This window comes from Pseudopodoces humilis, chromosome 23 (genome assembly GCF_049639895.1).
Source record: "Pseudopodoces humilis isolate 2021_Gansu_Grassland_sample_001 chromosome 23, ASM4963989v1, whole genome shotgun sequence".
Classification (NCBI taxonomy): Eukaryota; Metazoa; Chordata; class Aves; order Passeriformes; family Paridae; genus Pseudopodoces; species Pseudopodoces humilis.
In genome coordinates, this window is record NC_142222.1 from 5,389,976 (window position 1) to 5,449,664 (window position 59,689).

Genomic DNA, 59,689 nt, shown 5'->3' on the forward strand with positions numbered 1-59,689 from the left:
TGACAGGGATCGGGATCGGGACAGTGACAGGGATCGGGATCGGGACAGTGACAGGGATCGGGACAGTGACAGGATCAGGACAGTGACAATGATCAGGATCAGGACAGTGACAGGAATCACGATCAGGATCGTGACAGTGACAGGGATCGTGGCCAGGATCAGGATCAGGACCGGGATCGGGATCAGGATCAGGACCGGGATCAGGACCGGGATCGGGATCGGGATCGGGATCAGGACCGGGATCAGGATCAGGACCGGGATCGGGATCAGGATCAGGACCGGGATCAGGACCGGGATCGGGGTCGGGCTCGGGCTCGGGCTCTGGCCCCGCCCCTCACCCAGCCCCGCCCCTCACCCTCACCCGGCCCCGCCCCTCCCCGGCGGGTCCCGCCCACAGCCAAGATGGCGCAGGCGGCCTCAGGCGGCGGCGGTGCCGGGCCATGCCCGCTATTGCTGCCGGTGCTGCTGCTGTTCCTCCCGGGGCTGGCGGCCGGTCCCGCCGGGATGCTGCAGCCCCGAGACACCCCCTCCCGCGAGCGCAGGGAGCTCGGCGGCCTCTGGAGCTTCCGCGCCGATCTGTCTCCGGGCAGGGACGCCGGCTTCGCGCAGCGCTGGTACCGGCGGCCGCTCCGGCAGGTAGCGGGGAGCGGCGGGCACGGACGGGCTGCGCTCCTTCCCCTCCCAGCCGGGCTGCGGGGGCTCCGCTTCTTTCTTCCTCTCTCTCTCCCTTCCTCTTTCCTTGCCTTCCTCCCCGCCGGGCTGCCCGGGTTTCTCTCGAGGCGGTTCCTAATGAGCCGGCCCTGATGATGCCCCGGTGCTGCTCCGAAGGAAAACACCGATTGAACGGAGCCCGTTCACCCGTGGCTGTCCCGTGCTGCAGGGCCGTGCACGGCGCTGAGCTTCCAGCAGCACAGAATCGGCAAAAATGGGCACCGGGAATTGCTTATTCCAAAGTTTCAGAGTGCTGGTAGAAAAGTTTTGATGTGGCTGGGATCTGCTTGGAAATTAACTACGTTACCTGACAGAAAAGATTAATGGGTTTTATGCATAAAATGGATAAGTCGTTCATTATTTCTATTCTTAGCCTTTTGGCCGATTTTGGTGCCGGATTGTGGAAGGAGAGAAGAGCTGAAGGGCAATGTGCTGCTGGAAGTTTTGCCAGAGGAGAGGAATCCTGAAATATGCCCCCTCCAAGGGAGGCTTAGATGGGTGCACTCAACCTGTTTTAGACCTCAGAGAATCACCCTGAAGGAGTACACAGGTTTTGGCCAGCACAGGCAAGAGTTTTCCTACATCAGATACTAGAAAATCCTCCTCCCCATCCAAGGATTTTCCCACTAGGATTTTCTGATGAGGGCACTGGGCTCTCTGCAGTGCCAGTGCTGAGTCAGCCCCGCACATGATGCCCACCCTGAGTGCTCAGACCTTCCTCATTCCGTTTCCTGAAGCTTCCTCAGGAAAGGAGAAGCTGCAGGACTCCTTTGTGCAACATCCCGAGTGCAGAAAATGCTGAAAACGAACAGCAACATGCTGTTTAGCAACAGCATCTGGATTCCTCAATATTCAATGTCCTGTGACACTGCCTCCCTCTAATCTTCATATTGGAATAAGCAACTGAATGGATTCTGTTGTAATCCCAAGGAATCTCTGTTGCTTTCATACAGTGAGAAAGGCTGAACTTGTCCCAGTCTCCATGGGGAGGAAAATATCCCAAAATATCTATTACTGCCCAAAATATCTATTATTTTATTACCCTTTTACTACAGCTCTTAGCTGACAAACAGCACCACAACCTCCACGTTGCTCTTTGAGCTGTGCAGGAGAAAATTCCCACTGAAACAACAACTTGGCCTTGGGATTTTCCCCACTCACTTCTCTGATTCCGTGATGCCAGAGCCATTAATGAAAACATTTCATTGCACAGCAGGAGGGGAAAAGAAAGGAGCAGCTGCTTCCTGTAGGAACAGGCAGGTTCCTGTGCCTGGTGCTAATTAGGGCTTGTGTAGGAGCTGTGAGCGATCTCAGCAGTTTTTAAACAGCTTTTCCCAAGGATTTCCCCTTGGCAAAGGCATTGTAAGGCTGTCAGTGGAAGGGGACACCTCCAGTAGTAAAATTACTCTTTTTAAACTCTGTTCCTTATTTTTCCATGTAATTCCTGCCAGACCGGCCCTGTGATTGACATGCCAGTGCCTGCCAGTTTCAACGACATCACTCAGGACCCCAGCCTGGAGAATTACATCGGCTGGGTGTGGTACGAGAAGGAGGTGCTGCTCCCCCTGCGCTGGCTGCAGGGCGATCCCGCCCCCAGGGTGGTGCTGCGCTTCGGGAGTGCCCATTACTACTCCATCGTGGTACGTGCGGCCCTGGGCTTCCTAAATTAGCCTGGACTGAAGTCAGATTTATGATTTGTTCAGCAAATGCGTCCCTGCCTCGATTTTGCATCCCCTTCTGAGCTCGTGCCTGTTTTCCCCCAGCAAGAATGAATTGTAATTTCTCTTCTCTGATTCTGCAGTTTCGGGATTGGTAACTAAACATTTCCTGGCTAATGGCTCTGCCCCAAACTGTGTCCCTCAGTGACACTTGTTGTCACCCAGACCTAGCTCCTGGCAAAGACCAAGAGATTGTTCCCTCAAAGATCCTTTGAGGATCAAGAGCTCAGGTGTTCCTAGTAACTGAGCTTCCCTCCTCCGTGCTCTGCTCACTGCAGAATCCCAATAACCCATTTTTTTTGGGTCTTTCCTTGCAGTGGGTGAACGGGGTGCAGGTGGTGGAACACGAAGGGGGGCACCTGCCCTTTGAGGCTGACATCAGCAGCGTGGTGCAGGGCAGCCCAGACACCCTGTGCCGCATCACCGTCGCCCTCAACAACACCCTGACCCCCCACACGCTGCCCCCAGGCTCCATCCAGTACATGACTGACAAATCAAGGCGAGTTCCTGGGCTGTTTTACTGCTGGGCTCATCCCAGGGGTGTGGGAGAGGGTTGGTTTATTCAACTGCTGGTTCATAAATCCCTCCATGGGGTTGTCTTTGTGGTGAATTCTGTTGGTAGAGCAGCGAGGAGTTTAAGCTGTGGTGGTATGGGGAATCAGCAGTGAGTTATTGCATCTGTTGTGTGCACAGGGAGCTCAGGTTGGCTGATTTGTCAAGCTGAATCAAGGGCTGGTTTGAGAAGCTTGGATTCAGCTGGAAGCTGCAAGTACCAGCTCTCCTGAAGGATCAAGCTCTTTGTTAACTTCTTTGTTAACTGCAAAATCCTTCAGTGTAGCAGGAGAAAGACAGATCCAGCCTGTCATAAAGATGTTTTACACAATTATTTTGCACTGCCAGCATCCACATGCTGCCTTCAGCAGTGTTATGCAGCCAGTTTTCCTGTCTTGCTCACTCAGGTACCCCAAGAATTATTTTGTGCAGAACACCAGGTTTGATTTCTTTAATTATGCTGGAATCCACCGCCCAGTTGTGCTGTACACCACTCCTGCTGCCTACATCGATGACATCACTGTGACAACCACCTCATCAGACAGTGTTGGTAGGTCCTGAGCAATTACAGCTCCCTCAGACTCCAAATGGAGGTGACCAGAGCAGCAGGGAAAATATCCTGCATGAGTCTGATTGAATTTGTTTCCTGGTGGCTTTTTCCTGAGGCTGAGCTGTCCTCTTGCAGTCTCTGATTGTCTTTTGTTTCCTGAGCCAGCCATGGTGCAGTATCAGGTGGTAGTGGTTGGCAGCACAGCCAATTCCCTGTCCCTGAGTTTACGTGACCAAGAGGGGAAGGTGGTTGCTACAGCTGATGGCCCAGTGGGAGAGCTCAAAGTCCTCAACCCAAACCTCTGGTGGCCTTACCTGATGCACGAGAACCCTGGATACCTGTATTCCTTGGAGGTAAAGTGGCATTTCCTCCTCTCTGTGTGTGTTTCATAGGGTGAAGGCACTGCCATAGGGCCCATCCTCTGTTCTCTCACGGGCCCTGTGCATGTGACTAGAGTGACTCTGCTAATTAGGCAGCAATCAAATCGAGCTTTGGCAGCTCCTGAAGAGTCTGCCAGAGAGAAGAGCATTCCTGGAGTGTGCTCTGAGGTGCTGGCCCTTCACACTGAGGGTCCAGTCCATCCCCTCCGAGGAGATCATGAGTTCACTAGCTCGAGCCTGGGAGCTTCTGAGGGAGTTAGGGGTCAGTAGTGATGTTCATGTGCAGAACCTGGGGAGGGTGAGCTGCTCTGAGTCCCCAGCAGGTGATGTGTCAGTCAGCATGATTGCATTTTCTGTCCAGGGCACAGAAGTGGCCTGGGGGATGCTATGGGGAAAAGACACTGAAGTGTTTGAGATGAGCAAGTGCCAGAAGGGTTATCCAGGGGCTGGATTCTTCATCCTTCAGCTTCCACACCTTGCATTTCTATTTTGTGTTCAGTCAGACCTGGCTCCCCCCAAGCAGCAGCAGTGAGGAACTGGCTGTGTGCTGAGGCAGGGCTGGGAAAGGATGTGGAGCCAAAATCTCCCTCACAGATGGGGAGGGAGCTCTGGGCATCCCCCTGAGGATCCCTCCCATTCCTCCCTGGATGTGCAGGTGAAGATGCAGGCCCAGGTGGGCGAGGCGCTGCTGGAGGACGTGTACACGCTCCCAGTCGGCATCCGCACTGTGCACGTCACCAGCACCCAGTTCCTCATCAATGGCAGGCCCTTCTACTTCCACGGCGTCAACAAGCACGAGGATGCAGATGTAAGTGTGGCACCCACAGCAGGGACACCCAGGGCCAAAGCTCCTGCTGCTGAGGTGGCACCTGCGCTGCCTCCCCTCCCCTCTCCTCTCCCAGGAGCTGTTTCCTCACGCTCTCCTCCCAGCCTAAGCACTAAGGGGACACCATGCCTGGTCCTGCCACAGTCATGGCATCCCTCAGGGCACGTGGATGTGCTGGTGGAGACCCTGAAGCATCTCCCAGCCAGAGCTTTCAGTCAGACACGCTGACAGTCAGTCATTCTGCCATGAGGGTGGGGAGGCCCTGGAACAGGGTTCCCAGAGAAGCTGTGGCTGCCCCATCCCTGCAAGCGTTCCAGGCCAGTTGGACAGGGCTTGGAGCAACCTGGGCTAGTGGAAGGTGTGGAATGATATGAGCTTTAAGGTCCTTTCCAACCCAAACCCCTCTGACTGTGCCAGTGGCTGTCGGGCTGGATCAAGCAGGGAAGTTGTGTTCACAAGGGGCGATTTCTCTCTCCCCCCAGATCCGTGGCAAAGGCCTGGACTGGCCCCTGATTGTGAAGGACTTCAACCTGCTGCGCTGGCTGGGGGCCAACTCCTTCCGCACCAGCCACTACCCGTATGCCGAGGAGATCATGGACCTGTGCGACGCCTACGGCATCGTGGTCATCGACGAGAGCCCGGGGGTGGGCATCAAACTGCCGTAAGAGCTGCCCAGCATGCCCTGCCCCTCGCTCCTCTGCTCCTCCCTGAGCTGTTTCCAAGTGTCCCGTTACCCTTCTGACACTTTTGTCCTCAGTGGACACCCTGTGCTGATAGTGGGAGTACTTTGCTCCGTTTGGAAATCTCCGGTTGCACCACCGGTGCCTCGGGATGTTGGGCAAGCAGAGGGCATTTTGCCACATTTTGCCACATGGCTCCTTTAATGAGCCCAAACCACGGCCCTGAACTGTGCAGCAAACTTTGTGGAAATAGGGCAGAAGCCATCCTCAGTCATCCTCAGCATCAAGGCTCTGCTGTGCCCAGAGGCCGAGTTTTCACAGGGAAAGGCAGAGGGGATGGATTTTACAGCCTCATCTCCTTCTGTCTTCCAGAGAGAGCTTTGGGAACAAGTCCCTGCAGCATCACCTGGCTGTGATGGAGGAGCTGGTCCGCAGGGATAAGAACAGGCCCTCAGTGGTCATGTGGTCAGTGGCCAACGAGCCGGCGTCAGAGCTGCCCCCAGCTGCTCACTACTTCAAGTAAGTGCCTCTGCTCCTCATCTCTTGGCTGCTGAAGCCTCTTCTTCCTTTGGGATGGCACAGAGAGGTAGTAAAGGGAGGGCAGGCATTTTCTGGGGACCCTGGAACTGAACCTGCAGATGCAAACTGAAATGGAACGGCTGCATGTGTCAAACTGATGCTCAGAACTGTCCCAGCGTGTTGGTTCTGAACCACCAAGGCTCCACAAAATTACCAGGAGTCCACTTGGTTTGAGCATCTCTTCTTGAACTAAGGGTTAAGTAAAATGTTGGTGAGAATGGAACATTCCTTGTTAGCACTGGCAGATGAGTGCTGAATCCTTTGAGAATTACAGCAAAGCTGTAGAATAACTGGCCTTTCATTGTGAACACAAGGTTCTGCAGTTAGTGCTGCTTATTTGTTCTGTGCCTCCCCACTTCAAAGCCACTGCTTCGAGTCCCTGCAGTCCCCTTGGTTGTATTTCTAAAGAGATTTAAGCTTTGGAGAGCCCAGAGGCAGCTGTGTAATGGGCAGCAGGCTGTCCCTGGGAGCTGTAGGTACATTAAGAGAGAAATGTGAAGTTTCATTCTTCAGGATGTTCTACCACCCTCCTGCAGTGTCAGGGCAGCAGCAGAGCTTCATTGTCCCATTCTGTCCCATCTCCCTCACTCAGGGCTTCCTCAAAAGCATCCAACCTCTGCCTGCTGTGGCACAGAGCCTCAAGAACACATCCCAGGAGTTGTTCAGAAACTTCCCATTGCCCTTTTTACAGTTTCATCCTCAAACTCAACTATCCCTTCAACTTCTAAGCTGCTGGCACCACCCCATGTGCCTGTGCTTGGTGTGCTTCCACTCTGCTCTCTTTCAGGTGGCAGATATTCCCTTTATTTCATTAGAACACTGGCTGCTAAATCAAAAGCAGCTCTGTGGGTGGAAGGACAGAGAGCCTGGGGAGAGGGGGCTGTGCTTCTCCACGCTGTTGTTGAACTCTTGCTTTACTGTTTGCAAACAGGACAGTGATAGCTCACACTAAAGCTCTCGACCCCTCCAGACCAGTCACCTTTGTGACAGATGCTAATTACGCTCTTGATCATGGTGTAAGTTTGCTTCATTTTTCTAGCTTTTTCTTTTGTTGTTGTTGTTGTTTTTAATTCATACATTAAATTTCCTCCTCTTGTTTTATAGTCCTTTCCTCACCTCCTTCCCTAAATTTACAGGAGGTATTTAGCAGGGAAAGGCTAAAGAAAAATTATGTTTTTGTTTCTAGTAGAAATCTTCTTATCCTGTAGTTGTAGTGCAACAAAAAGGATCTGCAGGAGAACAATTCTTTGTGTGCAGGATTATGTCCCTGAATTCCATAAATATTGTCATGCTTTGCTGTGCCATTGATTGTGTTTACTAATGCTCAGGAATTTCACTTGCAATTAAGCCAAAGCTTAAACCTCTTTAAAATGCTCACAACCCTTATGGAAGTCTAAAGGAAGGAAGCTTTGCTTTAATTCCTGCTTTAAACTGCTCTAGATCTTCTTTGGCAGATGTCTCTTTGTGTTGAGTAATCTAAAAGCTCCTCCAGCTCCACAGTTAAAGCCCTAGAGCTGGATAAATAACCAAAAGGCACTTTCCTTGGATTTTTGGGCCTTTCATAGCATGGACCAAGGATTTTTTAACACCTGTGTTTGTTTCCAGGGTAGATCCTTGTACAATAATCATTTCTAGCAGGTGAGTTGGTGCTGCCACACATCCCTGCTCCAGGTTACACTTTGGATTTCTTCTAAAATGTGCTCTAATTAGCAGGAATGGCTGCAACTCTGAGGTTTTTCTTCCCCACCCCAGAAAAAAACAAAACCTCTGATGCTTTAAATTTGAAAGAGCCCAGCAGGAATTTGCTTCTGGATGTCCCATTCCCACTCTGCCCAACTGGAGAGGCTTAGGCAAACAAACCCAAAGAACAGATCTCATACACTGATGTGATATTAGAACTTTTTTTCTTTTTCTTTTATTACAAAACATGTTAAGAGAACATTGAACAAGTTACATACAACATCACTTTATCTTGAGGGGGCTTTGTGCCCTTTTATCACACTGTCCATGTGGTAGAAATGGCAAATAACTTGCAGAATGCTTTAGTCTTAGTATTGCACCATTGATGCACAAAATTTAGTTGCTAGTCAAAATATTTGACCACTCACTTGATAATCACATTCCAATACTCAAAAAGAAAAAGTACATCTAAATGTACCAGCAAGCCAGAGACATCTTGGAAACAAAAAAACTTCTAACAAACCTGAGAATGAAACGTGTTGATCTTGTCTAACTCTTTGCTGTTACTTCCTAATCTGTAAGAAAAATTGCCAGATTAATGCTGTTAGCTTATTAAATTTATCCTTTTTCTCTTTTTTTTCCTGGGAAAGAGATGATGTTTGGAGGGCCTGAGTGATGGGGGAAACAATTCTTTCCACGTGTAATAAACCTGGATTCCATTAAATGAATCCAAAGGAGAATTTAGGTTTACAAGAGAAGGTTGAAGTCTGTGCCAAAACACTCTCACCTTGTTTTTTGCAGGCTCCCTACGTGGATGTGATTTGTGTGAACAGCTACTTCTCCTGGTACCATGACCCAGGCCACCTGGAAGTGATCCCAGTCCAGCTCACAGCCCAGTTTGAGAACTGGTATAAAACCTACCAAAAACCCATTATCCAGAGTGAATATGGAGCAGACTCGGTGCCTGGGCTGCACAGTGTGAGTGTTGTGGTGTTTGCCAGATGGAAACAGCTCTTACAAGGCAGCAAAATGGCACTGGGAGAGGGTGGCACCACTGGGCCTGGTTTGCTGTGAGATGCTTTAGTGTCCAAAAGGCTCCAGGATTGGGATCCTGCTCCATCAAAACCAGTGAGCTTTGCCACTCACTTTGTTTAAAGAGGACTCCAAAACCTGTCCTTGGCAGTGGTAGAAAATGCTTAAATGAAAGCAAACCCTGGAGAATGGAGGTTTTGTGGTGCTGTCCCTGACATGACAAAAGCCACCAAGGGAATTCCCCCTGGAAATACCTGGAATTTTGTGTTTGCTAATGGTCACAACAGCCATGTTAACACAGCACAACCAGCAGACCAGGCAGCCACAGAGTTTCTGTTCAGGAATAGCTCCTCAGGCAGTGGGAATGGCTGTGCTGGGATGGTTTGTCCCCTCACCCTGTTCTCCTGGCTGCAGGACCCACCCCTGATGTTCAGTGAGGAGTACCAGCAGGCCATGCTCAGGGAGTACCACGCCATCTTTGACAAGAAGAGGAAGGAGTACGTGGTCGGGGAGCTCATCTGGAATTTTGCTGATTTCATGACTAATCAAGGTGAGCTTTTATTTATATTCCAAACGCCTCTCCATCCTCCCTGGGAGTTGAGTGGTTGAAGCCACACAAAGACTGTGCTGAAGGGTAGGACAAAAGGCCCTCTCTTCACCAGGATGGAGCACAGCTGGTTTTGTCACCAGATCCAGCATGACCAAAGCCAAGAGGGAAGGTCCTGCCTGTGCTTAATTCATCCTTTCTCCTTCACAGTTGCTCCCAGGAACATGAGACAATGCACAGGGGAAGCTTGTGAGGAACCCAGGTTGCTCCTGGGTTTTGGCCACCCTCAATTCAGAGCTTCAGGCAGCTGTCAGGGACATCTCTATTGCTTCCAGTGTCACCTACAGCTATCCTGGCAACAGAGCACCTTAAATAATCCATATGAACTTGGTAGAGGTTTAGCAGTAGAGGAGCAGATGCCACACTGACACAACAGCTGTCTCACTGTGACACTCCACAATGCAGATAAGTGCAGTCACAAAGGAAGGGAAATTCCTTCATTTACAGTGCAGTCCCACAGAAATTAAACAATCACAACTCAGATCTAGTAATGAACCTGTTCTGCTTATGCCACCTGCAGGGGGTTGGGGTGGTGAGCAGTCAGTGAGAGGGAGGAACAGCACTAAAATACCCTGCAGAGCACCAGGACAGGCTTTAGAAAGCTCAGAGATGGCAGTGGCCAGAAAAGCAGCATCAAAAAGGACTGAGAACATGTAGACAAGGTCACACAGATGCAGTTCCAGTCTCTCTATGTGTTGCAATCTTCTCTCATTTCCTAGGAAAATTAAAACAGGCAGAAAGGATCCAGACACCACACAGGACAGTAAACAGTCATTATTTCCTCCATTCAATCTGAAGGTGGAGCCAATCTATTGTAGATATAACACTGATCAAAGGGCACACCCCAATTAAATGTCCCAGCTCACCAGCTGTAAAAAACAAGGAATTGCAGCTGGATTGCTCTGTCACAGCCACGGATCCTGCCAAGCTCCCTGCTGTACCTGACTGTGCAGAAGAAAGTGCAGAGGTCTCTTCCACCTGGCCAGATTTAGTACCTACACTGTAACAGCTCCCAGCAGGGCCTGGAAGAGCTTGGTTTATATATTTTATTTTATAATTTCTCTGCAGGGACCACACGAGTTTTGGGGAACAAGAAAGGAATCTTCACCCGCCAGCGCCAGCCTAAAGCAGCCGCATTTGTTCTTAGAGACAGATACTGGAAGATTGCAAATGAATCAAGCTGTCTTCCTCCTGTAATAACATCACATTCCCTCTTCCTAAAATGAAGACAAAGGGTTTAGTGGCTGGGGATTATGTCAAAGTTGTTATTAAATTTCTGTTTAAATAAGTTTTATGCCTGATTCAAGTCGTGCAAGTCCAATGCAATTTCTAATCCACCTGAAGTAGTTACTGTGATGCAAAGCAGGTCAGAAACTTTTGTTTCCTCTGCTCAGCCATGTCTGGAGGCTTCCTGTTTCCAGGCAGGAAGACAAATACTTTCAAGAAGCTGAAGTTAAGAAATCCTGACTGAGGTATCTGTTTATGGCAAAAAAATTACAAATAATACATGATACAACTCAATGCTGAACTTAAAACAAAATCTAAGTTACTCTAAATGAACATCACATCCCTCTAAAGCAAATGAGGTTTTTCCAGTTCAACTCCTCTAAGAGTTAACACTACTGAGATGACAGCAAACTGCCCACAGGCTTGCAGGGGCAGAGTTTGTGCAGCTGCTCTGGCCTGACAGGATGGATGTGTGAGAAATCCTGAGCATTCCCAGCAGCCAGGAAGGGTGTGAACCACCCAACATACTCCAACAGAGTTTGGAATTCCTGTTCCAGCAGCAAGGTGGAATGTTAGAGAGGGAGGGACTACATCAACTCAACTTTAAATCTATTTATTCTACAGTACCAAAACGGCCACTATTAGACACGAGCTGTGTCTAACAATGCCACTTCTACTGTGGAAGGGCTTCCTTCATATTAAATGTCATCACAGGAAGAGCAGCCCAGAGGGAAATTCTGTTCCAAATGTTTCTGAGAGTGGCCTGAAGCCCTCTGGGGTAGGGCCAGGTATAAATCCTGGTGCTGCTTCAGTGATGTCCCTTTAGGGCTTTAGCCTGGCATGGATCACACCAGCACACACAGAAAAATTCAAATATTTAGTCTGCAAACTTCCCAGCATTGTCCCAAATCACAAGGAGCAGAGCAACAGAAGCAGAGGCTGCCCAATGCATTTGGGAAGTGACAGTTCTGGAGTTTGATCACTGGAATTCACAGATTCCGGGTGAAACTGCTGCCATCACTCCCTGTTCTGCAGCTGCCTCTGCTGTGAGTGGCTCAGGGAAGTGACTGAATCTGACCATAAAAAGAAAATATTTTCTTTTCTGTTGTGTGGTGGCCAAATTCTGTTCCCTTCAGAGGTGGCACACGAGGAACCAACAGCACCTTCCACCCTGCCCTAGCAGAATAAGGACACAGATGTTCACTGCAGACTCCACAACAATTTTTCTTGTGTTTTTAAGGGAAAAGAAACAACACTACAGCGTTCCTCACACTGTGCTAGGCCTAGATTTTCTCTAGAACTAAACCCCCAGAATATAAAACTATGCACAATAAAAAGACATTTGTTCAAAGACACCATGGTCCCATATTTAAGCCCACTAGCAGTGTTTGAAAGTAATTTCAACTTCTCCATCTCTAGCCATCATCCTTAAAAACTCATTTTCTTCCCCAATTTCAACAGACCTGACCAAAACACAGATGAGGATTTGACACTGGTCACTCCTTACAAACCAGGGCTCAGCTCAACCCCCCCAAAATCTGAGGGTTAATTCCTGCTTGTTCTCAACAAACCCAACCCTGCCCAGCAGCTCCCTCCCCAAATCCAGGGACACGTACAGCAGTTCCCAGGGATTTTGTGGTCTGTGGGACCAGCTTTGAGCAGCCCCAATAAAGCAGAAAGTGATAAAAATCACAATGTTGGGCTTGTTTTTTTTGCTTAAAGAACTGTAAACAGTGAAAGCCTCAAGTCAACGCTGCTCAGCCTTTACACACAATGCTCAGCCAGACACAAAGCTGCAGGAATTCTACTGGGAAAACTGGGATCTGGGGGGAATCAAGTGCTTTAACCCTTCTACTGCTAAACACATACAAGGTATTGGAAAAAAAACCACACGACTTGGTACAATTTCTAAAAACAGAATTACAGTACTGACATTAAAAACAGTTTCTAAGGCTCAGACTGAGTCCAAAAAGGCCTCTGGTTGGGTTCATTCAAGCTCTTATGTTTGGACTGCATGAATGCAGCATAAGAATGATTGCAGCAAGACATCCACAGGTAATTTCTACATTTATTTTTGTTGGGTTTTTTTTTTCTTTTTTTCTTTTTTTTTTTATACCAAAAAAAGTTATGTGCAACAAATAGAATTCGTACATATTTACATAGTTTTTTTACCTGTTAGCAAAATTGTATCCTAAACCTCCAAGAGAGAATCTCTCAGCCTATATTGAGAAAAGGAACATCTGCCCAATGACTCCATTTTAAATGGGTGTTGGATTTGGAGTTGAAAGCACTGGGAATAAATAGTTGATGTACTATACAGAACAAACACCTAATATTTAGGCCATGCTTAATACAGTTTTATGGTAACAGAATACTTCATCTTTTCTGGATCAGTTTAAACAACATTGGCAGAACCAAAGCCATCCAACCTCTGACTTCAGCCCGCACAAATTAGGAGCAGAACTGCCTGAAGCACCTCACCAACCTCCTGGAACAACTGACACTCAACAGCAGCACAAAAATGCAAACTACAGCATTCAGAAACCTCACCAGAGATCTGTTGTCACTTCGGATCTCAAAAGTGCTCAGGAATGTTTCACTGGCCTCAGTGTCACAAATATTTTAGAAACTTCCAGGAATATTAATTTCCTCCACGAGACTCAAACGCTTTGTTGGCCTTAAAGACTAGCAAGTCCCTTACAGTAAGAGGATTTCAGGAATGTTGAATTCCTAAGCAGGCTTTGGGATGCGGTTTTTTGTCTTTCTGATCCGCTCCTCGCAGTGGAACTTCCAACTCAGAATATTCTGTGATCCCAAAGGAATTCTGGAATTCTGAGAGAGCCAAAGAGGGGCAGGAAGAGCCCAAATTCAGAACCTCTGTTTGGATACTGTGTATTTTATCCCGTCCATTCTCCTGAGTGTTGAAACCACAACGAGGATCTCTGTAACACACCCCTGTCCCTTGCCAGCCCAAATATCATTTACCTGCCTTTACCCAGACTCCTGCATCCTTGAGAATTTTTAGGATTTGCCTTTGGATTTGTAAGGGTAAAACCAATATCAAGCATGCATTTGCCACCACGTTTTGGCTGGGGGGCACAGCTGCACTCCTGATTTCCATCACAACCCATTTTACTGGAAGATGCTGTTTCTATCATTGGGAGCAGCAAGGAAAGAGTCAAAAGAACTGGAAGCAGAAAGGTCCAAATTTCTCCTGCTAAGATTATTCTGCCCTTTATTCAGGCCAACTGCATTTCTGAAGAACGAGAGAGAAACAGAAGAAATCGGGGCCATTTCTAACAAATCACTTCCAGTAAAAAGTAACTGCAAGGGAAGCACACAAGACAAGAGAGTTCACAATTAAGGATCAGATTTGCAAGGTCGTGCACAAAGTGTGGCTGCAAATCCTCCCAGAGCCTAAACTCCAGCTCCATTTGCTCCCTATGTGCACACAAACAAGGACTGCAGACACCACTGCTGAAAATCTGGCCCTAAACATTTTTACTAAACAAACTGAATCAACAGACTATGCCCACACAAACGAGCACAAGACACGGTGAAGTTAACACCAATACTTTCAGCTGATGGGGCTTTTTTTTCCCTCTTTTTTCCCCCAGGAATTGGACCAAGTACTCATGGATTAGACTTGTCTTCATGGCTGCTTGCTCTGAGATAGGAGCAACTTTCAGGCAGCAAGTGTTCACCTCTTCCTTGGGTAAAAAAAAGATGCCTTTAGTGTAGATCACAGAAATGCATCAAAATAAAATCTATACAACACATTAAACACTGCTACTGCCTCAAGGCTTGGGAGAGAACAAAGCCAAGCCTTGAGGGACCAATTCAACATCATTCATTCTCCTTAATATCAAAGTGGAAGGCATTTGAGAGACAGAACTAAACATCAAGACAAGCTTTAACTGTACTCCGGTCAATACGAAACTCATTTAATGAATTGCTGGCTAACTGTGGGATGAGGGACAAGTCATTTAGTGTTACATGCAACAGATGTTATTCACACCACAGAACTCTGTACAGAAAAGCAGTTTCCACCTCCACCCTTGGTACAAACCAGAATTACTTCAGTAGTAATTGAAATATTCATTTTGTGAATTCGATCTCCAAATTTGTTTTGCTCTATGGAAACACTGCTCGTTTCACAGTCAAGTTTATCCTTAGTGTTTAAAATCCACCTACAATGGAAGTGTCTCTCTGACATTCATGTTTGAGAATGAAAATGCTAAAAGGAGTTAAATTAGTTCTTTAAATAAATGGGTATGCAATTAGAATTCTTCATATTTCAAACTGACAAGGGCAAAAAGCAGCACAGCACCAATTACAGAAAGTAGCTGAACCCACACATTTTGGTGTCACACAGTCTGAAACACAAGTATTTCACTTTTCCAAATCACATCAACCTTTTAAATTAAACTGAAAACAATACTGCTACCACTTCTCAGTCTAAAAACTAAAAACAGATCTCTTAATACTCTTCTATCCCCAGCAAGTTTGCTGGGAATTTTGTTTGTTCATTTTTAAAGCAAGGACACTTCTGCCTGCCAAGTTCAACACAAAGTATTTGGTTTAAGATTTGAAGACAGAAGGCACTTTTAACATTCAGCCTTAGAATACTGAGTGCAGAAACAACGTGTACAATTTTGTTCCTTTGTTTAAATCTGCAGTTTAATATATTTTTTTTCCCCAATTAGTTCTTAGAAAGAGCAATGATAGCACTATATCACATTTCATTTTCAGGAGCACATTGACTTACTTATCCCATTAAACAGGTTGCCCTTCCAAGAGATCTTCTCCACGTGTGTGTGTGTGTGTCAGGCCTAAAGTTCATTTCCCAATATAGCACAAACCAAAGATCCTGACCAAGATCAATTAAGGAACTGCTTTTTCAGTGCACTGCTTGGTTATCCTGCTCACTCAGTGGTTTCCAATTCTATACTGCAGCATTCACAGAACATCAAACATTAGTAACACTGGCTGGCTGAGCACAGCTTCCAACGGAACAGCTCTGCTTGGAAACGGAGTCCTTTCAAAGAACACTTCATCCAACCCCCAATCTCCAAATCAGCTTTTCATTGACCACATGAAGCTAGTTTTGTTCTGTACAGAAATTAATGAGGTTGTCATTTAATCAACATACTTCAGGTTTCAGCTTTAATTCCATTTTTGTTACTGGAGACAAAAAAAAAAAAAAAAAAAGAAAAAAGAGAAAAATAAAAGAAGAAAAAATGGAACCAACCCCAAGCATCATTCTGGTGAAAGCCCAACAGTGAGAGCAGCAACTCCACGTTCTTTAGAGGTCACTTCTTCCATCGTGTCAGTCGACTCTGAGCTGAACCCTCTGACAGCTCCTAACCAAACCCATGGGACAGTGAGTTCTCCAGGGATGAAACCAAGAGTTCTAATTTTATTTACAGTGTAAGTCCTAGTCAAATCTAAGTCCATCAGCTAAAAAAAAAAAAAAAAAAAAAGAAGAAGAAAAGAAAAAAAAATACACATACTGTAAACATGGCAACATTAAATATGGTGATGCTAGTCTAGAATATTTCATGTCATGATCACATCTTGTTATACCTGAATTTATATACAGGATATTTTATAGCAAGTGTTACCCACTTCACAAGTGGAGGGGGAAGAGAGAGAGTCTAGGTTTTGCTGTGGCTAAAACTCCTTCAAAGTAAAGTTAAAGCTTGTCTTTGATTGTTATAGAGCTTTCTTTCATAACCGCATTTAAACTGAAGATTAGCACAGAGAAATTATCTGGGGCCCCTTGAAATTTATAATTCAAAATTTCCGTTATGATTCTCGGGGAGGGGGAAGGGGAGAAAAAAGTGTCTGATATGGAGAATAAAAAAATTACTGCAAAATAAACTTAATGGAAGTTGGGTCTTCAGACTGTCAGTCAAAAGTTCCACCAGGGGTTATTCCTGTTTGGGTTGGAGTTGCCTCTTCCAGGCCTCGTTCAAATAAACTAGTCGTTTGTAGTTGATGATAAAGAGAATGAAGTTCAGCAAATATGTGAGCACGCAGACAATGCAAAATTCCTTCAGCACGAAGTACAGAATGTATGCCAAGTACAGGGACCCTACTACAGACACTATGGAGGATGTCATGAGGATTAGAGCTGCTACTGCACTTGCTGTCATACCTGCAACAAGAGAGACAGAGTTACTCACCCCTCCCCACACAGAGAAAAACTGAATTCAGACTCAGCCACTCAGCAATATTACACAGAATTCTGGTTAAAATACCATCTTGAGAAATCAGTATTTGGAGGGGAGTATCTAAGGCTCTGTCTGACAGCCCAGTGGAGTTGTGTGGGATTAACCATGCTCATACTCCTGAGTTATAGGAAAATTAGTGGTCAAGTTATTTCTGTCAGGATTAACAGCTTTACAGCAAACCATAGAGTTACCAAGAAATAGATATAATTATATTTCATGCACTTTTTTGCCTGCTCTCTCCATTACTCCTGCAAAACTTTCCCATTCCATTTTTATTCCCTCTCTTTTCCACCATGCAATCCAATGCCAAATATACTGGAGTGAAAATACCAGCACAGAAACTGTCTTCACACTTGGATTATTAATAGCATATCAGGAGAAAATCCAATTACTCTTTTTATCAGTTGGGTTTTTAAGCCCTTTGGACAGATGTATCATTAGAGTGATGCAAAAATAACCCCAAGATATAAAAATCAGAAGCATTTATCTGGTTTCCTGCAGATTGTGCAATGGATATTGCTCTCCTCCTGCATCCCCACAGCCCTGCTTTATATTTGAGGCTCTGAAGTGAATGAATACTTACCAAGTAGCATTTGTAGTATATAAAACACCAGGCCAAAAACACTGTTTGACTGATTTATTGCACTGTCCTTTCCAAAGATGGAACCCAAGAGACCGAATCCTCGACCCCATCTGTAAAACAGGGAAACTAATTAACTCTTATTTGGCCACCTACTGCTTTCCAGCAGCATTTTCAGTCCAGGGCTGTTGGGGAAAGAAAAGGACACAAATTCTGATATGATTTACTTGGAGCTCTCCTGGAAAACCAAGCAGCAACAGGGGGAGCACTGGGTACAGCTTTATCCCACACCTTGCTGACTGAAGTTGTTTGACACACTAGGAAATACTGAATTCATACAGCTGCAACTTCCCTGAACACCACCTCTGCTTCCCAGGGTCGGAGTTTAGAGCTGTTTTGTCAAATAGACACTTCCTTCCCCCACTGACAGCTTTAGCAGCTCTCTGCACCGCAACAAATTGGACACAAGGTCACTACAAAGCTGAGGCAAGGATTTGTTCCACTCACTTCTCTGCATCAGAGCAAGAGAATCAGGACATAAATCTGTACCTCAGCTGCTCCTCAGTCTAACAGCTCAGGAGGAACCCAAATCTGTCAAGCACACGAGCTGAGGATGGCACTATCACAAGATCAGCTCTTGCACAGTGTGACACTGAACCAACACCTGAAATCCCTACAAAGTGACTTTCAACTTCCCAGGGCTAAGGCAGAAAGCAGCACAAGCCCTACAAAACTGCTGCTGCAGGGAGGAGGGTGAAAGATTAAATTAGCAAATGTGTTTGTGCCAGAAACCATTAATTCCATGCCCTAAGGCAGTTCATGCTATTATTTGTAAAAGCAAAGTGAAGACCCTATTTATTAGTGTCACTTGAAAATACAAAGTTATTTTGCTATTTCAAGGTAATTTAACTCACAAGAGCACATTGGGATATTTGCCAGCAGATTTTTGGAGCATCAAGCCAAGCACTACACAAATGTCAGGCTTGCTTCACATTACCAGCTTAACTGAGCAAGGTAAAAAAGTGTCATTCCTCATCCTGCTGCAGCAGGAAACTCCAAAGAAAATGCAGTTTTCAGAAAGTTTCTTATCCTAGAGGCAACGGCCCTGCTGAACCAACACCCAGCTCAGGTTTGTCCCTGCACAAAGCAGGAATGTTGCTGATGTCACTCACCTGGGACCTGCCATCCCCACATCACAGTTTTCTCACAGGAAGAGGCACCACAATAAGAAGAATTTAATACCATCTCCAAAACATTCTCCAGTCTCACAGCCATCTGTGCAAAACTCATTTAAACTCATCATTTTAATTGTAGACTAAGTTTGAATTCACTAGTAATACTCTTGTGCTCTTCTCCCCAAGAAACCCAGCAGGTCCCAATTCTTAGAAAGCAGATTTACTGTATAAACAGTCAAAAATTAAACATGCTTTCAGCTAGTTTGGTCTCAAATCTTTTAAAAGTGAAACTTTTCTGCCAATATTAAGCTTCAAGGCAGCACAGACAATGCTTTTCCAGGGGACAGAGCCTCAGCATCCCAGAGCTGCCAGACATGGAGTTGCAGGGAAAAGCGGTGCAGAACTGCCTGGCTCTCTGCTCTCATCCCAGGGCAGCTCTGGGGTTATGGAAATTACAAAGAATCTCAATTATGGTGAGATTTCCTCTCACACCTCGAATGTTATCTGGATTTTAAGAGATTTTTTAGCCTTCCTTTGATAAGATGGTCACAGCACATGTAACAATTGTCCTGTGTTGTCCAAATTCCAAAGGCTGTAGTAAAGAGCCACACAAATATATTAAAGGAATTATCATTTTTACATTTAATAGTTTATACTTATTGTTCTGTATTACTACATTTATAGATGCTTCAGCCTGCCATGCACAGGTTCAGTTTATTGTTCTGGTCTCCAAGTGAGAATTCTTTGCAGGGTGACATTAAAATGATTTAAACACACTCAGGTTTTCCTGCACAACCCACAGTGGGTAAAGGTTCAGCATCAGCCTAACTCCAAATAACGGCAGGATGATGAATCCATCCCTACCTGAGTGCTCAGCAGATCCTGTGGTGTCTGAGAGCAAAGGATTAAAACATCAGAAATGTCATTTTACAGAACCTGACCCTGCAGTTGTTCTGCAAGAGAATAAAATGTTGCCAGTGGAAGGATAATGAGTTCCAGCCCTTCCTGAGAGTCACAGTCCCGGAGTGATCTGCGCAGAGCTGCAAGGTCAGAGCACAGGGAAAGCTTTTTCCACAAGCAGGACTTCATTAAGTGTCTTGTTGGCCTTGTAGCAGCTTTGAGGAGATCAAGTATTAAATTTCAGCCCATGGAGTCCAGGTCTAATCTCACATCTTATTCCACACACTTGGAGACAGCTAAGCAGCCTGGGGTTTAGCACAGAACACTTTTCCCAGCCTTATAAGGTTTGGAGTGGGAGCAAGTGTTCTGCATCAAACTGAAAAGCAAAGTATTTAGACTTAATATATTTACTTTGTATACTCCCTTTCCCATCTCATTTCCCTACTGAAAAGTCTAAATAGTCTCCTAATTTTATTAAGGTTGTAAAACCCACAATGAACCAGGAACTTCTGCCAGCAGGTGGAGGAAGGATAAAAACTCAGTAGATAATGTTCCTTTTCACACCAAATTCAGGTGTGAATTGCCTGATTGATGATAACTTTAAAAGTCTAAAAACGATGGCAAACAAATAGCAAGAAGAAAACAAGATGAGCTGCAGAAAATAAACTCAGAAGTCTTTCATGTAACCTGCATTTTACAAAAAAAACCCGTAATTTAGAAGAAATGTTATTCATTTGCATCCATTTTTTTGGATACAGAATGTTAAGCAAAATGACCTGCAGTAACTACAGAGCTGCTTGCACAGCAAGATAAAAGCACAGCCTGATTTCACCAAGTTTTTCCTGGTTCTGTTTGGTGGCTCCCATCCCTGAGGATCAGGAGTTCGGTGTCGCAGTCACTCCAGGTGACTCAGAGCACTCTGACAAACACATGTGCCAAACCCACTTTCACCACACCCGAGTTTCACTGCTATTAAAAAATACAAGGAATCAGATCTAAATACAAGGAACAAACCTTTACTACATCTCTGTAACTCAGTTTCCCTCCCTATCTGCGTGTACCACTCTGAATGTTCTTTAAAATGTTAAATAGTGATTCAAGAAATCTAAAATAAAGTGATTCCTCTACTTTCCCAGTATCTACAATTGAACACTGCAGTGATTTTCAGCCCAATGTGCACCATCTCTTATCAAAAGGAGGTTTTGGAAGTTATTATCCACCCTCTTAACAATGCCCCTTCTGGTTTGAGGTACTTCACAAAGCTCAGCAATGTTGCATTTTCAGAGGTTTAAAGCAGTGTTTGTGTGCAATTGTTACTTCTTAACAGGAAGACAAAAAGAACTGAGGTCACTGTGCTCCACGAGTGACCTATCCCCAGTAAAATCTTACACCTTTATGTCACTAAAATCATTTCAATCTCTTTTGCACAACTATGATCATCCTCTGTGTTCCAGAACAGTGTATTAGGGGACACACTTTAGGATAATTTAGCAGAGAAAATGCTCAAAGGGAACACAAGAACCTCATTTAGCCCACCAGTATCTCAAGTATTTTAGCAGACGAGCAAACAACCTTCCAGTTTAACAAGTTACAGGCTCTGAGTTATCAGCATTGGCTCCAAAAGCAGCAGAATTCCAAGCCTGCCAAACACACCAAGTCAAACAAACAAACCAAAAAGTGTTTATTTAGCCAGGAGTTGGATTAGTGTCCCCTGCAGCCCCTGTAAGAAATGTTTTTGTAGCCAAGCCCCAGCTCTGACAGCACCTGCAGATGGTTTTAACAGGTTTGCCAAAGCTCATTCCCCAAGATGCTTTCCTTGGCCTCCACTGTCCTTAAAGATCAGCTGAAATTTCTGAACTGGGCTTTCACCTGCACCGAGACACTTGGTGCCCTACTCTGAAGCCTTCCTGGATGTCCCAAATGCTTTCTGAGCACTTCTGACCTCCACCACAGCCCTGGTAATGATCAGAATCACATCCCCTCAAATTCAACAGGTAACCCCCTAGGTTTTTATACCCAGGACTGAACTAACCCTCGTATTTTCATTTTAACATGGAAAGAACCATACTGGGTCAGGGCAGGTCCAGCAGATGCCTTGAACAAAGCACACAGTTCCCAGGTCACATCCCAGTGTCCTCAAGGAATGCTTGGAAATGCAATCAAATCCTTCAGGTTATTCCAAGGCATGTCTGATCCCAAATCTCTGCATTTGTGCAGCAGCAGCTCTGCCAACACAATTCTCTCTCAGTTGCTGGGTTTGGTGCAATGAAAAGGGCAAACAATAAAAAATATTCTGTACTCAAACTGCAAGAAAAGAACTCAAGTTTGGGTGTTTTTTGGGTAGTAGGAGGTTACTTAAATCCTCTCATTTCAAGATCATTTATCATCCCATGAGCATTATTTTGTTATCAACACCCCGCACCATTTTGTAACCCTGAGGAAACAATAAATCTAATTTTCTAAAGAAATCAGAAAGGGCTACACTTGATAAGTGATGTGCACATTTCCTTATGCACCACTGGACTTCTGAGGTAATTTCTGGTCCATAGTGAAAGTTCTCAGAGGGGAGCAGAGCTCACCCCCTGCCTTCAGGGTAAAGCTCATATAAAGGTCAAAGGATCTGGAGCATGTTAAGAAAGTTTGGATGCAATTTCTTTCCAGCTTCACCAGAGGATTTTGGATTAAACCTAATTCATGGTTTCAAGGCCACTCTAACAGTTTTAATAAATTAAGTAAAAGCCTTCAATTAGAAGCCACAAAAAAGAAGATTAAAAATTCCCATTTGTAAACTTGCCAGCAGTGCTCAAAAATGTTGATACATTTAATTTCATGTTTAAATCTATTAGCAGCATTTACCATAACTAAATGAGGTTTTCTTCTGTATATCCTCCAGCTCTGTTTCAGAGCCTGTAAAAACTCTCAGTGTCTAGATCAGCAAAATATTAAGCAGACAGTGGATAATTATTTTATAGCAGCCTTTACAGAAGCACTGGCTATTCAAGATACAAACCAGCAGCACTGATTCCCTCTACATAATCTTTTATATTAAGCTACCATAAATTAAGCCCAAGTCTGAATTATAAGCACTTTGTTAAATTTATTTTGCACCAGGCAAAATAATTCCTAGCCCTATTACAAATTCCAGTCAAGCTGGAAATGATTTATTTATGAAAAGCAAAAATTAATGTTTGTGTGAGCACTCTAAGGATGGAAAATAAAAAGATTCCCACAGCAAGGGCACTGCTGTGTTTTATAAAAGATGTACCTCAGTCACTAAGTGTTGCACCAGTATTAAATCATCAGTTTTCTACTAAAAAGATGGGAAAAATCCCCAGAACACTTGAGTTACCAGCTTCTGCAGCTTTAAGAGCAACTTTAGAACTCCAAGCTGGTTTCAAGCAGCATTCCTGGAACACGTCCTCTCTCCAGCACATGGAATAAGCTCTGGATGCTCCCAGCTGACACCCTCAGTGTCTGCTCCCCACTGGGGACAGAGAACCTTGGCTCCCAGGGCAGGCTTTCCCCTCAGCAGAGGAGTGACTGTGCCTTTCCCTCCCTTCCCCTGTGGCACTGAATTTGGCTCCTCCAATTTCTCCCTGCCCAATTCCAAACCAGAGATCTTCCAAGCTTTCCTCAGACAGCAAACTCAGTGAATCCAGAATCCCTGGAGAAACCCTGTTACATCTCCCAACACCTTACACTGCCGCTTGCACTTGAAAACCTCAAACGTATCTGGATATTTGCTTGCAGCTACACCAATGAAAAAACTCCTGGGATATCAGGAATATTATAAATATGAATGATAACTGCTACATAATGTTCTTTACTTGGAATTAAGCAAACTTGACAGACAAGAAGTTTCCAGGAAGTGCCCCACACCAGAGCTGAATGGGAACCTGTGTAAATGTCAGCTTAGGAAAGCCTGGGAAGTTTTCTCCATGTCCCACTTCCTTGGAGAATGGGGTTGTTCTTGTCACCTTGATCCCTTTAAAGATGCACCGGACCAGTTCTAGCAAGGTGTGCTCTGCTGAGAAACCAGCACAGGGCAGTTTTGCCTGCAGTTCTTAGAGCAATTCACACCCACTCTGCAGAGGAACAGCTCTACACCAGCACAGTCAGCCAAACAGAACACAACGGGGGTAAATTCAGTGTTTAAAGTGATTTATGAACGTGAGCAGAACCATACAATAATACTACACCTGTCACAGGCCAGCCTTTCACACACTCCACACTTAACAGGCATTTTCAGGAGCTACCAGGTGAATATTCTGGTACATCCACAAGAAAACGCAAGGTGGATGTGCAACTTGGTCTGGAGGAAGATGTCCTTGCCCACGGCAGGGGGCTGGAACAAGATGAACTTGAAGGTCCCTTCCAACCCAAACCATTCTGCCATATCAGACTTTTTCAGAACTTTGCTCAGAGCGCCTCAAACACAAGACACTAATCCGAGACTTTGCCCATGAACAGAATAAGGAACTCCTAAAATATCAATGACATCCAGATTCTCAAAATGCTACTTTGACTCTAGAACTCCTTCAGCAACCAGGCAAAGATCAATATTGACTATTGCCAAACCTCTTCACTGACGCAGCTGCAAATATTGCTAAAGATATACACGACATGTGCCCTTTGCTCGTTTGTGCTGCTGTCTTGAGGCTCTGTTACAGTGGGTACAGCTATAATTATTGCGTGGCAGCCCACTAAAGTCATTCAAAAACACTAATTTATCCTGCAGGAATCTCCAATTCATCAAGACAGAAAGCAGAAATGTATTAGAAGACACCAAAATCTCTCAGGGAGTAGAAAGGACCAAAGGCTGTGGGTCTCTGCATTAACACTTAAAGGTCACATTTTATTTCAAGCTGTAGTATGACCTGTATGACTTGAAATGTGTTTTATTACTTTAATTCCCACTGTGAAACTACAGTAAGACCAAAAATATTTTTCAGAAACTGCTAGTAGCCAATTTCATTATAAATAAAGCCATTCTTGACACTTTAATTATTCGCAGCTACTAAGATAGCAATTAATTAAAAAAAAATACAGCAATTGCCAATGGAGATGTGAGGTACTGCCCTAATATCTGCCCTTATCAGCCACTCCTTAGCAGTTTTTTAAACTATTTAATGAACTTTTCCCTTGATAAAAACTTTAAATATGCTGACCATTCATTTTTTGGGTAAGGGATACTGGGAAGGGATCTCTCCAACATAATTTTCTGCATGAGTCAGGCTGTGATAGGAGATTTTCTGTGCTCCTCCCTCAGCATGCTGGCAGTCTTTACATTTCTGTTCTTCTTGTGTCAATGCCAGATCTGGCTTAAAAGCAAGACTTAGAAATACCAACAGCTGGTGAAAAAAAACTCCGCCCAAAATACCAGAAAGTCAGCTCAGGGAGAAATAAAGTAATTTATTCTAATTATTCTATGCATTTAAAATGAATCCTAACAGCATTAAGTGCTTTTTAAATTTCAGCCCACTCTTGGAGTCAAAACTCAAGATGTGAAGATTGCAACATTCCAAGTTCCAGCAAATCCAGCTTAAATAAAAAGTCACATAACCCAATGAACCGTCTAAAAACCAAAGTAGAAACAGAAGTTTTTCACCCAGTGAACTCTGCAGAGTTAACTACAATAATTAGCTAATCAATTAATTTCTGACTGTCGGTGTAACAGCTTAATAAGAAAAGAAATGTGAAAGTTAAATCTGAATTACCTGTGAAAAAGCTGGAACATAAAATCTAAACTCTACAAGCCCAGTGAAATGTAAAGTGTGGTTAAAAGTTCCTTTTAGAAATGAAGTTTCTGAGGAACTTTGGCGATGTGGGAACAAGGAACATTCAGCTGGAGAAAGCGAGAGAGAACGATGGATGTGGCAACACAGAAAATAAGACTAATTTCTTTCCAACTTTAATGCCTTGCCCTTCTGCCTTACTTTTAAAGCAGAACTCCCCCTCTGTGTCCTGCACAGCCTGGAAAGCAAATTCTTCTCCAAATATGGTTGGAGTGAACAGAACTTGCACGTTCCTTTTCCACAAACTCCTTTTACCACCTGCTCCAACGATCACGAGCTCTCCTGGCATTTGCAATGCTTCACTCCAGGCATGGTTCTCCTAGCAACTGCTGGGAGATCTGAGTGCATTTCATCCCTAACTCTTCACATTCTCATCTAGAATTCCTGCAGCAAAGGATTTCCAGGTCTTACTCAACGTGTCAGCTGCAGCATTGTTAACAAACACTGTAATTATCGAGCTTGATTCCATAATTAGAAATAATTCCAATTATATCTTTAGGTAATTTCCTTCTCACGAGCGTTCGGTAAACAGGCATCAAAATTGTGACATCCAATTCTCTGTCACAACAGCAGCATTTGCTGCAACAACAAAAAGCTGTTGGAGGACCAATTTTATACAAGAACAGGCTACTTAATGCTTAAATCTCTTTTATTCTCTTTTTACCCCTGTAGCTGTGATCAAAGTTAAATTACTGATGAGAATCACGTGGTTTAATCTCAGTAGCCTAAGCATAATTTGATTTCTATTATTTGAATTTATCTGGTGAGTTTATTGCAGTCTGCTCCCTAGTTAGATCCAAACTTCTCATTTCAGGACACTTTCCAAGCAGAGACATGAACAAATACCTTCACAAACTAAAGATGACCTGAGGCAGACAGAAAAGCAGAGTTAAAACCTTCACTCAGTCACAATATCAGATGGCAAGAGATACAGATCTCTGTCACACAATCTCACTTCAGTCACCATAGAAGAGGTTTTAGGAAAAAGAGCTCCCTGGATGTTTTGCCTCAATCATTTCACAGCTCCCAGCTTGACAGAGGATGGGAGTATTCCCTTCAACTGACTTGTTATGATGATACAGCAAGTACCTCCATAAAAACTGTGACAGCTTTTGCAGGGGTTACACTGAGAGGCGAGAAAGTAAATCTCAAGTACTCATTCAGCTGGAGGAACCAATGCAATAATAACAAAAATCCCATTAAAATAAAGAGGAAGGATTTAATAGATAGATTTGCTCAAGGACCAGATTTATACAATGACTCTCCTAACAGAAATAAGAGTCCTCAGCCTTTAGAAGACCAACTGCTAAACTGGCTAGACGTCTGCAAAATAAGTCAGGATTTGGACTGGGCTTGTGCTGCAGAGGCATTCAAGTCTCCCTTGAATGAAGCATTTCCTCCGTATCACCGAAGCATCTCCTGTGCTGCCAGGAGACGTCCCAATGAAAACGCAATACAGATACTGCAATTGAAACTAACAAAGCAAACCACCTGCAATTGCACTTGTTTATGTTGTCCTTAACCACTACTCACAGGTAGGGCACTCCATTCTCCCGAGCTTTTACCACTAAAACGCCTGTCACTCCACCTAATTGCCATTGATTACAACACAGCAATTGCGGGTGCCTCACCCTCCTGCTCGCAGTGATCCCGAAAATCCCCGCTCCCACAGCGGCCCTCCAGCGATGGGGCTGCCCCACACCGGGAGCGCTGCCCCCCTCCCGGGGCTGCCCCGGCCCTCCGAGCCCCCGCCGGGCCCGCAGCCCCTCTGAGCACCGACCCGGCCCTCCAACACTCCCCGAGGCACCGGAGGCAGCACTCCGAGACCCGTCCCCACCGCTCCCCCAGCCCTCAGCCCCTTCCCCCCGCGGGGGCGGCGGCGGGTCCCACCCGCGCCTCACCTGGAGGTGATGGCGGTGAAGCAGCGCACCCGCTCGCTGAGGTCGCACAGGGCCTGGTAGTGGCTGTCGCGGCCCTTCTCACGCTCCAGGTGGCAGGCGTACAGGGACAGCAGGATGCCGGCGGCGCACACGGCGGACCGCGCCACCCGCTCCCAGCGCGGTACCGACACCCGCAGCAGGACGGGCGCCGCCATCTTGGCCCCGTCCCTCCGCCTCAGCCCGCGACGCGCGCCCGGCGGCGCCCCGCCCCGCGCACGCGCGCGCGCTCCTCATTGGCCCGCCGCGCCCGCGCGCGCGCCCCTCATTGGCCGGGCGGGCGGGCGCGCCACAAACCCCCTCCCCACCCCCGCACTGGCCCCGCCCCCCGCCGCTTGCGCCGGACGTGGCGCCTCGCGACGACGTCACGTCAGGCCTGGGCGGGGGAGGAGGGGGAGCGTGGCATGGCGCCCCCTGGCGGCCGACGGGAGTCCCGGCAGAGTCCCCTCACGCCGTCGCGCCCGCTTCCAGCAGGAAAATGGGCTTTTCCTCGCCTTTATTCCCCCGGATCTGGGACGCGGCTCCGGAAAACGCGAAAAAAGCCTTCACGGTTGACCTGACCCTTAGGGATGATATGTCACTTCACTGGAGATAAGGTGATGTGAGCCGCAGTCCCGTTCTCCTGGTGTTTTTCCATGATTTTGGGCAGAATGCGCCAAACTCCCGCATCCGACAGATACACAGAGCCCATATGGTGTGCAGAGGGCCTGTTAGACTCCCAAAGTTCACCACGAGGTTGTCTAGGATGTGTAATTTGGACAGATGATAGAAGAAATATATTAAAAGTTTGACTGAAATATATTAAAAGTTTGATTTTGCTAGTGGACACCACAGCCTTGTGCTCCACTTGGCTCGGGAAGAGCTGCTGTTGGATTCCTCCAGGGCTTGCTCAGCCTTGCACTTGAGCGATGGGATTTCATCACTTATTTCCCAAATCTGGGATCGCATTCTGCCAGACTGGCTCACAGTCAGACGGACACAACCCAAAATCCAGGCTGGGTCTTCTTTCTTTCACACATTTCTATCATAATCATCATTGACACCTGTCTGGTAGTTGAAGAACTACTTAATCCCTGAGGCATACCCACACAAAAGTCATGGCAGCTGAAAATAAACAACCTTTGCTCGCTGTAAGCATCACCACAACCACCATTATTGCTAATTTTTTGGATGGTCACTCATTCTTGTGCCCTTCCCCAGTTCCTTGTGTGCTGTGGGCATCAGCAGATGCGAGGGTGACTCGGTACAGAAGGGAATTCTGGAGTTTTCCCAAGGAAAGCAGGAGGACAAAGCACAATGGCAGCATTCATCCCGCCGGCGGTGCCATCCTGCCCTCATTGTTCTGCAAAACAAAACAAATCCAAGAGGGACGCGGTCGCAAAATGACTTCAAGCGTCAAGAATCCCTCTGCCAGCACAAAAAAGAAAAAAAAAAAAAAAAAAAGGAAAATTGAAAACTATTAATTAAAAAGCGTTGAGAAAACCACTCATTAAGAAACGAGTTGCTTGAACTGTAGAAAAGCAAAATTATAACTCCTGCTTTCTATGCTGTGATTTGCTCTCAGAGATGGAGAGAGGCCAAGGGCCAGTGAGAAGAAACTCTCAGGGACGAGCTCCTGCAGCAACACCAGTGGTCTAAGCTTCTGCAGATGTCCCTGAAACATGATTTATCCTTTATATTTATCTCCTGATAATTCTCTTGTCAGCAACTGCTTTTCTGCTCTATAAATTCACAATGTTAGCACTTCTTTCATCAGGCAACAGTTGCATCCCCTGATGTAAAAGATATTAAAATGCCTGGCCTTTTTCCTCCTTTATAAGTGAAGAAACTGTGAACAAGCAATTTTTTTGTCATGAATTATCGTAACTGTTGACTGTGGTATTCCTTATCATTTCTGCTGTGTATAGAAACAGCTTCATTAATACGATAGTTAATAAATTAATTTAAAAATTCAGACGGTGTCTCTAAAGCACGGAGACAGCCCCTGGGTGGGGATGAGGAGGCAGGAGGGAAAATTTTTGGGGTGAAAATCACAGAATCACAGAATGGTTGGGGTTGGCAGGGGCTCTTGGAGATTCTCCATGGCAGGGTGACCTGGAGCAGGTGACAGAGGAACACACCCAGGTGAGGTTGGAATGTCTCCAGAGAGGGACACTGCAGGTTCAGAGCTCTGCCACCCTCAACGCGAAGAAAACTTCATCTCACGTTGAGGTTAAACTTATGTTTCGGTTTATGGCCATTACTCCTCATCCTGTTGCTCAGTATCACCAAAAATAATCTGGGATCATCCTCTGGAGATATTTCTATGGATTGATGGGATCCCCTCTCTGCTCCAGACGGAAATCTAAAATCTGTAACTCTACTGAAGGGCTGAATTTCGAGGGGCTTTTGGAGGTTCCTTTTCAACAGAGGAAATACCCTGAAGGCTGGAACACTTTTCATCCCGATTTAGGTGTTTATTATAACCGATGGTCCCACACAGATGCAGATTTATTGTGGTTTAGGTGTTTATTATGACCGATGGTCCCACAAAAACGCAGATGTATAGGTATTTAGGTGTTTATTGTGACTGAGGATCCTACAAGAGCGAATTTATGGTGTTTATTGTGGCTGAAAGTTCCACAAAGACAAGGGTTTATCACTATTTAGGGGCTTATTGTGACTGACGATCCTACAAATGAGGATTTACCGCGATTTAGGTGTTCATTGTGACCGAGGATCCTACACGCGCATATTTATCACAATTTAGGTGCTTTTTGTGGCTGAAGGTCCCGAAGACGCAAGTTTATCGCTGTTTAAACGTTTATTGTGACCGACGTTCCCCCAAGCGCGGGTTTAACCGCAGTTTAGGTGTTTATTTATTTACAGAGACCGCCGCTCCCGCCTCCATCGCGGCCGCTCCCGCGCGGCGCCTCAAGCGGGCGGAGGGGGCGTGGCCTCCGCGTCAGGCCCGCCCCGCGCGCGGCGTTCCGGAAGTGACGTAGCGCTCGGTGACCTTCAGAGGCGGCGGGCGGGTATCGGGCCAGGCCGTGCCGCTCGGGGTTTCCTCCGGTTCCTTCTGCATCACTCGGGGCTTTCTCTCGCTTCCCTGCGCTCCCCGCCACCATGCCCAGGGGCAACCGCAGCCGCACGTCCCGCGTGCCGCCCCCCGCCAGGTGAGGGCGGCCGGGACCCCCTCTCCTTCTCTCCCCCGCGCAGGCCGCAGCGGCCTGGCCGCCATTGTGAGGGAGGGTGACGCACCGGGGTGGTGGCAGCGCCCGGCTGGTTTGAGTTGGGCTGGCTCTGGGTTAGCGGAGCGGGGTTGGGCGCTCTGGGGGTTGGAAATGGGTCTGCTCGGCCGCAGGGTCTGGATAATCACCGTGTTAATCAACCGCTTTTGGGTCATGGTGTGTTTTTCCCCAAAACAACACAGCCCTATGTGAGCTGGGGAGTAACCAGGCAGAAAAAAGCCTGTAATTCTGACCCTGTCTTGCATAAGACGCTCACCAGAACACCGAGTTCATTCCTTCAACGTGTACGAAGGGTGTGTGTAATCCCAGCGTGATCCTTGGGGCCTCCTGTGCAGCGCCACGGGTCGCACTCGGCGGTCCCTGTGTGTCCTTTCCAGCTCGGGACATCCTGTGCCTCACAGGAGGGACGGCGGACTCCTGGCCCTGCAGCCACGTGGCTTCTGCCCGGCCTGCAGTGGGATGATGATGATGATGATGATGAAGTAGTGATGTTTCTCTCTGTATCCCTGCAGCCGGTCACACCCGGTGAGAGCCGCGTCTCCATCACCGGCTCCTCGGGCCTCTGTCCCCGCAGCAGCTCCGCCTTCTGCCGTGGCGGCCCCAGCGCCGAAGCAGCCGGGGCTGATGGCCCAGATGGCCACAACTGCTGCCGGAGTGGCCGTGGGCTCGGCCGTGGGACACACCATTGGCCACGCTATCACCGGAGGATTTAGTGGAGGGGGCAGCTCCGAAGCTGCCAGGCCTGATATCACTTACCAGGTGAGGGGAAGCACAGCTGGACACCATCTGATGGCAGCTCAGCTCCACGTGGGCTGAGGGAATTGCTGGAGCCTTCAACACCACATGAGTCACAGCTGGAATACTTACAGTCTTTATATAGTCTATATAAATATATGTATAAAGTCATATATAGTCTGTAGCTACAGACTGAATCTCCAAGGTAACTCACCATGAGTCATCTTAAAAAGATGTAACTCTTTTTAAGAGTTTAGAGGGATGCAGGAGTGATGTGTGGTAAGGTGTTGCTGTTCTTTTCTACTGTAGTATTCCTCTGATTCAGGCAAGACTTTCATGTCCCAGGTCTGATGCTGGTGAGACCTTTGCTCAGGTGCTATCCAGAGTTACCTGAGTGTATCAAAATTTGTAATTTTTTAAAAAAAACTGCTCTGAATGTGGCATTCCACTACTGCAAAATTGTTTTGTACTTCAGTCCTTCATTTGTTTTCCATTAAAAAATGAAGATTTTGACTGAAATGCAGGGAAGAACCCTCAGCAAACAGTGTGGGGGTGGTTTGGCTTTGTGTGAAGGGTCCTTATGGAGACATTTGGTCTTTCAGGAGCCCCGGGCTGCTGAGGCTGCCCAGCAGCAGTATGGTCCTTGCCAGTATGAGATTAAACAATTCCTGGAGTGTGCCCAGAACCAGACTGACCTCAAGCTGTGTGAGGGCTTCAGTGAAGTGCTCAAGCAGTGCAGGGTTGCCAATGGTAAGTACACAGTGCTAGCAGGCAGCTGGTGAATGGGATAATCAGTAAAAGTATCCTGGGAATGATGTCCTGGGGGTTTGATCCAGCTGGTGAAGGATGGGGAGTGATGAAGCTGCTCTGAAATCAGGTAAAGCAGCTGCTGTTCTGTTGGGCTTCTTGCTTGGGTGCTGTATGTCTGGCTGGGCTGGAGAGAGGGTGAATTCCTGATGCTTTGTGCTGGTAAATGGATTGAAGGTGACTGGAAAAGTGGCAGCAGCACATGGGGCATAAGCAGAGCTCTAAGGACAGCAAAACCATCCTGTCCTAGGAGGAAGGAGGTAGCTGTGCACCAGTGCTGATGCCTGCAGTTCAGCATATCCTAGCAAATGCATGAGGGAAGGGGGAACACCCTGACAAATCTGTCTTATGGCAAGGAAAGCACCTTCCATTCAGGCATCCAGAACTTCTGAGAGCTCCTTATTCCATTCAGGGATCTAAAACTTCCTGAGGTAACTCCTTCCCTTTCAGGTTTGGCCTAAACCTGCACGAGGAGGCTGCTGAAGATCATCTTGCAAGAACTGACCTATGAATGAAAACAAAAAAAAGCTTCAGTAATAAAGTTTAAAGCTGTCTGGTATCTTGTTAGTCCATATATTCACACTCTCATCCCTGTGGCTTGACTCCTGCCATAGCTGCCTCTGATGTGATCCAACTTCACAGCTGCGATTTAATTTAGCACAAAATGGAAGAGTGAATTATAAAGCGGAATGAGCTAATGTGGGTTTAACTGGTTTTGCTGATTGTTGTGTTGAATGTATGTAATGTTGTCTATAAATAAACTCTCTCTAGAAATACCTTGCTTTAGTTGAGTGCTGGAGTTGAAGGGTGAGGAGGTGAGAATTGACTTAGGATGTTCTGCAGGTGTTTATTTTCATGAGGGGCTGCTCCTGTGGCTTTTCCCTCCTGCCTGGCTCAGGCAGTGACAAAGCTACTGCTACTACATGAAAATAATAATTTTAAAAGTATTTACTGATGCAAAGTGCAAGCTCTCCTTTTCCCATCAGAGGGAGCAGCCACATCACGCCTTGCTCAAATCCTTGGGGCTGATAAAGTAAACAGCCTCCTGGACATCACTGGAAAAGCCTAGGGAAGCTGTGCTCCCACCAGGAACTGTGGTGGGGAATAATCCTGCTCTGAAAGGTGCAATTCCTGTTAAATACTAAATACTTTCCCTAGCATGACCTATTTTCTCTAAAGTGCTATTTTACTGTTGGCTGTTCTGCCCGTGCCTGAAGCACTTCACCTCTCACCCCCAGTTCCTGGACGTGAAAAGATTAAATCAGTGTTGAAAAGGGAGAGGAGTCACTGTACACTGGCGCGTTGAGGATGTCGAGCTGCCCGTCCTGGTGACACGGGCACTCTGCTGATCAAGCTCCCACCTCATTTCGGGGGTGTTTCACCGTCCTGCTGAAACTGAAATAAAACCAACGAGGGCTTTGGGCAATCTGTGACAACAGAAAATTGCCTTTAGCAGAGGCAGGGGCGATTCGGTTAGATATTAGGGGAAAAAAAATATTAAAAAATCACTGTTCGGGTGGCCAGGCATTGGAATAGTTTCCCAGAGAAGTTGTGGAGTCACCATGCCTGGAGGTGTCCAAGAGGCGCCCGGACCTGGCGCTGGGTGAGGACTGAGCGGCCCAGTGGTTACGGTGGCAGTACCGGGACTCTGCCACCTTTCCTGATTCCGCGCTCCCAGCCCGGCCCAGCCTCCCCGCGTCCCGGGGGCAGCCACAGCAACACCCCCGGGGAGGAGGGGCCGGGGCTCGGCGGCAGAAGGGTTAAACCGGGGAAGTGCCGCAGCTCCGGGGCGGCCCCCGGCCCCCCCTTGCCCCTTGCCCGGCCATGCCCGCCCGGCGCCCGCCGCTGCCAACTCGCGCTGCGCTTTCTGCGGGGCCGGGCGGCGGCGGCCGGCCCTGAGCGCTCGGCTCCCGGCGGCTCCCGGCGGCTCCCGGCGGCTCCCGGCGGCTCCCGGCGGCTCCCGGCGGCTCCCGGCGGCTCCCGGCGGCCCCCGGCGGCTCCCGGCGGCCCCCGGCGGCTGCAGGCCCGGGCCCGGCCCGGCGCTGCCCCAGCGAGGTGAGGAGCCGGCGGCGCTGAGGGGAGGGTGTGTGAGGGGGGGTCCTGCCCCGGAAAACTCCCGTGCTCAGCGTTCTTTGTCTCCGGGTCGGGAGCAGGAGCACCCCGGGGCTGAGGGAGAGGGGCCGCGTTCCCTACCGGCCTAACAGCTTGCTTTTTCTTGAGCTTTGCGGGTTTATCCCAGTGGATATTTGAATATCTTTGTCCTCCTCGGAGATCCCCCCGATCCCCCCGTTTGGCAGCTGTGGGCGGGGGGCGATGCCCAGCGCCTCACCCTCAGGGTTCCTGCGGACAGAAAATCCCCTCACGACCCCCCTTGCACTCTGCTGATGAACCCAGGGTATCCCGTAAGAGACCTGCACCGGCTGCTTATATAATTTTATATGTATTTTAAACAAACTCCCGGGTTCTTCCCGCCCAGGAGAAGGCAGTGCACAGATTCCAGGCAGTGCTCCCCAGCCTCCAGCCCTTCCCCACACCAACCCCCATGACCTGGATTTTCAAAAATAATCAGTTTTTGGTTACCCCCCCAGCTTAGAGAGATTTTATTTTCCCTAATTCCTGGTCCTGCCTGTCTTCTGTGATTTCAGCTTGGTTTGGCGTTACTCACAGTATTTCCAACTAAGATTTTTTAAGTTAATTTCATGGCTGTTTAGAAATGCTCCAGCCCATGTTAGACATCCCTGGCAGCAGCAGCCAGACACCCAAAACACCACTTTGGTCCTTAAAACCAGGTCAGGACAGATACACGTCGCTAATGAGATTTAAATGTACTTAGAGCTGCCAGTGCCTTGGCAGAGTTATTGAGAAGAGAGCAAAGGAAAGCTCACAGAACTGGGGATCTCTGTCCCCTCCCCAGCAACAAACTGTCATCCCAAAGGGACAGTTTTGCTGCTCAGGATTGTAAGAACTGCTTTCCATCCTAACTGCTTGCACTCCGTGTATGGGCACAGAAACAAGCTGACTAAAAACCCCTCCAAGCCTGAAACAGGAAAAAGAAATGGGACAAGAGCCTTTCAGGAGTTGGGGAGGCTGCTGGCAGCCGCACAGGAGTGGCTGAGGGAGCTCTTTCAGCTGCTGTCCTCACGCTGGCTCAGCTTCCACTGTCCCCAGTCCCACTGTCCCCACCTGCACCCTGACCCACCCGGCCCCTCTCGCTGCTTCACTGACCCTCACCACCTCTTTTTCCTCCTCAGTCCCTTTTTTATTCCTTTTAGACACTGTTTTCCCTCCTTATTCTCAGCCAAAGATGACATTTTAATCTTAATAATAAGGAAGAGAAAAACAATGGGGGCAGATTCCAGGTTCCCTGTGGGGTGGTGTTGGTGTGGGGTGGTGTTTCTGGAGGCTGCTGGTGTGAGCTGGGCACAGGGAAGGGATGAGATTTTGGGATGCTGCAGCATTTCCCAAAGTGTTGGCTGGTTCTGCCCTTGGGGACAGCCAGTCTATGAGGGAATCCAGTGAGGTTTCTCCTGTTCCCAGAGGGATCTCCACAGCATCCCAAAGGCAAAGCTTGGCTTTTCCAAGCAGCAAAATACCCCCTTTGGTTGGTCCAGGATCTTCCTTCTCTTCTTTCCTCCTCAATGTTTTTATTTCCAGAAGGAATTGATGATCACAGCTTTGGGGGAAGTGAGTGCCCATCCTCACTCTTTTTTCCTTGCAGCCCCTTTCTGCCCTCAGACAAGCCCAGAGTGCTGCCTGACAGGAGCCAGAGATGACCAAGGAAGAAGATCTACCAGACTGGAACTCATCCAAGGAGTTTTATGAAAAATATGAGCCAAAGGAGGTTTTGGGCAGGTAAAGCTTTATTTTTGGCAAGCGACTTGTTTTGGTTGCACGTCCTCCAGTGCCAGATAGGAACAGTGTTCCCTGGGAATCTGATACAAACAGGGCCCACAGCAGCATGGGGCTAAAAATAGCATGGAACAGCACTTTCCATCAGCTCAAAACCTTCTGTCCCACCGAGACAGGGTGACAGAGCGAGACCCACTGGTGCATGAAAATCCCAGCCAGCCCAGGTGCCGGTGGCTGGGCAGGCAGGGATGGAACCCCCCTTTTCTCCCTGTTGTCCCTGGCAGGGGGGTGAGCAGCGTGGTCCGGCGGTGCATCCACAAAACCACGAGGCAGGAATACGCCGTGAAGATCATCGACATCACGGCGGGGAACATCTCCCCCAAGGAGGTGCAGGAGCTGCGGGAAGCCACCACGAAGGAGATTGACATCCTCCGCAAGGTCTCGGGCCACCCCAACGTCAGTAAGTCAGGCCTTGAGCATCCAGTCAAGGGGAATTTCTGCCCTGTTTGTTCGTCAGAGTGTCCCCAGGAAGAGTTTTTGGGGTGAAATCCCTGGATGATGCCGGGCACCTGCTCAGAGCATTGTTTGCTCTCCCTCCACACAAACACCCCATCAGTGCCCCCCATGTTGTCTCCCAACCACAACCCTTGTGAAGATCAGCTCCTCATTAACTCAGTTAGGAGCTTAATCAGATTTTGAGTTCATTGATGGACAGGAACACTGTGCTCACAGCCGTTGTGCTTTATTGCAGTCCAGCTGAAGGACAGCTATGAATCCAGCACCTTCTTCTTCTTGGTGTTTGACCTGTAAGTACCAGCTGGCTCAGCACCCTGGGCCCACTCCCTCTCTGCAGATTGGTCCCAGCTTTTTGTGGCCCAAAAATGGCAAAGTGGAGGGGACAAGCAGCCCTTAAGGTAGAATCAAGCCCCAATTATTGCAAGCTCATTGCAGCTCTGCTGCCAGTACTGTTTCCCCTCTGTCAGCGGCTCAGCACTGCTCGGGTTTCCCTGTAACCTTTGGTGGGAGCTGTCATGCATCCCCAAGGGTTATTTATATGCTCAGTGGGACCAGGGTGTCTGCAAAGCCACAATTCCCAATGCCAGGGCAGTGCAGTGGATGTCAGAGGAGTGGGATGGCACTGGGAGAGCCCCATCCCTGCCCCATCTTTTGGTGGTTGGACTCGGTGATCTTAAAGATCTTTTCCAGCCTTAACAATTCTGTGTTTCTATCCAAAAGCTGCCCTCTCTGGGCACAGTTTCTTCTCCTCCTGCCTGATATTTTACTGAAATATATAAAGGCATTTTTACCCCTTTTTATGAAAGTTATTTTAGGCTATTAAGGGGTACAGACCCCTGATTGATCCTCCCCAGGAGCTCAGGGCTGGTTTTCTGTTGCAGCTCAGCCTCTGCCTGACTCTGTTTCCCCTCCCTTGTGCAGGATGAAGAGAGGGGAGCTCTTTGACTACCTCACTGAGAAAGTCACCTTGAGCGAGAAGGAAACCAGGTAAGGGCAGGTGCAGAGGGGTGAAAATCACCTTGAAAGTGCAGAGTGTGTGACCTTGCAGGCTGCACGGCACCCTGGGCTGTGTCCTTGTGCACTGTCCCTGTCCCCGGGGTTGTGGTGCCAGTGGATATTTGGGATCGGGAATGAGCTGTCCCCATCCCCAGGAAGATCATGCGAGCGCTGCTGGAAGTGATCCAGTACCTGCACTCCATCAACATTGTCCACCGGGACCTGAAGCCGGAGAACATCCTGCTGGATGATGACATGAACATCAAGCTGACTGATTTTGGTTTCTCCTGCCAGCTGAATGAGAATGAGAAGCTCAAAGGTAGGGGGCTGGCGAGGTTGGGGGGATGCTGGGCTGGTGAGATTTTCCAGCCCCACTCTCTCCTTATCACCAGTCTCACCTGGGGGTGCAAATTGGTGCTGTTTGGCTGCTTTTGGAGTCCTCACGCACAGGTTCTGCCTGCACACAACCTCTACACCTCTCTCCTTGCCATGAAAACATTGCTGCTCTTTAGGAAATCTATCCTAATCCATTCCACTTCTTTTTTTCCTCCAGCTGATCCCCATTACCTCATCCATTTATTACCCAGCATTATTTCCCTCAGCTCCTACATGCCAAGACCCACATACCCAACAACAGGCATCCCCTCCCACAACCATCCATAAAATTTTCTTTGCTCACTTTTTAGCCACAGTAATTCACAAAAAAAGTCACCAGTGAGATGCACACAGGTTGCAGTTCATCTCTGTGAGCGCCATCCCTGCAAAGATCCCACCACGGGCTGCCTGGGGCAGGTGGGAATGGCACTGCCCTGTGTCACTGTCCCCACAGAGATCTGTGGCACTCCTGGCTACCTGGCCCCCGAGATCCTGCAGTGCTCCATGGATGATGAGCACCAAGGCTACGGGAAGGAGGTGGATATGTGAGTGAGAAGCTGTTCCCTAATCACACACAGGGGTGGTTTGAGGCACAGCCAGAATTGTGCCGATGGGGACCTGTTTGAGTGTTTGGAAAGAATGAAACGATGCACCAAAAGCCAGTATTGGTGGTTGTGAGGGGCTCTCTGGGTGTCCAGGGGGCTCTGCACAGAGCAGGGGGAGAAGCAGCCTGGAGACAAGCCCATCTCCCCGCTTTGCCCCATTGTGTGAGGGAAAGCAACACTTTCTGCTCATAAAAGTCAGTGTAGGCTGAGCTCCAGGACATGGGGGTTTTAAACACACCTTGTGCAGCCCCTGAGAGAGCAGCCAGCTCAGGGCAGCCCACGAGCTCTGCAGGGACTTTGCCACCACCTCTGGTGGCTTCAGGCTGCAGTGGTCAGAGTTGTGACACACACCGGGGCATTTCATCCCCTTTCCAGTTTGAGCCAGGACACCTGGCACTGCACTGCCTGAGCTTTGCCTGAGGGTATCCAGCCCGGCTGGCATCACCAAAGCCCCACTCCCTTCCCTAAAAACTCTGCAAGGATCAAATACTCCATCTCAAAGCATCCTCCTGCAGCATCCAGGGACCAGCTCCCCACCAGCTCAGCTCGGAGCCCCCCTCCCCAGACACACACAGGGCATTTCCCTGCTGGTTTTCCAGGGAGGCAAAGGCAGGTGTGGCCAGCCCTGGGGTGCAGGGCCAGCTGGGTGCCCAGGGGTGGCACAGGGTGCTGGAGGCTCCGTGTGGGGTGCCCACAGGTGGAGCACCGGGGTGATCATGTACACCCTGCTGGCCGGCTCGCCGCCCTTCTGGCACCGCAAGCAGATGCTGATGCTGCGCATGATCATGAACGGCGATTACCAGTTCGGCTCCCCGGAGTGGGACGACCGCTCCGACACCGTCAAGGACCTGGTAGGTGCTTGGGCTGGGAAAACTTGGAGTGGGAGGGGGTGTTGCAGAGCCCTGGGATAGCCCAGATTGAGCGGGTGCCCTGTGCAGATCTCGCGGTTCCTGGTGGTGGACCCGCGGCAGCGATACACGGCGGGCGAGGCGCTGGCACACCCCTTCTTCCAGCAGTACGACGTGGAGGAGGTCCGGCACTTCAGCCCCTTCCGCAAATTCAAGGTGGGAATGAGGCTGGGAGCTGCAGGAGCCAGCAGTGGGATGGGTTACTGGGGGCTGGGTAAGGTTGGTGGGGCTGGGTTTTGGGAGGATTTGGCAGTCTGGGTGCAGACCAGGCGCTCCCTCACCGCAGGGAGTTAAGGGAGAAGGGAGAAACTGCCTCTCACCTCCAAAAACATTGAAAGAGCTGGAGAGTTCAGCCTGGAGAAGGCTCCAAGGAGACTTTAGAGCCTCTTCCATTGCCTAAGAGGCTCCAAGAGAGCTGGAGAGGGGCTTTGGACAAAGGATGGAGTGACAGGGCAAAGGGGAATGACTTCCCACTGCCAGAGGGCAGGGTTAGATGGGATAGTGGGAAGAAATTCTTGGCTGTGAGGGTGGTCAGGCCCTGGCAGAGGTTTCCCAGAGAAGCTGTGGCTGCACCATCCCTGGAGGTGTCCAAGACCAGGTCGAACAGGGTTTGTAGCAACCTGGGATAGTGTAAGGTGTCCCTGCCCATGACAGGGGGTGGAGTAAAATAGGCTTTAAGTTCCCGTTTAACTCAAACCATGCTGTGATTCTGTGATTCCCTGGCATGAACCCCTGCCCTTGCCACCTCACAGGAACTAAACTGTGCCAGGCACTGAGCTCCCTCCTGACTCCCCCACGTGCACTGGGACCGCTCCATTGTGGGAATTCCCTTGAATGCCAGGCTGTTGTGGGAGAATCCTCCTGAATTCCAGGCTGTTGTGGGAATTGCCCTGAATGTTTCCTGTGCCACAGGTGATCTGCCTGACCGTCCTGGCCTCGGTGAGGATTTACTACCAGTACCGGCTGGCGAAGTCAGTGACCAGGGAGCTGGTGGTCAGGGACCCCTACGCCCTCAAGCCCGTCCGCAAGCTCATCGACGCCTGTGCCTTCCGCACCTACCGCCACTGGGTGAAGAAAGGGGAGGCCCAGAACAGAGCTGCCCTCTTTGAGAACACCTGCAAGGCCATCCTGCTCACCCTGGCAGCCGAGGAGGGGCTGTTCTGATCCCTGCCCCAGCTCCTGGTTTGGCTCACAGTAGGCGAGTAAAATCTTGGAAAACAAAATGGTGATTTCTGGGGTTTTTAAGTTTTCTTTCGCTGGGCTCAGGACTGGTGCAAATAAAAACCCAGCAAATAATTTGCTCTTGGGGTGTGTCCCACTGGAAGAAGAGGTTTGGAGAAGCCACCTTTTAACAGAGCCAGAACCAGCTGCAGCTCTCCATGGGAAAGGCTCAGCCCTCAGGCACCTGCAGTGGCTTTTTGGGACAGTCAGAGGTGGATTAGAGATCCCTGAACAGTGTTCTTGCCCACCCTTGTGGCACCAGGTTTGGTGCAGAGTTCATTCACAGAGAGTTTGTGCTGGTTGTAACTCCTGGGAGAGCTGGAGCACTGGTTTGTATCATCTGTCACACACATCATTTTGTCACTACTCAAATGCCTTGTTTTACTTCTGGGAAGGCTCAGCACTGCCCCAAAGCTGGGACTTCCCAAGGGAGTGGGGACTGATTATGACTGCCCTTTCCAAGGATGTGCCCCCATCACCTCCCCCCTGACAGCCCCACACTGTTGGTCACAGGGGGCTGTGGGTGTCCCCTCTGTGGGGCTGGAGGTCAGAGCAGCTCTGGCCCCCCATGCTTTACCCTCTGCTTTACATGGACAGCAACAGGAGAGCTGCAGGATCTCCCACACCAAAAGGACATTAAAGACAAACCCGCCTTCGTGCCATCCCAATCACTGCTCCCACCCAGACATCCCAGCCCTGAAAAGGTTGAAATTATTTTTAATTTTAAAAACAACTGGGGTTTAATGGAAGTGACAGCTGGGGGTTACTGTTGATCTCCACAGGAGAAAACGCCTCAGGTGTTCCCAGTGAGCCCTCAGAGCTCGGGTTTGCTCCGACTTTTCCAGGTTGGGACGGGCGGGATGTCGGCAGCGCAGCGGAAGCTGAGGTTGTCAGAGGCAGAGTCTGGTGTGTTCCCCATCCTCACAGGGAAAAAAACACCCAAAAATTAGAGATCCATCCTAGTTAATCCTAATCCCTAACATGTTACAACACTCACAACCCTAATGTGTTGCTTACAACCCTAATGTGACCTGCTAGAACAGCCCAGAACCTTCCACTTCCCCTGAATAACTTAGAGAAAAGCATTTAATTATTAATACCTGATGGAAAACACATGATTTGAGAAGTGTTTAGGAATGGATTTATAGCAGGGGTGTTTTTAGCCATATTTGTAGTGTGCTCTGCCAACTGCTTCTCAAAAAAATTGTGTAAGAACGAAAAAACATCTTTTGAAATAAAACCAACCCAGAGAAAATCCTTGTGCAGCAGCACCTGGGCTTTAGCCAGACCTACCTGGTGGTGACACGAGCTCTATGGTTTGCAGAACCATCTGCAGTGTCAATCCATGAGGCCCCTCTCAGCACCTGCATGTTCTGAGCCCTGGATGCCCTTCCTGGAGCCAGGAATTCCGATGCTGTCCATTCCCAGGTGTTTCCCAGTAGGTCATAGAGCCCTGAGAGGGTTTTGTGACAGAATTAAGAGAGCAGATGTGCAAGAGCTGCGAATTTGGTGTACGGAAAGGGGCACAACATTCAAAGCATCATTCAAATTCCTCACTGCATTTCAAACTTCAATGTGTCATCATTTCCCATGTGCATGAGGACATAGCAGCCAGACAATGTCCTTGGAATTTTTGTTACATCCCACTGAGTGGCAAAATATCCCAATTTTAATTGAAAGGAGGTGGTTTGGTGCCTAAAGTTCAGCAGGTGCACCTCAGCCAACTCCAGCACCAACCATCGATGCTTTTCCTGGGCTCACTTACTCTACAGATCCCACACATCTGAAACCCTGCCCAGCTCCAGGATTTGATAATTAACATTAGTTTAGGAAGCAGATGCCATCCCCAAAGCAGGCTGAGGGTGCTCTGTACCGTAGCTGTTCTGGGCAGGGAAGGCTGTCACCGGGGAGACGCCGTGGTAGCCGTCCTCAGCCGTGTCCCCCCGAGGGAAGTCACCCTGGGGGAACAGAGATCACTCCCAGCAAAGATCCCACCCAAAAACAACCCCAAATCCTGCTCTCCATGGGGCTGTGCCACACTTCAAGTAGGCAAATAACTCTCTGGTGTGAATTTATGCTGGTCAAGAGAGATCAACCACCTGAAGTTGTCCCAAGTTCCCTCTTCAAACAAATCTATGCAGGAATTTTTAGAAGCAATAAAATCCTGGTTTCCCAGGGAAGATGGGCTGAGCCTGACAAAAACACTCTGGGGGTGCTTTTACAACCCCCAGGAGCTCCATTTCAGTACCCACAGTGTTTCTCAGGACACCTTCACTCAGTGGCTGAGTGAGGCCCCACCCTGAGGAGAGCCCAGCATGGATGGGATGATTTTTAGGATCTTACCTGCCACAGGTTTGTACGGTTTGGCTGGAATTTGTTTCCCCAGGGATACATCCTTTCTGCCAGGGAGGAAAAGACACTTGTTAGCCTGGGTCACTCCAACCAGGCTTTTAGGATTGTCCTTTTCTGCTCAGCTTGAGATACTGAGGTTTTATTAAATTACTCTATTAATTATTATTACACTCTCAGGCCAAAAGAGGTGGTTCAAACCCCGCCAGATTAACATCTGAAAATATCCCTGGAGGGAGGTTAACTGGGGTGGAACTAACACCACGCCATGCCTGGTTTGGGAAAGCTCAGAGTTTGTGCTACGTACGCTCCAGTCCTCCCCTGGCAGCGAATTCCCACTCCTCCTCCAACGGGAGCCGCTTCCCTTTCCAGGCACAGAAGGCCTGAGCATCGTTCCAGCTCACGTGCAGCACTGGGTAATCCAGCCTGTCCTTTATGCTGGAGCCAGGGCCTGAGGGCTGGGAGGGATTGAAGCAGATTTGGATTAATTTTATACAATTTTCATTACAAAGGGAATAAGGGTGGAAGAGATGAAAGGATGGGAAACGTTTTTTCACCTATTTTTGGTCAATAAGGTTCAGCACACACACACAACACACGAGCTCCCAGCATGGGGAGGATTTTACCACACCAGGGTTTTACCACACCAGGATTTTACTCACCTGTCTCCAAAATGCCTTCTCAATGGGCAGCCACCACGGGGCTGACTGGGGAAAGAAATGACACCAGATTAAAGGTGAACTGGTGACACCTGGACTGGTGACACCATCCCACAGCAGGGTGTGTTAGTCTGGGAAATGCTGCAGTTTGAGCTGGGTTATCACAGACATTTGGATGCTGCTTTCCCACAGAGCAGAGGCATCTGCTTTTAAAAGTGAAAATAGATCAAGAGCCTCATGCTGTTCAGTTTTTCTATTTTAAAGTTGGATTACTGAAGTACTTTGAAACACATTTTACTTCCAGCTCCCAGGAGTCCAGACTGACAGCTCACAGAGCATGGAAACAAAGGAGCACATGAATCAATCCCAGCTCAATCCTGCTGAGGTTCAAAAGCAAAACAACCCCAGACTAAAGAAAAACCTCTGAGAACATCCAGGCTCTGCAAAGAGGCAGCTGCTCCTCAGTGGAAAAGCAACACCAAACTTATCATAGGATTCAGATTTACCTCCAGTTTTTGGGTGACTTTTTTTTTCAGCTCTTCAGGTACGAAATCCTCAAAGACAAAGCTCCAGCCAAATGCTTCTGCTTCTGTTTTGTATTTCTTTTCTCTAACAAACTCCCTGGTATAAATACAATATGCTCTGGGTAAGAGTTCTTTGAGCTCTGCCTTACAAATCTGCTTGTGCAACGAGTTCAGAGCAAGGCAAAAGGTACAAAACTTACAGACCACCCCCCAACTCCAGATGGTTTGATTTAGGTTTAACAGATAAAACAGTCCAGTGTGCATCTTTGCACGGATTTGATACTTTTTATATTACCTGTTAGGTAAACTCAGCTTGCACTCTCAGGCTTCCATAATTGCAGAGAGAAGAAAATCCTTTAAAAGCCAATAAAACCTGTGGCTGCTGTTGGTGGAAGGCGAGAAGAAGAGAGGAAGAAAAGTGGAAAAAGAGAGGGGAAGAATAGGGAGAGGAAAGGGAAAGGAGAAGTCACCATCTCTGGATGTGTTTAAAAAAAGGCTGGATGTGGCAGTCAGTGCCATGGTTTAGTGGAGGTGTTAGAGCATGGGTTGGACACAATGATCTTGAAGATGTCTTCCAACCTGGTGATTCTGAGTGTGAAAAAGAGAGGAAGAAGAGAGGAGGAGGAGGAGGAACGGGAGAAGAGGAGGAGAAAAAAAGGAGAAGGAGGAAAAGAAGATTAGAAAGAGAAGAAAAAAAGAGGAAAGAAGGAGGGGGAAAAGGACAAAAAAATGAAATAAAATATGTTTGCAAACTACACTGCCAACATGGTTCAGATTGCACCTGTGGGAATGATTTACTATTGTCACACGCATTTTTTTTCCAGTGAGCATCCAAGCATTGGCTTTCAGGAAGCAGCCCCAGAACGGCTGGCACCACAGCTGCCCCTGTCCCCTGCCCACAGCCGCCTGAGGCTCGGCGGGCTCACCTGAAGTCCCTGTTTGTCACCGGGTGTTTGTCGAGAGCAAACGGCTTCACTGTCACCTCCCTGACGGGCCCATCCTCGCCGCTCCTCTGCGGGGAGCTGGATCCCATCTGGAAGCTACCTCCGGGCAGTTGCACCATGCTCCCATCCTCTCCGAGCGCTGCAAAGGGAGAAATTCAGTACAAGTTTCATTTTTAAACATCAGCGAGGCGCAGCTACTGACGGGATGTCCCTGCGTGCGCTGCAAGGGGTGACAGCGCCTGGTGTCTGTACGGCTCAAAGCATTCCAAATCGCATTTTCGGGAAGGGAGCGATCCCTGGCTGCGGGACCAGCAGGGGGAATTGATCCCGGGGGCTCTCACCGCGCTGAGCCCCCAGCAGCCCGCAGCACAGCAGCACCAGCCCCGCCGCCCTTCCCATCCCGGAGCCGCGGGCCCGACCCGGAGCTGCTGCGGGCTCGGGAAGCGCTTCCGGGGCAGCCGCGCTGCAGGGAAAGGATTTCTGTCACTGCCCGGCTGCACACGGGTTAGAGCTGCCTGGCACCGTGCTTTCCCCACAACGGGTTTTTTATTGGCGTTTGCGGGAGTTTTTGTTAAAAATCCACCCCCTAAGACAGCTCCTTCACCCCCCTTCAAACCATTCTGCACTGAACTCAATTCACAAGCAAGTACAAAACTATTTAAGTGATTGCCTTAATCCAACTTTTTTTTTTATTTTTTATTTACTGAACAAATTCCAAGCCTGATCCCACCCTGTTCCCAGAGTATCTCTTAAGCAGTAATTTCACAAAATTACCCTAAGAAGGACTCAGGAATGCAGCCCCCCACTGCAGAATGTTCCGGAGGGTTTGAAGGGTGAAAAACAGACAGCCAAAGCACAGAACAGAACAGTTTATTGGGCAAAAAATGGAAAGCAACTGCAGCCACACAGTTCAGTGAAATAAAAAATAAGTAACTCCTTTTTAGAGCCAAAGCTTCGATTAAGTTGCTGAGATTTTGGGTGGCCCTGTTACCAAAGGGGCTGCCCCTCACAGCAGAGTGACTTCTGGTGCTGGGACACCCACCACAGCCAAGGACAGGGCCCTGGGGTGGATTCCTTGGAGAATTTCCACAGGGAGCAGCTCCAGCTCAGCCCTTCAGGGAGGACATCCCAGCTCTCATGATTTCATCCACCAGGAGAATGTTACTGGCAATCACCGTGCTGGAAAGAGGGAAACAGCAAAGAAATATTGTTACAATTGCCAAAGAGCTTCATTTTTGTGTTTCAAGACACGTTCCTGTACATGGGATCTCCAGTTCTACATCACTTAAACACACACAGAGTCATTTTAGAAGTTAAATACTGCCAGCCTTACCATGAATGAAGCAGCTGCTTTTTGACATTGTAATTATCCCAGATTCCAGCTGCTGCAGCCACCATTGGCTCCCCTGCAACAGAAGTGAGGCAGCCTTTAAACAACCAGTTCACACAGAGACTTTCTGCTGGCTGACATCTGATACACCTCACTGCATCCAGCCCTGTGCTTTATCCTCTAAAAACCTCATACCAGAACACACTCAACTACAGCAGCCTCATTGCCAAGGCTTCGGTGTAGCTTTTTATCAATAAAGGTAAAACCTCCTGCATTCAGAGCACTCTGTTCTTCAGAGCTGAGCCAGGTTCCTACTGGAGCATCACCCTGTGGCTGAGGAGTCCTTACCAGTGTTGAGATCAACCCCAGTGAGCTGCCCCGACTCCATGTGCTCTGTCTGGACCTTCACCAGCGTCTCCTGGGGGTCGTATCCAGAGTTCTGAGCAAGCACCTGGCACAGAACAGAGGGACTGCCTTCATTTTGCTGATTACAGAGCCCTCCAGCAGAAAAAGCAGTGAGTCTGTGTGTGCTTTAAAGCCACTTTATCACCCAGGAACTCCTTTTACCTTAGGAATGATGAGCAGAGCATCAGCAAAAGCCTGAACTCCAAGCTGGGCTCTTCCTTTCACGTTGGGTTTGTGTTTCACAAGAGCATTGGCTACTGCCACCTCCAGTGCCCCTGCTCCTGGCACCACACATCCTGCAAGGGAAAAACACCTGTTCCAGTTTAAACAGCTCATTTTTAGTGCAGTTTAATCTCTTCCCTCCATATCCTGCACCTGAACAGGTGAGTACTTAACACGGGTATCAACCACAGAACTATAAATCACCTCACACTGAGCTCAGGCTTGGACTGGAGCAGGAAGCAAGGGAGCGGATACAGAATTCCCAGCTTTGAGATGAGTTTCCACAGGTCCTGTGGATTAACAGGGAGGACTCACCATCCTCAATGGCATTTTTCACAGCCCGCAGCCCGTCCCTCACTGCATCCTTGATCTGGGTGAGCGTGTGCTTGTTGGGGCCCCTGATGAGCAGGGTCACCGAGCGGGGGTTCTCACACTTCTCAATGAAGGTGTACTTCTCCTCTCCCTATGGAAAACGGGGTCATGTTTGCCTGTCAGACTCTTGCTTCAGCAGTGTGTACACAAATTAATAAACTGGATGCTTTCAGGCTTGGTTCTGCACTGACAGCACTTCAAGAAGTGATGAGAAGCAGCAGAACTTTATTTCAATTTTCTCGGTCTCTGACAGGAGCAAACATCCAGATGTTCACATGCAAGTGGATTTTAAGTATTTTATTTCAATACTCCAGCTTTACTCTTCAAACACTCACCAGGGTGTACTCATAGATAAGCCCTGCGTGTCCCAGGCAGTCAGGAGTGAGATCCTCCACAGAATTCATGGCAGTGCCACCACAGGCCAGGGTCAGTCTGACAGGGAACAGGCACAGCTCAGCTTTGTGTTCAATAAAACACAAAGTCACTGATGATAGGTGCAATATTTCAGCATGCAGAGCCTAGGCTTGGAACAGTTTGGTTTTGTTCATGGAAAAGCTCTTAAAAAAACTAACTTGTAGAATTAAGGCTCCTCTGTTGAAGTGGAATTTTAGTCTTTAAAGATGGATTTAAGTCAGACTCAGTGTCTCAGTTTGGAAGAGCAGGTTATTGTACCCTCTCCTCTCCCCAAAACTGACCTTTCCATGTTCCTCCTTTTAGCTCTCCTCAAAGCAACTATTCCTTCTTTGGCAAGGGCATCCAAGGAAAACGGGTCAATTCCCTGAAAACAGGAAGTGATCATCAGCACAAGGACAAAGCTGAAAACACCTTCTTTCACTCTGACACTAATAAATTCTTCTTCAAGGCTCAAAAATCTCAGGTAGGAACTGTACATTGTATTCAGAAATATCAGCCTAAATTTAGCTAATTCTGTACCAGGTGAGTCACATAAGGAAGTGAGCACTTCAAATAATCTTTAGTTATGCTCTTCATCTCACCTTCTGGTTGATCACAACAAATCCTTTGTCTGAGTCGCCACAGACTTTTTTTTTCAATTCTATGATTTTTTTGACTCTGTCTTCAATGAACTTCCTTTCTGCTTTCACCAACTTCTCCCTCTCCTCAGCACTTTTGTAGAAGAATCCAGAGCTCACCTCTCTGAAGGGGAGAAAGACCCACAGAAAAGGGGTGAGAAAACTTCCTCTCTGCAGTAGAAATAAACTTGAGCATAAAGAATGGGCCTTTCAGTAACATTCTAAAGAATTCAACCCAATCCTAAAGAAATCAACCCAAACCAAACCAGTCCTCCCAACCCACACTGCTGTTCCTGCTTTCTAGTTCAGAGAAAGTTTTTCCGTTTCAAAAAATAAGGCAGACACTTGAAGCTGAGAAAACTCTGAAGTGTATTAATGTGTTTGCTCTAGGATATCAAATTATGCCCAAAAAGGAAGGACTTGCAACCTTTCTGTGATTACACAACAAAATAAAAACAAAATGAAGTGAAGCTCTGCCTCTCAGAGATTTTTTCATGCACCACCTTTCCCAAGAGGCTGCAGAAGGGACATCACCTTTCACCTTCACAGCCTTGGTTGGTATTTAAGCACACTTTAAATAAAAGTCCTTGGGACACGAGCATTTGCTGTGTACTCACGTTTTCTCATACTCCAGAGACACATTGCAGGTAAGAACAAAAGCATCTTCCACTCTTTTCTTCATGTCAGGGTGGCGAGCTCCATGATCCAGAACCAGCCCCCTGATCAGCCTGCAGGATTAAAAACCACTCTGGCTGTCAATGGACACAAATCCAGGATTTCATGGAGAGAATGGAACTGGTCCGACCCAAACTGCCGGGGCACTCGTGCTGGCAGTGAACATGGATGATGTGTTCCCCTTCCAAGGGCATGCCCCTTCCCATAAAAAAGCACACCAGGCACAGTGGAAAAAAGGAATTTGCTCTGGCATGGTGTCTGACTGCATCAGCTACTAAGGAAAGCTAGTGCAGAATTCATCCATGCACTGAGGGAAACAGAAATCCTATGGAATATCCAATCCGTTTCCATTTATCAAATGCTGCTTTGTATTTAACAGATGCTAACCTAAAGCATCATCAAGCCACAGACACTAAGAAATAAGAGTATTTATCCAACATCATTAAGCCAGCGTTGTTCTTTACTATTTGATAAATTTATCAAGGAATCAAGTCCAGTGACTGAGAAACTTCTGGCAAGATATTTTTGGCTGAAATCTGTATTTCAACTTTTCCAGTGGGAGCTTTAGGACACCGCAAAGAGAAACCAAAACCCCTCAGGGCCCCATTAAACTGAAGCTCAAGGATGCTCCTGACTTACGTTGTGTCTGTTTCTGATTTGTGCTTCATCTCCATGATTTCCACCATGTACAGGTCAATGGGCTCACCTGGTTTTCTGACTGTCAGGACAGAATCTACCACAGCCTGCAACACAGGGGAAGAAAACATCAATCTTGCAAAGTGCAAGCTCACATCTTTCACACTTCAAATTATCATCCCAGCACATTCATAAGCAGGATCTCTTCACACAAAGAGGCACAGGGGACAGGGACACTCACCTCTGTCAGGATGTCAGCAAGCTCAGCATGGACTTTAGTCCGGAGGGATGTCCTGGCAACATCGATGAGGGTCTCCCTGTCCATCTCCTTGGACACTTTGACCTGCTCCAAAACCTCAAGTGCTTTTTCCTTGGCAATCTCAAATCCTTCTGCTACTATTCTAGGGTGCAAACCCTAAGGCAAGGGAAGAGAAATCATTGGACAATGGAAGACAAAATGGTCCTTTTTCCACAAACAGAACCAGTGTTTTCAACATTCCATGGAATAGCAAAACACAGGGAGTATGCTACACAAGCCAGGTGTTCTGTCCTTCTGAATACATATAAAAGGAATGCAAATCCTTCCAATGCAGAGGAAAAGTACAGATTAATTTAGCACAGAACTGAAACCAAGGGAACTACAAAGCACACTTGGGTGTTCGCTGTGCAATATCCATGTTTACCTGCCCTCAGGGAGGAGCTCCTTTTTAACACTGGAAGTGTTTTGACTCATGAAAAACAAAGTAACAGCAGGTATCACACAAAACCTTAAAGGCTACAGTATCCACAATAAGTCAGCTTGATTCTGAACAAGTTTTAAGTCCTCTCTTCTAGCTTTTCCCCCTTTTTACAACTTCTCAGTTTAAGCAGAACAATGTATTTATGTTCCACTCCCATTAAACATTTTAAAAAATACAAAACACTGAGGGGTCTCAGCGAAGGTTTTAACTTGCCCACCTACAAATGAAACACTTCATACATACCTCAGAAATATAAAGATCTGCCTGCTTTAGGAGCTCTCCAATGATGAGGACATTCGAGGTGGTGCCATCTCCAGTGATGTCATCTTGTGCTGTTGCTACTTTTGCTATCAAGGAGGCTGTGGGGTGTTGGATTTGCTAGACAAAAATAAGAAGCTGAGCAGTTAAGTTTCACTGCAGTGGTACAGCAAACAAAAATCTGATATCAGCTAAGAAAGAATTGAAGGTGATGTTCTAATGGTTTACCTTAATTGGTTTGCTACTCCTTTGGCTGGTTATTTTATTCATTCTTATGGTACCGTTTTTATTTTTAACATTATTTTTGTTAAAAATACAGTATTACCTTAACCTGCACTTACTTCTTTACTCTTCTCCCAAGGGACATTTTGCTTTCAATAGATAAGGGTGGGTGGGGGAGCGGGGGACGCGATTCTCCATTACCCAAAAGGCGCTCGTCCCTCCCTAAATCCCCGTGCGAGGACCGGCCCCAGCTCACCATTTCCTGCAGCAGCACGTTGCCATCTTTGGTCAGTTTGATGTCTCCGGACCCCGACACGAGCCTGCGGGCGGCACGGGCCGGGTGAGCAGCGCCCCGGCCCCAACACACGTGTGAGGCCGCGGGCCCGCCCGGCTCCTTCCCCATCCATTCATCCATCCCCCCCGGCCCCGAAACACGCGCGGGCCGCCCCACTCCCTCCCCATCCCTCCGCCACTCACCCCGCCCGCCTCCGCCTTTGTTCCCCTCCCCACATCCAGGCCCTCCGCCGCTTCCCCTCACGCCTCCCCTCAGCCGCGCTCCCCCCAACCCCACCCGCGGCGAGAGGCGCGGGTGCTCCCTCACATCTTCATGGTGCCCTTGGGCCCCAGGTTGGTTCTCAGCACGTCCTGCAGCCCGCGGGCCGCGCTGATGTTGACGGCCAGCGCGGCCTGGGCACGGGCCACCTCGGCCTTGGGGTTGAGCGCCTTCACCGCCATGACTGCGCTCCGCTCTGCGCCGCGCCGGGCGGGGCAGCGCGGCCCCGCCTCCCGCCCGCCCCTTCTAGAACACTCCGGGCTCACCCATTGGTCCCCCGGAGCGATGCCGCATTTTTATTGGCTAGAATGCCTGTCGCTCATATCGGGTGCTCCCGCCGCTGAGGCGTTCCGGCTTCTCATTGGTTCGATGGAGCGCCAGCCGTGCTTTCATTGGCTGCGGCGCCTGTCGCTCCGCTTAGTCCCGCCCCTGCCCCGACGCTGAGGGGCGGGCACGGCGCCGCCCTCAGACCGGGCTGTGCGGGGGTGAGGAGCGGTGCGTGGAGGGATGGTCCGTGCTTAATCCGCCCTCTCATGTCACGGACACCCCCCAGCAGCTCCGCAGAACCTTGAGAATAAATAATTAAACCCCGTGATTTCACATTAGACCGATAGAATTAATAGTTAAGTGGACTGGATTAATAATCAATGGTTCTTGGTTAAATTCGGGGTTGAGGTTAATCAAAACTCGTCTTCTTATAACACACAAGCTGAAGTTTAGGGCACCAGGGCTTCCATAGCCTTCAGTGCACCCCCTCTACCCGGGGCTTTCCTGGGCTGAATCCCTCCCAGAAGTTCTGAGGGTAGGGATGGTCCCTCCCAAGGCCACGCCGAGGTTTCGTGTAGAATGAAACCAGAAATATTGTCAAGACAATCTTGATGTGTGCTGAAACGTTTGTTCTACGTGACCTGTCAGGGCTCACTCCTGGAAACAGTTAAATATTTGTGTCTTTGGACTCTGAAACAGAGGGATGAGTGAGTTTCCCTGGAGAGGAGCTTGAGAAGAAGCTCCTGCCACAGTCCCTCACATCCCTGCAGGCACTGATTGCACCAGGTTTGGATCCCAAATTGCTCCATCTGGGCTTGTGCCCTCAAACACCCACTGGAGCACACGGCAACACCAGCTGTGACACAACCCTCTTCTTATTTCAGGTGTTGCATGAGGCAGGTCCCAGCCCTAGAATAATCCCCAGGCAGTTGCCAGTGTTCTGCAGCCCAGCTGCTCCAGAGGGTGCTGACCACAGGGACAACTGAGGCCAGGATTTTGTCAGTATTTGGTACAGGGAAGGCAGAGACCCTCCCTCAGCACTCGCCCACCAGGCATAAAGGTGCCCAGAGAAGCTGGCAGCGTGCAAGGCCAGGATGGATGGGATTTGGAACAACCTGGAGTAGTGGAAAGTGTTCCTGCCCGTGGCAGGGGGCTGAAACAAGATGCTCTTTAAGTTCTCTTCCAGTCAAAACCTGTGAATTCTATGAAATCTCTCCATCCCACTTTTTGCAGCAGGGAGCTCTGAATGCAGCCCTGGATTGCTTCAGCAATGCAACAAGCTGGACATATTTCCATACCACCTCCAGGAGCAGTCTGAGCCTACTGTAGGGTCCAGTTTTGCTGCACAGGAGTTTTGGAGGAGCTTGGTGAGAAAAGTCAGTGTCAAGTGTCAGGGCAGCTTGGCTGGGTTTGGCTGCAGGCTGTGGCACCTGTTTTGGATGAGGATCTCAGGTTTCTGGGCAAAATGCCATGCTGTGCATGAGAGGAGGACACCCACATGTGGCCTGTCTGTCTCCCTGGAAAGGACAGCTGCTGATATCCTTGGGATTCTGTTTTTTTAATGTTTTAGGTGGTTGTTTGGACATCCTACAAGTTTGGAGCCCTTTTGTTTAGCTGAGCAGTGTCTTGTGAAATATTTTGATGCTGACTCCGGTGGAGTGGCTGGGCTTTCTCCTCTGTGATTGCACTCATTAGGAATAAACATTAAACATTGCAAAATGCAGGGAATCACACTTGCCATTTCAATATTGGCTCTGAAACTCTGTTAAAATGTTGTCTGCGCTTTGTTGGGATGCTGAAACCACAACAAAACAAAACACCAAACCTGACTCAAGAGGCTGCTGTGCAAATATCTGAGATGCAATGTCCAGTTAGAACACCTGAATCCCCAGCTCTGCCCTGGATTCTGGAACTCCCAGGTCAAATATTTTGTTGCTCTTGCTTCTTTGGTTTGTTTTTTTTTTGCCTGTTCCTCTCAGGGCTGTTCTCAGCAGAGGGCAGCCTTGTCAAACCCATCCCAGCAGGCTTGTTGTATTTTATGTTTTCCTTGCTGATACCTATGGAAAGGCAGGAATTGCCCATCCTAAAACACCTGTGTTGTGTGGGGCTGGCAGTGATGTGGGTCAGGTTCAGGTTTGTGGGAGCAATTATTTCTGCAGGCAAATAAAGGGAAAATTTAGTTTTGAGATGGTTTTTCAGGAGAAGAGGAAGAAAATAAAAAAAGAAAGAACTGTTTTCAAAGACATCCTAATCCTCCATTCAGGTGGTTTCTGCTTTTTTTTGTACAACTGGAGAGGTTCTGTAGTGATGTACAAGTGCTGTGCTTTGTATCAAGTTTGTACTTTCACTCCTGAGCATCCTCCTACAGCTCCCAGGCAGAGCTCTCTCTGTTTCTTTTCTGGCTCACATTCCTCAGGATAGTTGTTTTATGTTATAGCAACATTTCTCACGAGCATCTACACATTAAATTCCCATTTTGCAGCATTTTTCAGCTATCAAGACAAGCTTTTCTTCCTGTTTTCAGTCTTAGCTGTAGAAATGTTCTGTGTATTTGTTTTTTATGTGTAATAAAAATAAAGGGCAAATGCTTACCAGACTTAAATTGCCCTATGGATTCAATAGATTACACCAGGTTAGAATCAAAATATTTAACTAAATTAAAGCCAACATGTCCATTAAACAAAGCCAAATAAAGGCAATATCCTTCATGAAATATTCAGCAGCAATTCCCTTAGTCAAGCCAGGCGCTGCTTATCTTGGCAAAAACCCCTCTGAGATTCTCAGTAAAAGCCATTTTCTTTCATCTTTATCAAGATGGGTTTTCCTTTAACCTTATTCACAGAAATGATTTCTAAATCTGCTTTAAACAACATCCTGTCCTGCCACGATAAAGCTGACAAACAGCAGCAGGCTGCTGATCCCTGGCACCAGTTTGACAGCACAGGGGCTTGGTCCCATCTTCTCCTGACTCAAGAAGTTACTGGGAGATGATCCTGTCAACATTTGCTCGTGTACTGGGAAATTCTGAAAACACATAAAGGGAGGAGGGGCACAAAAGGCGATCGGTTTTAATTAATAAATGGAATTTTGAGGGGTGACACTGCCAGGATGGCAGAAGAGGTCATGCACAGAGTGTGACTGGAGCATCCAGTGGTGCAGAACAGACGGGCAGCAGTCACAGGACTCCTGGCACAAGTGAACAAAAGCAGCTAAATCAGCTAAATCAGCTTTTCTTGACCTTGAACCAAACAACTCCTGGGCTGGCACTCTTCCATTTTCCAACCCACGGCAGTGTGCGAGGGAAGCTCTTCCGTGGGATGCCAAAACACAAGCACGGGCAGCTTTGGCAATTTTTCCACAGCTTTGGACAGCACTGCATTTGGGGAAGCAAAAGAGAGCTTTTTCCCATGAATTTCCCTTTGCTGCCGAGCTTTTGCCGGCTTTGGATGTGATTTGTGTGTGTAACTTCGCTCAGGGATGCACTGATAGCTTAAGCCAAGAGGAGATATTGCAATCTTAAATACCTGTAGTCAGGTGGGCTTGGTCTCTTTTTCCAGGCAGCAGTTGACAGAATGACACAGTCTCACATTTCGCCAAGGGAAATCTAGAATGGATGTTAGGGAAAAGTTTTTTATTAAAAGAGCAATAAAGTGCTGGATGTGTTTAAAAAAAACACCTGGATGTTTTTTAAAAAAGACTGGATGTGGCACTCGGTGCCATGGTTTAGTTGAGGTGGTGTTAGGACATGGGTTGGACTCCAAGATCTTAAAGGTCTCTGTCCCACCTAGTGATTCTGTGATCTGAGCTCACAAATCCTCTCTTCTCTCCCGAAAACAGCGTCCCTGACTCGCCTCTGATTTCTGCCAGGAGAAGCTGCCGATGATTGCTGCTCATCGGAGCCTTCCCCGAGCTCCCGGTGCCCAGGGAGGGCAGAGCGAGCTCCCCGCGCCGCCCGGAGCGGCTCCTCCCCTGCGGAGGTCACACCTCTGCTGCCTCCGCTGCCCTGCTCCGCTCCATGTGTGCCGGAGCCTCAAACAAACCCCCCAGCCTGCCTGACTCAGCGCTTTATCAGGGCCGGAGAGGCAAAATGCGGCTCTCGTCCAGCTCAGCCCGTGCGTGGGGTTTGTGTCGCTGAAGGGCTCGGCTGATCCCTCCCTGTCTGGCGCAGCCGGGAGGCTCCCAGCGGCAGCAGCAGCCACGGCCGGTTCAGTCCTGTAAGTCACCGGCACCGGGATTTTCTCGCAGGTCGGAAGGAGCTGGAGTCTGGCTCGCAGATCCGTGACACCGGGGGGTTTTTCCAGCAGGGAAAATGAGGAGGATCTTGTGCCTGTGCTGCCCGGCACCGGCGTGGTGCCTGTTTTATAACAGCGGCGTGAATGAATGATGCAATCGGGCACGGGGGGAGCAGCAGCATTTTGGCAGGACAGGCGAGAGGGGATTGGAGAGTTGGGAGGTGGATGTCAACATCCAACAGGTTCCTTGTACCCTTTTTCACCTGCTTTTCACGAGGTGCTTAAATGAGTTCGCTGTGAGGCACTGCTGTGCAGATAATCGTGTGGAGCTGCGAGCAGCTCATCTCTTGACTTGCAGGCAGCTTTGTGCCACTGCCTTTACAAGCTGAGCAGGAGGTTAAAGAAAAATCTCAAATGAAATAGAAAACCCAGGAGGTTTAACAAAAACTTAAAAAAAAAAAGAAGGAGACCCAGGAGATTAAGGACTGAATCTTCCTATTCTCACCCTGCAAACCACAGAAAGTTATGGGCGGATGGGTTGAACTTCTAAAACTTATATAAAACACAAACACAATTTGCTTAAATATAACTAATCTGCTTAAATGTATCAGCTTTCCCCTAAAGCTTTCAAAGCGTTGCTAATTCTGAGGATGAAAGCTCAGCACAGAAAAGCTGTGTCACTATATTATTGCCATTTTACAGACACAGAACTGGAAACAATGAGGATTAAGTGGTTTGTTTAAACTCATACCATGGAAACACTCCTGGGAATGTTCTTAGAAGCTGTAGGAGGAAAAGGTCCTGAAAAAACTTTCAAGAACTATTTTCTCCAAATCCTTTGCTCTGAGCAGCAGTTTCCCTTCAAGGCAAAATAAACAGTTTAATGTGGTTGAACTTCTGTTAGTGTTCAGTACAATGTTAAATGGGGAAGCGAATCAGAAATTGTTTGCAAACAAGGATATTCCTGAGTGCTGGGTAATATTCCATTAAGATTCACTTAATCTTCATTTTTAACAGCAATAAATGTGATCATCATGCAAAGTAGCAGTGTGGCAGCACTTCTGAAAGCTGAAATATGACAACAAGGGAGGTCTAGTCACAATGAAGGGTTTGAGAAGTCATCAAAACCTTGCAGCCCCAGAACACCTGCAGTTCTGAGCACCACTTACTGCTTCTGTTTGCATTACATGTGGATACAGAGGATGGTGCAGTTTTTCCCAGTGAGGCAAGTGCCCTTCTTTGAAGGGACAGCAAACAGAGAGGATTTCAGTTGTTTTCCTTTCCCATGTGCTCTTACATAATTCCCCTGTTTGTGACTCCACCCTGTCTATTATGAAAGAGAATTATTTCTTGTGAAAATGTCTTCTTTATTTTTTTTTTTTTTTAGAACAGCCTAATGAAATACTTCATAGTCTGGAGACAAGGAGATCTCATGGGAATTCCACTTTTCCCTTGTGATTTCCTTTTTTCTCCATCTTTATCTCAAGTTTCACCCTACCTCTCTCTCTCTGTCACTCTTTTTTCTTCTTTAGTCATTTCTTTATTCTTCTCTTCCCCATATTCTTCTTTCCAGCTTTCCCCCATGATATTTTATATTAGACCTGTTGAAATGTTTGCTGCTTGCATGTTTTTCAGGGTAGGAATTGATTGCCTACCTGAAATTCAGTGGTAGGATGATCAGAGATTCATTATCAGTGTTTTTCATATGGAAACAGAACCCATTATTTGTGGGAATTTCTTTTTTCTTCCCATCTCATTAAAACTTTACACTTTTAAGCAATCAGATGTTCTGCATTTTAGAATAATTAATCTCTGCCACTTACACAGGCCTGGACCACTCTGGAATACAAAATTGTTTTTCCCTGACTGCAGCTGAGATTTGTCCATAGGAGGGTTTTACACAACTTCAATTCTTTTTGCTCTGATACTGATGACTTTTTGCAATTCTTCCCTTCCAATTTGTCATTTTTAGACAACATAAACCACAGTTTGAAACTATTTTCAAAGAGTTCTTGCCTGCAATAAAGAGAGGACAGGCTTAATTCCAACTATGACTCCACAATAATTCTTTATTTGTCCATCAAAGTGCAAACTCCACCACAGCTTTCATGTCATCATTGTAAGGCCCGTGCAGGAGCACGGGAAATGTGACTTTCAGAGAGAAGGAAATGTGAACATTTCATCATTCCTGCTCCCAGCGTGCATTCACAGAGATAACATTTTTCTGGGACAGGTGAAAGCCGCGTATCCTGGCCGAAATTCCCGGCTGTCAGCGAGCAGTCACGTCACGGAGCAGTGTCCCCACACCGTGTGGCACTGTTGCAGTGCAGCCCTGATGCCAATGTCACACCTGCCCCGGGATCACGGCCCTGCTGCTTGGAAAACCGGCATATTTCACTGCAAACACAAACACAGCGCTCTGCAGTCCAGGCAGAGTCAAGGCTAAAGCAAAGTAAACGTGGAATTTACGTGTCACCTGCCCAGCCAGTGCCAAGCCTGACCTCAGAACTGGCCTCTGTCCCACCAAGCCTTACCTCAGAGCTGGGCTCTGGCACAGGGAAGTTTTGATGTCCATGGCCACTTTTGTTTTCTATGCTGTGCTGATGGCTTATAACTATTTTTCTTACATGTTCAGTGCAGTCTTTGTAGAAGAAGATAAATCCCCACATGTCCTGCAGCAAATAATGCTTTAGTCATGATGCTAAGGTTAGGCTGGAGTTTGATGGTGTGTCCATGCACCAAGGGCAGAGTTCTGCCAGACTGCAGCTCAGAGGGGCTCTGTAAAAACCCTTTTCTGGGATATCCCCTCTAGTGCCACCCTCAAATAATAGCAGAATAAACCCCACAAAAAAATCCTTTCTGAGAGCTGTGCCTCTCATGTCACTTGTTGTCTCTGTCCTTTGCTCATTGACATCTCCAGAATCTCTTGTGCAGATACAGCTCCTGGCTGTCCACAACAGGTTTCACCACTCAGGCTGGGTGGTTTCCTTTAGACAGATTTCCACCTTTCAATGATAGATTGGACCATTCTCTTTTATTCTGTGCACAAGAGCAGATAAGAGAGGTGTGCTCTACATTTGTAGTGATGATGGGAATTTCTCATAAAGCCTTTTGTATCCTGATATTCACCGCATCCTGGGAATAAACCCAAAGGTTCTTGTTCCCGCTTTGACCATAAGTGAGAGGAAAACAAAAGTCGAAAGGTTATAAAGACATCCATAACTCTTAAGAATGCGCTGTTTGATGGTGTTTTTCACCTATCCCAGGAAAAGAACCCGCAACCCAGATCAATCATACAAGACATGTTCTGAGAGATATCTGAGAGATTGGAAGAAACAAAAACTTCTACAAAAATCTGAGAAGTGAGATAAATAGGAAGGTGTTGTTTGTGTCTAAATTATAGATTAGTAGATAGTAAAACCCACAGTGAATTAATTCCCCTATGAAAGGATGAAGCACAAGGTAGGTGGGGATGAGTAAGAGATACTCAACTCCTTAAGCTTCTGATCTGCAGAAGTGTTCAATATATTGAAGTGGACAGATCTAAAAGGGTAGAAAATAAACATTTGTCAGGGACTGTTATGGAAAATATGATGTCTTGATGGGTTGAGTGAAGTTCTCAAAGGCCAAGGGGTTGATGGATGCATAAAAGGCTAATCCCCAATGTTAATGGTCCGATCTTTTATTAACAAGGATGTAGAAAAGGATCTAAACCTTCCCGATTCAGGAACAACCACTCGTTGACAGGTTTAGGAGAGTTTGCAATCAATCCTTAGGGCCTGGGTGTCCTGCAGCAACACTTGTTTGTGTTGTCATCTCTTGTGACACCCCAGCCTGGGAGAGATGAGCAATCAAGACCCCCC

General features: G+C 47.8%; 6 protein-coding genes, 1 long non-coding RNA gene and 2 other non-coding genes across 9 annotated transcripts; 3 read left to right on the forward strand and 6 right to left on the reverse strand.

Moving 5' to 3' along the window:
* The first annotated feature begins 396 nt into the window (after positions 1–396).
* GUSB (glucuronidase beta) lies at positions 397–10,621 on the forward strand. Its single transcript, XM_005525963.3, has 12 exons — positions 397–636; positions 2,163–2,351; positions 2,747–2,928; positions 3,389–3,531; positions 3,697–3,884; positions 4,567–4,719; positions 5,220–5,398; positions 5,790–5,936; positions 6,928–7,012; positions 8,478–8,654; positions 9,123–9,258; positions 10,384–10,621. Exons 1-12 carry the CDS (start codon positions 403–405, stop codon positions 10,539–10,541), a joined length of 1,971 nt encoding a protein of 656 aa, XP_005526020.3. The 5' UTR covers positions 397–402; the 3' UTR covers positions 10,542–10,621.
* Positions 10,622–15,941: 5,320 nt separating this feature from the next.
* On the reverse strand, positions 15,942–27,337 carry VKORC1L1 (vitamin K epoxide reductase complex subunit 1L1). Its single transcript, XM_005525816.3, has 3 exons — positions 27,130–27,337; positions 17,362–17,471; positions 15,942–16,702 (listed from the first exon to the last, which is right to left on the reverse strand). Exons 1-3 carry the CDS (start codon positions 27,321–27,323, stop codon positions 16,476–16,478), a joined length of 531 nt encoding a protein of 176 aa, XP_005525873.1. The 5' UTR covers positions 27,324–27,337; the 3' UTR covers positions 15,942–16,475.
* Positions 27,338–30,139: 2,802 nt separating this feature from the next.
* Positions 30,140–32,713, forward strand: CHCHD2 (coiled-coil-helix-coiled-coil-helix domain containing 2). The gene is made up of 4 exons (XM_005525817.2): positions 30,140–30,320; positions 30,908–31,154; positions 31,733–31,880; positions 32,388–32,713. The coding sequence occupies exons 1-4, from the start codon at positions 30,271–30,273 to the stop codon at positions 32,396–32,398; spliced, it is 456 nt and encodes a 151-aa protein (XP_005525874.1). The 5' UTR covers positions 30,140–30,270; the 3' UTR covers positions 32,399–32,713.
* Positions 32,714–33,919: 1,206 nt separating this feature from the next.
* Positions 33,920–40,409, forward strand: PHKG1 (phosphorylase kinase catalytic subunit gamma 1). The gene is made up of 10 exons (XM_005525818.3): positions 33,920–33,992; positions 35,656–35,789; positions 36,071–36,246; positions 36,538–36,592; positions 37,224–37,289; positions 37,454–37,617; positions 38,128–38,218; positions 38,976–39,129; positions 39,217–39,342; positions 40,099–40,409. The coding sequence occupies exons 2-10, from the start codon at positions 35,707–35,709 to the stop codon at positions 40,348–40,350; spliced, it is 1,167 nt and encodes a 388-aa protein (XP_005525875.1). The 5' UTR covers positions 33,920–33,992; positions 35,656–35,706; the 3' UTR covers positions 40,351–40,409.
* A 698-nt stretch (positions 40,410–41,107) lies between these two features.
* Positions 41,108–45,310, reverse strand: SUMF2 (sulfatase modifying factor 2). Its single transcript, XM_005525820.3, has 9 exons — positions 45,225–45,310; positions 44,866–45,022; positions 43,922–44,036; positions 43,419–43,463; positions 43,064–43,214; positions 42,751–42,806; positions 42,281–42,365; positions 41,701–41,860; positions 41,108–41,327 (listed from the first exon to the last, which is right to left on the reverse strand). The coding sequence occupies exons 1-9, from the start codon at positions 45,280–45,282 to the stop codon at positions 41,222–41,224; spliced, it is 933 nt and encodes a 310-aa protein (XP_005525877.2). The 5' UTR covers positions 45,283–45,310; the 3' UTR covers positions 41,108–41,221.
* A 427-nt stretch (positions 45,311–45,737) lies between these two features.
* On the reverse strand, positions 45,738–51,549 carry LOC102105015 (T-complex protein 1 subunit zeta). Its single transcript, XM_005525821.2, has 14 exons — positions 51,376–51,549; positions 51,031–51,094; positions 50,538–50,672; positions 49,796–49,969; positions 49,558–49,661; positions 48,861–48,971; positions 48,208–48,367; positions 47,908–47,990; positions 47,548–47,644; positions 47,156–47,303; positions 46,781–46,914; positions 46,562–46,664; positions 46,217–46,289; positions 45,738–46,062 (listed from the first exon to the last, which is right to left on the reverse strand). Exons 1-14 carry the CDS (start codon positions 51,507–51,509, stop codon positions 45,990–45,992), a joined length of 1,593 nt encoding a protein of 530 aa, XP_005525878.2. The 5' UTR covers positions 51,510–51,549; the 3' UTR covers positions 45,738–45,989.
* LOC148182637 (small nucleolar RNA SNORA15) lies at positions 49,088–49,224 on the reverse strand. The gene has a single exon (XR_015774469.1). It is a non-coding gene; the product is annotated as a small nucleolar RNA SNORA15 (small nucleolar RNA).
* LOC148182638 (small nucleolar RNA SNORA22) lies at positions 50,093–50,224 on the reverse strand. The gene has a single exon (XR_015774468.1). It is a non-coding gene; the product is annotated as a small nucleolar RNA SNORA22 (small nucleolar RNA).
* A 3,085-nt stretch (positions 51,550–54,634) lies between the features above and the next one.
* Positions 54,635–55,949, reverse strand: LOC148182639 (uncharacterized). The gene is made up of 2 exons (XR_015774441.1): positions 55,119–55,949; positions 54,635–54,967 (listed from the first exon to the last, which is right to left on the reverse strand). It is a non-coding gene; the product is annotated as an uncharacterized LOC148182639 (long non-coding RNA).
* Positions 55,950–59,689: the final 3,740 nt, after the last annotated feature.

Bases quoted from the DNA above. Each gene is read 5' to 3' on its own strand.
- GUSB (XM_005525963.3), top strand. From the start codon at position 403: ATGGCGCAGGCGGCCTCAGGCGGCGGCGGTGCCGGGCCATGCCCGCTA. The intron at 637-2,162 runs GTAGCGGGGAGC...AATTCCTGCCAG, and splicing joins ACCGGCGGCCGCTCCGGCAG to ACCGGCCCTGTGATTGACAT. The intron at 8,655-9,122 runs GTGAGTGTTGTG...TCCTGGCTGCAG, and splicing joins CGGTGCCTGGGCTGCACAGT to GACCCACCCCTGATGTTCAG.
- PHKG1 (XM_005525818.3), top strand. From the start codon at position 35,707: ATGACCAAGGAAGAAGATCTACCAGACTGGAACTCATCCAAGGAGTTT. The intron at 35,790-36,070 runs GTAAAGCTTTAT...TGTCCCTGGCAG, and splicing joins CCAAAGGAGGTTTTGGGCAG to GGGGGTGAGCAGCGTGGTCC. The intron at 38,219-38,975 runs GTGAGTGAGAAG...GGGTGCCCACAG, and splicing joins TACGGGAAGGAGGTGGATAT to GTGGAGCACCGGGGTGATCA.
- SUMF2 (XM_005525820.3), bottom strand. From the start codon at position 45,282: ATGGGAAGGGCGGCGGGGCTGGTGCTGCTGTGCTGCGGGCTGCTGGGG. The intron at 43,464-43,921 runs GTAAATCTGAAT...TTCTTTCCCCAG, and splicing joins AAGTCACCCAAAAACTGGAG to TCAGCCCCGTGGTGGCTGCC. The intron at 41,328-41,700 runs GTAGGTCTGGCT...TTTCCCTGTGAG, and splicing joins AGAGCTCGTGTCACCACCAG to GATGGGGAACACACCAGACT.
- LOC102105015 (XM_005525821.2), bottom strand. From the start codon at position 51,509: ATGGCGGTGAAGGCGCTCAACCCCAAGGCCGAGGTGGCCCGTGCCCAG. The intron at 47,991-48,207 runs GTGAGATGAAGA...TCCTGTTTTCAG, and splicing joins TTGTTGTGATCAACCAGAAG to GGAATTGACCCGTTTTCCTT. The intron at 47,645-47,907 runs GTCAGTTTTGGG...GTTCCCTGTCAG, and splicing joins AAAAGGAGGAACATGGAAAG to ACTGACCCTGGCCTGTGGTG.
- CHCHD2 (XM_005525817.2), top strand. From the start codon at position 30,271: ATGCCCAGGGGCAACCGCAGCCGCACGTCCCGCGTGCCGCCCCCCGCC. The intron at 30,321-30,907 runs GTGAGGGCGGCC...GTATCCCTGCAG, and splicing joins CGCGTGCCGCCCCCCGCCAG to CCGGTCACACCCGGTGAGAG. The intron at 31,155-31,732 runs GTGAGGGGAAGC...TTGGTCTTTCAG, and splicing joins GGCCTGATATCACTTACCAG to GAGCCCCGGGCTGCTGAGGC.
- VKORC1L1 (XM_005525816.3), bottom strand. From the start codon at position 27,323: ATGGCGGCGCCCGTCCTGCTGCGGGTGTCGGTACCGCGCTGGGAGCGG. The intron at 17,472-27,129 runs GTGAGGCGCGGG...CCTGTTTTACAG, and splicing joins TTCACCGCCATCACCTCCAG to ATGGGGTCGAGGATTCGGTC. The intron at 16,703-17,361 runs GTAAGTATTCAT...CTCTTGTTGCAG, and splicing joins TATACTACAAATGCTACTTG to GTATGACAGCAAGTGCAGTA.